General features: G+C 38.8%; 1 protein-coding gene across 1 annotated transcript; it reads right to left on the bottom strand.

Moving 5' to 3' along the window:
• Window positions 1–597: 597 nt before the first annotated feature.
• LOC137769155 (cytochrome b5 reductase 4-like) lies at window positions 598–43,142 on the bottom strand. The gene is made up of 14 exons (XM_068550851.1): window positions 43,074–43,142; window positions 41,171–41,237; window positions 38,864–38,893; window positions 36,639–36,699; window positions 35,133–35,190; window positions 33,421–33,514; window positions 31,578–31,610; window positions 29,504–29,626; window positions 17,051–17,191; window positions 15,286–15,438; window positions 12,346–12,496; window positions 11,952–12,038; window positions 2,818–2,982; window positions 598–659 (listed from the first exon to the last, which is right to left on the bottom strand). Exons 1-14 carry the CDS (start codon window positions 43,140–43,142, stop codon window positions 605–607), a joined length of 1,287 nt encoding a protein of 428 aa, XP_068406952.1. The 3' UTR covers window positions 598–604.
• Window positions 43,143–72,089: the final 28,947 nt, after the last annotated feature.

Here is a 72,089-nt window from a genome sequence, read left to right on the forward strand (position 1 = left end):
CTTTTATTGCTGCTTTTAAAATTTCCCATAGACACTAACCCATACTGTTGCACTCAAACACATTTCTACCACAAAGATTAAAAAGTACTTAAGAATATTTTTTATTCTACTCTGTATCAAGGCCATAGACACACAAAATGTTTGGATCACTTAATAAGTTATAACATCCCATGTTTTCATAGTAAGAACAAGGACATAAATGATCATTTCCTGAGTTTACAGTGCAATGTAAAATTTAATCTTATTGCTAATCAGACATCTTACAGCATAGAAATGTGATCAAAATGATCCTTTGCTTTATCATGTCATAAAACACAAGAGCTTATTGTAGAACAGTGATACAGTTTAAATGGTAAGGAACTTTGTGATTCATAACAAAGAATCCTGTATATACTTGCCACGATTGACCTTCCAGGACAAATATCAGTAGTAAAATAAGTTATGGTACAAAATAAAGTCAACAAGGTATCTATAGTGAAGAAACATTTGATTTCACTTAAGAAACTAAAATCTGGATTCTAGTTAACCTATATACAAAAATGTTCTTTTAAAAAACGCTAAATAATCACAAATTTAGCTAAAACAGTTGAATGACAGCTCTTCATTATGCTGTAAAACTATGGATCTCATCTTTGGAAAAGTTCAAATCATGCAGCAACCTGAAAAACAAATAAAAAGCACATGTTTCTTAGGGAAGATGTTTAAAAATAAAGAAGTAAGATCAAAGTTTACCATCGTAACCATAGTATTTTTTCATTTTTCCTATTTAGCATGTGTGTTCTAAAAAACTCCACAATTATCACTTCTAAAAAATTAACAGTAATTCCTTAATATCATCTAATATCTAGTAAGTGTTCACATTTTCAATTGTCTCATAAATGCTGTAATTTTTTAAAGTTTGTTTGAATCAAGATCCAATTAAAGTCTACTCACTGTGATTGGTTTATATGTCTTTTGGGTATTTTTTGATCTGTAGCATCCCCTCCATCTCTCTCTCTCTCTCTCTCTCTCTCTGTCCTGCAATTTATTTGTTGACAAAATCATATTTTTAAGTGTTGTGTCTCCCACGGTTCTCATTTTGCTGCATCCCTGTGGTTTACTTTAATAATATGTTCCTTTTTCCTTTTATCTCCCCAAATTTAATAATTGGATCGAGAGGCTTAATCAGATACAGGTTCAATTCTTTTTGACAAGACTACTTCATAGTGCTCTTTCATCAGGAAGCACATAATACCGGGTTGCCTCTCTTTCTGGATGCTAACCACCACTGGTGATCTAGGTACAGATCTACTAGTTTCATTAGGGACCGAAGTTGGTGATATTCTACTTCTATCATTCTTTATTCGTTTATCAGCCGAGGAATTCTATAAAGAATAACTTCTGCTCATCTATTATGTGGTTATCCAGTAGTATAACTCATACAGAAAAGGGAGAATAAATGCTTGTTTTCTTCCTCTTCATTCACCAGTTTTTGAAGTAAGGAGTTGATCCCCTAGCATTCTATCTTAATTTTCCCCCACTGAACAGGAGAAGCAGAAATAGTGCTTAAGTATAATTCAACTTGGAAAATACTGTAAATGGAGACTGAAATCTTAAAAGTAGCTCTGTTTAAAATACTGCTGAAGGGAACTTCCCTGGTGGTCCAGTGGTTAGGACTCCACATTTCCACTGCAGGGAGCATGGGTTCGACCCCTGGTTGGGGAACTAAGATCCTGCAAGCCATGTGGCATGGCCAAAAAAAAAGGAGGTGAAAAAATAAATAAATAAAATGCTGCTGAAAGTATAAACATTTACTTAGTACTCATTCTTTGTAGTCACTATGCTAAGCATTTCACATGCATAAATATTATCATTTATTCCCTCGGATAGGCGAGTGCACTAAAGCTTAGAAGGTTTTGGCCCTAGGACACTTAGCTGATGATTGTAGGATGACTGTAAGTGGTGGAGCTGGGATTCCAACCCAAAGTGGCAGCTTCCAGAGCTGACACACACGTTCAGACAAAGGGACAGGACGGCACAGGAGTTACGAGGGCCAACGTGGTGCGGCACGCAAGCCTCTCGCCATCTGAACCCAAAAAAAATAGCAAGAGAGAAAATTACCTAGCAAATGTTAGGTTCAGTCATATACCAAATAAGGAAATGCAGGGCATTTAAGGCAGTCATATTTTAAAATCATCTAGAAACCCAATAGTGGCTATATCTAACCAAATATTTTAAAGTGTCATTTTAGAGTTAAATAAGATCAAGGTGATTTTTAAATAAGACGATCACTACCACTGGTTGTTCTTTGTGCGGAGTTCAACTCTTGGTCTTGGCTTATTTATGCTCTAGTCTTGATTTTTGTCTTGCTGTTTGGCTTTCTCTCACTGTGTTATCGATTAATGCTCACCCAGTTGCAGAGAATGATGGAAGATCAAAAGCTACAATGAGATGAACACTGCTTATTATGATATATTTTTAAAAAATTATTATATATTATGAAGCTTTGGTGGAAGAGGAGGTTGAATCTAGTGTCCCCAAAACTATCTGGCACCAATCTTGTGAAAGTGTCCACACTACCAGCCACTACCAGAGGCCATCAAGAGCTGGCTGTGTCTGACTTTTGTGTTCATGTCTAACTCTGTGCATAATCCGGGCCTCCGACGCTTCACCTGCACGCAGATTAAACACTTTGTTATTATTTTCTTACGCTGTGACATACTACTGAAGTGCAGGTTCATATGAATAGGAAGAAATGAGAGCCACGTCAACTGCTGTTTATAGGAAGTCGTCATTTCACGGTGCTGGGATTCTCTCTCCTACCACGTTGCTACTCACTTCATTCCTTGTTCTGTAAATGGCATTGGCCCACAAATGCAGATGAGGACTTTGGATGTGTTTAAACTTCTTTTCAAAAATTCAGAAAGCAGAGCTGGTGAAATGTATCCCCGTTTGCCGTTCCATTCAGAAGTAGGTGCTGAGAGAACAAATTCAAGGTCAAATCTGGAGAAAAGAAACATTTTTTTAAAGTCTATTACATTAAATATATTATGAACATGTTTCCAGTTCACTAACGCATCTTTTTCTCCCCTGGAGAACAAATGAATATATGAAGGTTGACACGCTTGCTAGAAAAGCACTAGAACAGAACGTAAACAAACATTTCGCAAAAACATACAGGTAAATCCACATTTACTAAAGATAAACTTTTGCTACAGATAAGAGAATAATTTGACATTTTCTATTGAACTCATTAGAAAGAGAGCTCTAAAGGATCTCAGAGAACTCCACATTTTTGTTAATAATTTGCTTGTATAAAGCACAGCAAAGAGCAACGACCAGTGACATGTGCATTTTCATCTCTGACTCAAACCCCTCCAATGAGTCCTTGACCCCGATAACCAACGGCCTATCTGACTTCTTACTGTTACTGTCTTCATGGCTTCAACCTTGACTTACAGTATCCCTGTGCCACACCCAATGTCACTGCTGTGAATGGCACCACAGTCCGTTTGGTTGCGCAAATCCCGGGCAGAAACCCGGGACTGATCTGCCTCACCCTCCACGTCCAAATTCTCCCCAATCCTAGCTCCTAACTCTGTGCTCTGCTTCTCTCAGCCTCCACTGCCACACCCTGCCTGTTCTCTTTCTCCTTCTGTAATGTTTCTACCACGCCCCACTGTTCAGTTTCTTAGCTCAAGCATCATTTCCAGGGAAGCACTGCAGCCCCACCAGTCTGGAGCCCTTTCGTAATTACACGTGTTGTAGAAATGTTTCCCTTTTCCTCTTCCTTATAGCCTTTCTATCAGGCTGTAAATATGTGGCCACCAAGATGATTATTCTAGTAATGTCTACCTTCCCCATTAGACCAGAAACTCCGTGAGAGCAGGGACAATGTTTGCTTGGGTTATCACTGCACCCCTAGTGGCCATCACACAGGAGGCACTCAAACACTATGGAGTGAAACATTTCAAAGAAAAGAAAGGGTACAGAATTACAATCAGAAAGAAGCACATCAAACCAAGTCTCACAAGGGAACAACAGACCATTTCTTCCCACAGCTCTGTAATCTGTTAGGTGAACTGCTGATGAACAGCCATAGCAAATTCAAAATTCTAAGCTGTACCTGCTCCCTTTGCTCCATTTTTGCAAACACAATTAGTTCTTATCATTTTCAGTAGCATCAGATCGAATGTGTTTCTGCATTTTCCACTTGAGTAATATGTTAATCTCAGTCTTAAGAAAACGCTGAAGTGAATAATTTCTCTCGTGAGGTGGCCCTGGGAGCCAAACATCAGAACAGAAGCAAGACATGGCTGGAGCTGTGGTCCTCGTGTGGCTGGGCTGCAGCTGGGTAAACGCTCCCAAGAGCGGACGGGACAGCACAAGCATACAGACCAGCTCAGGGCGCCAGCCGGGGCTACAGAACCCGTCCCAGCTCTCACCAGACCCAGCCTCTAGGGCTTATAGGTCCATCTGTGGAACAAGGTGGGAAAACTATATGCTCTCTTACAATTCTAATATTCTGATTTTATATTTAAAAACCCAACAGAGACGTGTTTTATTTCTTGCCTTCAAGGTTCCCATTTCACTTTAGCAGCAACAGGAATCCACCCTATACAAAACAGTACCCCAAATACTTTCTTTCACTAACATTTTTTCCTTCCCAGCACTTATAATTAAGATAGCATTACATAATTCTGGAATGTGATGTTTGTTTGCTGTTCCATGAGGGCAGAGTCCTTGCCTGTCTTGTTCATACTGTATCCAGGCCTGGCTTGAGGCAAGTGTGCAAAAAATACTTGATGAATGAATAAAGGAATTTATTTAACAAGAAGCCATATTGGTTAAAAACAAACACTATACTCAGAAGAACAAAGTCATATGCTGGCATCTATGAAAATTACATATAAAAATGTACGTGAATTTGTAAGGGCATTTTTCTGGGAAGAAGGTCTATAACTTTTCATCAGATTATCAAAGGGGACCCAAAAGCAGCTGTGGAACCACTATCTTAAGACATTTCTAATTATACATAGACAACGCAATAAAATGTAGCAATTGCCTTGTTAAATTACGAATAAAAGATAGTCTCCTCTGCCTCTATTTCCAATCAGTCTGTCACTGGAATAAAACTGCTAAGATATATAAATCAATACTGGCGTCCTTTGTCATCTGAATAAAAACCTTAATTTTCCTTTAGTGAGATGCTTTAAAAAGAAAAAAAGAAAAAAAAAGCCTAATCAGTGGCATGCTTTCTGCAGGCATCTACTAAAGGGTGAAAAATAACTGTGATCCTTACATAACTGGTATAAATTCCTCATGTATTTTGTATTTATTCACATATTGGTCCCCTGGGTATACCTTTGGGTCTCTCAATGGAAAAAGTGACCAGGTGGCATGGATGCAATTTTCAGGGGATTGTTAGGAGGCTGCTATCCTGTTTATCTTCTCCTTCACAGCACTGGAAAAGAGCTTACACTGGAGCGGGAGCAATCCCAAGGTAAGACTCAAGAATACATGAATGAAGGATTTCTTATACCATATCAGGATACAGATGGTTACTGTGGATGGTTGCTTCTGAATTTTTCTGAAGGGCAACTTACTGTCTGAAGCATTTATAGCCTTGAGGCATGAGGGGATGCACTGGCAAACGTCCTGAAACTCCTTTCTGCCCTGTGATTTCAGAAGTGCCAGAAAGGACTGGGACTCTTGAAAAGGTTACCTGAAAATAAATTTCGAGAATCCATAAAGTGCAAAGCAACATGAGAGAGAGAGAGACAGAGAGAGAGAGAGGGAGAGGCCTGCTTCTGATGAATGCCTATGAGGTCTAAATGTCAATGGAAGTAAACAAGCTTGTCCAAAAAAAATTACTTTAAAGTAGGCTGATAAATGACCTGAGATAAAAAAAATCTTGAAATATAAACGTATGCATTCAGTCTAAACCATACGCAGAGACTGAAGTCATTCAACAACATATTCCCTCCTCCTCCGGGCAATCAGCTTCCCAGACCCACTCCTTCCTATTTCTTACACATACATATCCCTGCCTTCCCATTTTTACTGCCACAACTCCAGGACTGGCCCTTCTATCTCTTGTTTAAGATGCTGCTCTACTAAGCTTACCCTCATCTATCTGGCACATCATTCTTATACTAGTTCTCCTAAAAACCCAGATCCAATCTCACAACTTCTTTGCTAAAGCTTCAGTGGCTTGTCACTGCCCACAAAGTAGTATTTCAGAGTATTTGGGGCCCCAGCTTTTCCTGGTTTCTCTAGCTAAAGAAAAATACTAGAATCTGCAGAAAAACTTGCTATTTGCTCATGGGAAAAACAGCTCACAAAATAAACAGCTAGGGGTTAAAAATATTTCTCAAAACGAATCTGATTAAACACTTGTGCTCCTCCAAATGTTAGTGGTCGTCCATGAAAACAAAAGGCTAACCTGTCAAATAAGTTTGGGACTACTGGGTTAAGAGAAGTTAAATAGATTTCTTCAGAATTTCTCAAAGCTTTGAATATGTTAAGTTCATATTAAACTTCAAGAAGATAACATAGTATACATTATTTCTCAGACTTATTTAATCATAGAGCCCTTTAGGGGGAACACATGAATATTTCAAGGAACACATTCCAAGAAACACACCCCTGGGACTTCCCTGGTGGCGCAGTGGTTAAGAATCTGCCTGCCAATGCAGGGGACATGGGTTCGATCCCTGGTCCGGGAAGATCCCACATGCCGTGGAGCAACTAAGCCCATGCACCACAACTACTGAGCCTGCGCTCTAGAGCCCGCGAGCCACAAGTGCTGAAGCCCACGTGCCCTAGGGCCAGCGTGCCGCAACTACTGAGCCTGTGTGCTGCAACTACCGAAGCCCACGTGCCTACAGCCCATGCTCCGCAACAAGAGAAGCCACTGCAACGAGAAGCCCACGCACCACAATGAAGAGTAGCCTCCGCTCGCCGCAACTAGAGAAAGGTCACATGCAGCAACGAAGACCCAATGCAGCCAAAACATAAATAAATTTTAAAAAAACCCAAAAAACTTTGGGAACTGTATTCAATACCTTGTAATAACCTATAATGGAAAATAATCTAAAAAATATATATCTGAATCAATTTGCTGTTCATCTGAAACTAACACAATATTGTAAATCAACTATACTTCAATTAAAAAAACCCGAAAAAACACCACCCCTGGAGGAACATCTGGGAGGAACAGAGAGTGGTATAGGGTCCAGATTAGGGGCCCACAGGCTGGGGAAAAAGAAAGGCATTCAAGCACCTTATTTAACTTACTTGTGCTTCTGGAATCACTGGATTTTGCTGTCTTAAATGGGACTTACACATTGCTGGTCCCCAAACTGACACCAGAATATAGAAAAACTTTACCTTTCGAGAGGCTATTGTCAAAATGGATCAAGAGGCCTTGGTACACTTTGACTTAGTGATTCTTCTGGTGAATCTTTATCCTGCATAGTTAGAGAGGTACAGAAAAATGTGTACTCACTATGTCAAACAGTAGAGGGTTGGTTAAACAAATTATGGTATGAACTCAATGACCAAGTACAATGCAGCTATTAAAAATCATGGTGTAGTGTGAGTTTTCGCAACTAGCACAACTGGCAGTTTGGGCAGGATAATTCTTTGCTGTCCTGTGCTGTCTTGTGCAATGGAGGCTCTTAACAGCATTCTTGTAGGCTCTTAACAGTCTCTACCCACTAGGTGCCAGGGGAACCCCTTCCATCAGTTGTTACGATCAAAAATGTTTCGAGACATAAATGTCCCCTAGGGTGTCAGGGTGTCAGGCGGGGAGAAACAGAATCATTCCAGGTCGAGAACCACAGGTTGAAAGTATTCTATACATAGAATACACACAATTCACTAAAAATGTAGTTATAAACAGTATAGTCAGTATGGCTACATTATTTAAAAATACAAAACAAAAATGTATGCATTTAAGTGTATAAGTGCGTGCGTGCTTGTGTGTATGTGTGTGTCAGTGAGAGAGAGAAGGAGAGAAAGAGAGAGAATGGAAAGATACAAACCATAATGTTGTTCCTTGGATGGTAAGATTATGGGTGATCTTTTCCCTTATATATTTTTCTATACAAACATGTATTAATTTTATAAACGGGGAATATCAGCAAATCATCAAATTCTACTATTTATAGAAAACAATATGCTACTAACTTTACTAAAATAAGGTTATTATCTTCAAACATGACTGCTTTGAAAGGGAAGGAAAATACTTATTATATTTATATATTACAAAATGCCATCCAGAAGTCAATCTCATTGTCAAACTGTCCTGCACCTCAAAAAGAATTCTGCAAAAGCAGAGAACTCAGAGCGGGCGCATTCTACTGGGGGAGGGGGGAGTACCAGTGTGTAAGACTGAGTCAACCAGGCCTCATAACACTGCTCAGTAGTCGAGACAGAGATAAGTGAAATCTAATTTGGATTTCAGTTTATATAGTAATTAGCTACACCTGCTGCTGTACATATTTACCTTCTACTGGAGTTAACAGTCAAGTGTAATAAAATATTTGGATAAAATTCAGGCAAACTAACTTTTTTTTTTCCGTTGAAATTTTATGCTTAATGACATGAAAAGTGAATTGAAACAGAAACATCCTACAAGAGTACAAATGGTCTACCTATTTTCAGCAATTCTGTTAAGTTTAGCAACATGGGAAAATGAAGAGATCCATTCCCTGGATTGCATGAGAAGATAAACCAACACAATATCCTGTTCCCTGTTATACCCCCATACAGGCACCTGGGAGACGCTAACAGGAAATTCATGAGTAAATGAAAGTTACAAATATGCTAATTCTGGGCGAGGCACCCACATCTGCTATCTCATGGCCCCCACTCCCAAATAACCCTATGACGGAGATACTGATGTCCTTGCTCTACAGATGGAAAAACTGAAGCTCCGTCAGATCAAGTGACTTGCCCGAGGTTAATAAGGTTAATAAGTTTCCATCATACAACAATGTTTCAAAGAATTTCCTTTGCTAACTATATTATTTGGATAAACTCTGAGGACAAGCACAGCATGCTTGCTGAAAATGAAAATATTAGATAATACACCAGTCTCAGTATACATTTTTCCTATCCCTCCTTGGTCTGCAAAGGATTGAATGGAAAGCTGTGTCCTAATCCTACAGAGTAAGGTATTTCATTTGTTTTAACTATAGAACTTATTTTTTTTAATAGTCACAATCCAATAATAATTTAACCAAGGAGATGTGTTCAAGTTTCACATTCTGCCATCAGAAACTTTATTACTAAAACGAGCAGTGACATAGGAGAGTCAAGACGTAGGAAAGCGTGGTTTAACAGATAAAAAAAATTAAGCCTTAAATGTTAACTAAATGACAGATGTGACAAATTAAAACTACCTTATATTAAATTTGAAGTTTCACTTTCCTTCTATGTATGGGACTCAACAATTATGCTCTGAATGAACAGTACTACCGACAGCCATCAGTAAACCTTTAAGACTAGGTTTCTCCTCTATCTGCATAAAACCTGAGAATATGGAAGGTTCCTGATAAATGTTCCAAAGCCACGTACATACACAAGGCCTCTGTGTTTCCCAGTGAGGGTCTGACCCCAAGGCCTTTGTGTTTTCCAGTGAGGGTCTGACCCCGAGTCTCCAGGGGGCACAGATTATCCGATGCTGGAAGTCAGTGCCAGTAGAGGGCCCCCAGCAAGGAGGGTGTACCTCCAGAAAGTGGAAGGAAAGGGAGGGGGCAGAGAGCGCACAGGAGCAGGAGCAGGCAGGTGAGAGCAGGGAGAGAGAGAGGGAGCAGGAGAGAGAGGATAGAGGCAAGCCAGAGGCAAAACACTCTCACCTCTCCCAGCAAACTGGAGCGTCTCACTCACTTAGAGCCAGTCATCCAGAAGTGAAAAAAAAAGGGCCCTTTCCTCATCCTCAATCCTGCAGCCTATGCAATTCCACCAACCCAAATTATGTGGACCAAGCAAGACAAAACAAAACAAAACACACAGGGGACGTTGTTAAATGGCACTTCATATTCAGAAGCTGTCAACACATGCCTTTTTACCAATTCTTTCTTTTTTTTTTTAAATTTTTTTTAACTTTTTATTTTATATTGGAGCATAGTTGATTAACAACGTTGTGTTAGTTTCAGGTGTAAAACAAAGTGATTCAGTTATACATATACACGTTACTTCTTATGTCGAGTTTAACATCAATGGATAGACTAAGAGCACAATGTCTGTTAGCTGAAATAATAGTAAATGAATTTTTCTTGTACAATCAAACTATCTTGAAGAATACCATGTCCCAAAACTGCCAGAAATACTTTTTTAAAAAAACCTAGCTAAGAAAGTGTAGCTATGTCTGCTTAAAGTCTTTTAAATGCTTGTTTAGGAAACAGGAGGTCAAACAGTCAACACAAGAACACATGTATACAGAGGTCCTTCATAGCAGCAATCCAAATATCTGAGGCAGGGCTTCACAATTTCCAAGCATTTACACTATCTTCTCTAGTCCTCACAACAGGCTTATGAAGTAAGTAGGAAAGATGTCATTATTCTATTTTGAAAATAAAGGGACAGGCCCACAGAGCTACGTAATTTTTTAATACAGTTTCAAGCTAGTAAAGGGTAGGCTGAAAACCAGAATTTAGGTCTTTAGGCTTTTTGATAAATGCTGCTTCCGATTTTCTACTTTGAAAATTAGTGAAAAAGACACTTGAAAAACCCAGGAATTTGTATTTCTTTAAATTATGCTCTAAATTGCCATGCAACTACTGAAGTATAGTACATATTCTTAGGTTTATGTTTTAAGTATGTAAGAAAACACTTCGATGGTTAAATTCAGGTCGTCCTTCATTTGTGCAAATTATTTACTAAAAGAGAAAGAGGGGGAGGATGGGAGACAACAGGGAGGAAAAGACTAGAAGGAATTACGGCATCACCTTAGTGAGGATATTCAGAAAATGTTCAGAATAACCTGGAGCCCCTGGGACAGCTGAATTTCTGAGGTCTTTAACTTTTAAAATGTCTGGAACTTTATCTCCACCATACTCCATACTGTCATAAATACTTACGTCAGATATTTTGTATGACTTATGACGTTCTGCAGTTCTTAGAAATAGTTTTTAATGATTACAAAAATGCTTCAGAAATATGACAGCTTGTCCAATTCATTCTTCTTCTGAGAATTTTGTTTTGAATTTCCAACTGCTTTCATATCTTTTTAGGGGAGATGGGGCATATGCGTGGTTAAATTATCTCACTTCCTTGGACTGTGCTAGGGCTCTTTTTTCAATGAAACAAATTGCCACCTTGCTGTCCTTGCTGCCTCATTTTACCACTGAATTCAGCCTGACTCAGACTTTTTTCTATTACCTATACCAGCATTTCCCAAAGTGTGTACTGAGGACCACTAGTGATATTTAATACGTGTTAATGTAAACGAACAAAAATGAAGAGAATCTTGCTAAACAATGCAGAAGGAATCCCCTTCTTGGAAAGTCACAATGGACATTGGCATAGTAAAGGCTCTAAGAAATCCTGTAGTAAAAAAAATTGCTTATTTTTGCTTAACCTATCTCACCAGATTTATTTGATCTGTCCCCATTATAACAAGAAAATCTTGAATTACCAAATTGGCTACACTGGATCATTTTCAATGAAACCTAACTCAGTATAAACAACATAACATAAACATAAAGCCCAGTATATATTTTATTGATACATATATGATGTCACATTGACCTTATCAAACTATTTCTTTGGGGGAGGTGTACTGACATTACTTAACATTACTTACATTTAGCTTTTTTTTCCTTTTTTTTAAAGAGAATTAGTGATTATTTTTGTTTGAAGGAGTTTCCTGGTCAGTTAAAAATTCCAACCAAAGGAGGCAGGGTATCAACTGACTAAACCTGTATGAATATTTAAAAACAGAGCTAGTACCACTTTTATACCTTTTATCCTTAAATGATAATTTCTCCAATTGGCTTCTCCAAATTATGTCATCCTCTGTTTTATTGAAGAACATCAGCTTCACTTTCCTTAAAAGAAAAAACAACAACAACTCAAAAAGTACTATTTCGATTATAGAATTAAAAATATGCATGAATGGAAAGTCTAAAAGTGAACTAGCATGAATTTTTTTTAGTGACAATTAGGTAACCAAAAATATCAAAAATAAAGGAATCAAGTAAATAAAACAGTTTTGAGTGGAGGAAGAAGAGTGAGAAATGATGACTGAGGGATAACATGTCTGTCGAGGTCCACTAGGTATTTAATCGATTTAGAATACCTTCCACTAATCTAGCAGTCTTACAAGGGGTAGTAGTTAAAGACAAAATGACATACCTGAGACTGGATATATTAGTCAAAGCATAACTCAGTACTTTAACCATTGGTGTGAAGTCTGTTCCCGCTGTCAATAAAAAGAGATCTTCCAATTCTTGGAACTGGGATGTTTTAAAATTGCCCTTGGGATTGCTTACAGAAACATAATCTCCTAAACAATGAAATATACATAAAATCAGGAAAAAAAAACTGAGACTGTTAACCTAGCTGAATTAAGAACACTAGGAGAAACAGGTTGCATAATTATCAGACTACATCTCAGTTTTTAAGGAATGTAAGGGGTTTTGAGAATACTCATTAGGCTCCCAAGTATGTCATTATACTCAAATTATCATAATCAAATTAATAATGAGATTTCATTATACTCATTTCCCAATATTATTTTCCCAAATCAACTGGAGTCTCTAACATACAAACTACTGCCAAGTATTTAACTACAAATTATCAATAAAGGCTTGATTGCTAAAGTAAAACTAGGCACTTCAAAAGCAGAGTCCGAGTATACCTGTCTTGCACAGTATAGGGTGGAAAATACATATTCACTACTTACATACTGATTCTTAACCACAGTAATAAGCGTAGTAGGAGAGAAAATTGAAATAAAAATGTATTCTAATATCTTATGTTGTTAGTAAATGTGCTAACTTTGCCTCCATCAAATCTCTGAAAATACCTATCAATTAAAACAAGAGCTGTTCTGCATTTAATTCCCATAAAGACAAAGCAAGATCAGAAACCATACTTGGGGCATGCTACTTACAAATTTTCAATCAAAACAGTTGAATAAACCCTTTTCTGCTATGCAGTTGATATAATCGCTATGTACCACTCATATAAGAGAACTGTCTTTAGGACTTTTCAGAAATTTTCAATGTAACTTTAAAAATAAAAAATAAAGCTGACCATATTTTAAAAACAATTTCAAATGCTCTGGTTTATTTTTAAATGTTTGGATGCTCATAATTTTTCCCTTTTTTGTCCATGGCAGGATAGTAAGAATGTTGTAGTAATTGATGAGTTAAACATTAGAAAGTAACAGAAGCTCCTTGTTATAGTTTGAAAGGGACCATAAGATCAGAACATCCTCAAGAAAAAGTCAGCTGGTTGTTTACTAAAGCAGCCTCACAGAATGATATTAACTTGATAACTTTTGTCCACAGTCCAGTCCTTCCAATGTCATAAAATTGATTAGACTCAGGCAAGGACTTGATGCTAATCAAGTTCACAAGAGATTAAAGCACACATGCCAGAATGGCAATGGATTTTCAGCCTGACTACCTGCATCTAGTGACCTGAGCATTACTTGCCCCATCCAGGGCATCTCATTCCCAGTATTGGAAGACCAAATATTTGGAACATTTGGAAGGGCAAAATAATCGTTTAAAAGTTACTTGATGAGCATGGAATTGAAACAAAGAAGTGGACAATTTTATAGGGTAGCTCACATAGGCCATAATGAGACGTCATGAGTTACCACTGCCATGCCAGTGTACAACCCTCTAAGTGGCACCAGTATCTGTGCCATGACTAGTTCCCCTAGATGAAGTTGAAAAAACACTGATCTTGCTATTTTGACTTTCCTTTCCCATGCTCTATGCTGACTCTCCACGCTGCTCTCTGTTACGCAATCTCTATGGACAGGTTATAATACCATCAGTTAAGTTTCCACCTGCTATATTACAATCATGTTGTCAGTCCTTCACAAGGTGATATCACCTTCACTAGATCTGTAGGTTTTCCAAACTTCTTTAGGTTCACATTTATGTTCAATATTTTGATTTATGTAACCAAAGATGACTCATCACATCTATTATATGTAGACTGCTGAACTTAACTTCCAGAAAGCAACAAATTTTCTCTATTTCCAAATTTTAGTGATCTACTTCACTTGATATTACTGCTAATACTGTCTTAAAAGGGGAAGAGCTCTTTTATTGTTAGGCAAAAGGCAGTGAAAAGTTGAAGACACAGAAAAAGGAGTAGAAACAGGAAGGGGGGGGTGTCTCTAAATATTAGTAGATTTCATTATAGTCCCTTTATTAATTCTTTCAAAGTACTTTTATTGAGAGCCTGTTATGTGCTAGCTGCCCTGCTGGGTATGGAAAATACAAAGATAAGACATATCTATCCTTAAACTCAAAGTCCTGTAAAGAAGGAATATTATTTATTCTTATCCTAGATCAATGAACAAAGTGTTAGTTACCGAGGGGTTCAGAAGAGGAGGGAGGCTTCATAAAGTAAGTGATATTTTAAAAAAATATTTTAAAAAAGGTACTTGACAGGTAGAGAGAGGCATTCTAAAAATCTCAAGCACCTAAGAATGAGGATGTCAAACTTCTGGACTGATTAAGTCCTCTTCATGGCCTGCAAAGACTTGGATGCTTTTTCCAGCTTCACCTCTCACTATACAAAATACTTGTGCTATTCAGGTAATGGAGACCCATCCAAGGCGTCAAAGCTGCAGAGCAACATGATTAAATCTATCATCAAGACAGTATGGAAAAAGAACTGGAAAATGCAGATTAATAGAAAGATACCAGTTAGAGGCACCTGTGAGAGACCAATTACAGATTAAGAGAGAAATGATGAAGGCTTGATGTAAGAAGGTGGCAGAAGGGATAGAAAAGAAAGATTAAAAAGTCACTGAGTGGTAGACTCAATAAAACTTAGTGACTGACTGGATTGGGAGGGAGAAAATGGGAAGACTCAGGAATGACTCGAGTCTCCAGATTGGGTCGAGGATGAACAGTGATGCCGCAAATAACAGATGAGGAATATGAAAGCAAGGATAGGTTGGTGGGACTAAGAGAACACGACTTTGGTTGCAGACATGATGAGTTTAAGATATTTGACAGACTCCCACAGGGAAATAACTAAAAGAAAGTATAACCTGTGATCCAATCCAGAACACAATCTAGGTTAAAAAATATATATACTAACCAATCTGAAGATGATCAAGCTCTGGCGTGAAGAGTCCAGCAGGGTAGATTTTGATCAAAAAGTAGATGTATTTATTGTTGGGAAGAACTGGTTCCTTGAGCTCTGAGAATAAGGGATCAGATACAGGTGTACATGGCTTCACAATTTCAGTACCTGGAAAAAGTCACAACAAAGAAATTCAAATCTGAAAATCTAAATGAAGATGAAGCATGCAAACTTTATGATGCTATCAGCATATATTTAAAACTATACACTTAATGTGAACTTAATTCTATGTTCTATATGTATGTAGTACATGTATATATACCCTAAACCTATGTGTGCTGAGATAATTTTAACAAATCAGTAATCTACCCATAATATAAATAACCTGTTTTTATTAAGCGTGGCATAAGGTGATGGGGTTTTATGTTAATAAACTTAGACAACCATCTACACCATCAGCATGTAAGCTTTGTAATAGGCCACAACAAAAATGGCATTAAAAGTTTACACAGAGATGCAAGAAGGTACTTACATAATAATTTTAATTATACACCAAATTTTTAAAATATTTTATTTTATTTTATTTATTTTTTATTTTTGGCCTCACCACATGGCATGCGGGATCTTAGTTCTCCGATCAGGGATCAAACCCGTGCCCCCTGAAGTGGAAGCACGCAGTCTTAACCACTGGACCACCAGGGAAGTCCCCATACACCAAATTTTTAACAATGGATACCGATGGCCAGTGGGATCATTTGAGTTCCAGGAAGGGAAGAATTTCACTTTTTACTTTATATATTTCGAATTGTTTTAACAATTTAATATTTTATATATTACTTTGGTAACTGAAAAGAATGTTAATCCAACTACTTCTAAGAATATAATAATAAAAAACAGGGTAAAATGAATAAGAAGTCATATTTTAGCTAGCCAAATTCCAAAGAAAGAGGAGTCACCACATATTTGAAAGACCAAAATTTTATACATGGTTCCATCACATATACAAAAATTAATCTATGTGTAAATTATAAGACATTGACAATAACCACACTGGGGGAGATACCAGCTATTGAATGATAACGTGGCATTAGTGATGATGGAGAGAAAAACTGAACAGTGCCGTCATAATAGACCATATTCACCAAATCCTGGCTGGTAGTCTGTGAGGCTGATTGCTGGAAAGGCTAGGAGTGTTATCTTCTGCAGTTTCAAAAGACTAAGAAGATGTTAGACATCGGTAAGAAAGGTATTTAAAACAAGTAAATGAGGTAATTTTAGGATGAAAATGAGGGAAAATGAATTTACACAGTAAGGAATATGTTTACAGAGCTTCTTATACTAGTGGCACTTGCAAGGAAATCATTTATAATCATCCACTCATTTTCAGGTTTATAAATTCAACTTCCTAAATGACAAACCTGTTAAGTGGCTAAATAAGAGACGTTAGTGTGTGTTTCTGGCAGTTGTCTTCACGGAAGACCATCTGTGTGCTCCCTCACCTCTTTCCTTTAAGGCTTTGTTAGTAATAAATTACAGTGCTGGTGGCACTACCTCTGTGACTAGTGATAACTTCTTTGTTCATACAGTGATGCAGCACAGCTATAGTTCCCACAAGTAGGATCACTGCATCCACAAACCTAGAATCTGGCTATCACTAAGTCTAGCTGCCCAGAAACATTTTATTTATAACCTAAATGGGTGCTTCCTCGAGAGATTACTACTGATTCCGAACTGCTTATAAAAGAAGAAAATGTTTCCGCAAAGCCTCTGCTTGCCTTACCTGTAATAGTTAGCTTGAAGTAAACATGTTGCCCCGTTGGCACCTGAAGATGTATGCTTGGTGGCAGCATCAAGCAGAAAAGCTTCGTATCATGAGTCACATCTTCCTTGGAAATTAACTGGCACTTTCTGTAGTACAAACCTAGAAAGTGATTCGTCTTCTCTTAGTGATGAATAAATTAAATAAGAAGTACTCTCAGACCTACCACGCGAAAACACAGGCTCTGCTTTGCTCTTTAGTGAGCTTGCGTTTCACTAACAGGCCTATGACATTTTAAAAATTCATCAGTATTTTGAAAATCTTATAGTGTTAGTTTTTTCCATTTTGTTTCCTATGATATCCATTTTCTAAAACCTGTAAGTACTTCTGTAATTTGAAAAATAAGCTCTATAAAATGAGTGTTATTTTCTCATATCTGTTGTTATAGCATGTTAAAACCATTATAGTCTAAGAAATTAAAGTCTAGTTTATTTCTTCTTAAATGTACTTTTTAAAATAATTCCATCCTTTAAGCCTATAACAGCTATATAATTAAATTGTAGATGTGAAAGATATTTGATAATCAACAAAGCTCATTCTAAATTCTTTTCTTACAGAATGGAAAAGTCCTGAAACTCAAATATTTAAGGTTTAACAATACCAGCACTATTCAGTAACTTAGAAATATTTCTTTGATAAAGGCAGGAAAAATATACATTCTTGTGTCCCTGTATATGTGAATTATATATACACAAACAAAATTCATGTGTATATGAATTATAGAACATTTCAATGGTCAAAAAATGATTAAAACAAAAAATAAACTTAGGTTTAAGGGTGTAAGTTCTGATTATCTGGAAAATTAGTTTAAGTGAAAAACTGAAGATGCCAAGCTTGTGGTACTAAAATACAAGTAAACAAAAGGAATCAAGTATTTCTATAAATACGGGAAATATTTGAAATTAATACCTTAAGCTCAGGAAATATTATTTGTATACAGAGAAAAATAATACCACTTGGATTGGAAGATCTTGTTATAGAAGTTCTGAAAGCATGAACATTTTCACTTGTAAATTTTCTTTCGGATGTAAACAGCATGCCAGAGTAGACTTTGTTTCATAATTCCCTCTCTTTTGTAAAACAGCATTTACAGAGATGTCAGGAATTAATCCTAATAAAGCAACTTATTATCCTAATTATGCTCTTTTTTTTTAACCTAAAAATATTTAAGTAGGGGCAGAAAGATTTACTCCAGACCTTAGGATGTGAAGGTCCTACATCGAATAATCAGTGGTTAGTGGAAAACTAAAATTCACATAGAATCCTAAGAAATCATTTTGGCCACAGTTTCATCCAATTCTCTTCTTCCCTTGTCCCTCTTGCTCCCAAAGACCCTGGTCACTAAATCTTTCCATCTATCACCATGGTAGCTCGGTATGCACATAAACTTAAGAGTGCATCGTTGCCAGGGCAAAGCTTAGACCAGATTACAGCTAAGGGTACCGTCCCAGAGTTATCCCGGAACGCCTAATCCAGTACTGGACCAACGAAGGATCAAAGGACCTAGGCTCACCCCCAAGAAGAAATGAAGGTTCAAATGATCTCCTTATCCCTTCCTCTAGACCTTCCTGGGACCCAGAGTGGTAATACAATATGAGACCCCCATCTATATGTCTAAATACGTGAAAGTTATAAATCAGACAAATAACTGCTAAATAAAATATGTTCTACGCTGTACCTTGAAATATACTTTCATAATGTCCTAGAAGGCTAGGTTCGAATTCAGGATTCTTGAACTCCTCAGAGTTCCACGCAGGAAGATGGTGGAGGGATGAGAGCTGCACCCCCTTGACTGCCTATGGCCTGACCCCCCTCTTCTCAGCCCCACTGTCTGACCCTGAGTGGAGCCTTGTGCAGGTGTGGGCGCACCAGCCCATATGTTAAGGCTCATCTACTTGCTCTCTCCATAAACAGCCTTGGCCACTTCTTGGACAGAAGCGGTTTTGGGGCCATTTGGGCAGGGAATTCTGGGGTTCCAGATACCTGGAGGGCAGTGGTGAAGGAAAGAGCCTGAACTCCAGGTGGATAATTCTTCATCTTACACACTCATCCTGTGGGAGCAGTGCGGCTGGAGGAGAGCCCTTGTATTTTCCTCCAAGCACGGAGTCCAGGGCAGGTGCCCCTCCTGACAATTTCACCTCTAGCCTTTACCAGAAAGGATTTGCTAGAGTAAGTATGCACCTCTTTGACTATACTTAAAACACAAGGAAACTCTGGGTTCCAGTGATTGACTGGCTTTCCTTGTTAGAGAATTAACACAGTATTCCGGCTATTTAACACCACTGAGATAATTTCAACATCTTACCAATAAAATAATAAAACTGCCATAATTTCACAAGAATGTGCTAACAATAGGTTCTAAAAGTCTTAAGAAAAATTTAAGAATGTTTTCGTCTGTCAGTTGCACTGAGGAGAGAAGTATCACAGGCATGGACCTGAAAAATGGCGGAAAAGGAGTATAAAGCGGCTGCACTGACGACTTCAGTCTGGATAATGCCTGTATTGAAGTGTCAGGTTTTTGGTTTTATAAGCATAATTATACAGGAAAATGAGAAACTGAAAATAAATATGAGATGGTGAAACAAAAACATAAGACAGAAAACTGTCTGCCCAGAAACCTCACTTCTTTTTTTAAATCTTTATTATTTTATTGAAGTATAGTTGATCTTCAATGTTTCAGGTGTACAGCAAAGTGATTCAGTTTTACATGTATATATATATATATATATACACACACACACATACACACACACACACACACACACACACACACACACAAACACATTCTTTTACAGGTTCTTTTCCATTATAGGTTATTACAAGATATTGAATATATTTCCCTATGCTATGTAGTAGAGGTCCTTGTTGTTTACCTATTTTATATACAGTAGTGTGTATCTGTTAATCCCACATTAACTTCTTTTAATAACATACATATAATATTGAGACATTCAGCGTAACACTGAAATGCTGGGGATAATATGATAATCTGGGTATCCTTTTTTCTTCTTGTTGAAAAGAAACTATAGCTTTCCTTCTAAAGAGTAGACTTTCACAGGCTAAAATAAAGACAAAGCTCAGTGGGAGAGAGACGTGAAAGAGAGCACTGGACTGGGAGTCCATATTGCCCTCAACCTGTCCTGCAGCTCCTTCTTGCTCCTAGTACACTTTTTGTTTTTCTGGCCATGCTACATGGCATGCGGGACCTCAGTTCCCACACCAGGAATGGAACCTGTACCCGCTGCAGTGGAAGCGCAGAATCCTAACCACTGGAATTACCCCCTAGCACACTTTTAAAGCACCTATCCACTCTCATTTTCCCTGCTGGAAGCAGGGGCTTACAGAAGTTAAACAACTTGCCCAAGATCACGGAGTCGCTTGAGAAGATGTGGGATGAGGCAACAAGTTATGAGAGTTTCTCGCCCCAACTCATAGGCCTTGTTCAAAAAGTTTGAGAATCATCGTTCTAGAACAGTACATCGTTCTTTAGCATCTTCCCCCTTATTTTAACCACATCAGTTCAAGCATAAATGTTTATAGATTATCCCTCCACCCTTTACAACTCCCTACTAACTATTTAGTGTCCAAATTAAGGAACCAGTTCAGCAAGTCACCATCCATCCCAGGTACATCTCTTCTTCAACATCCACGATTCCTACAGTTCTGGTCAACCACAGGTTTTCTTAGCACTCTTTACTACTTTCAATTACCTAAATACAGGTGTCCCCCGCTTTCCGAAATTTCCCTTTACGCCACTTATCTTTTATGAAAAATCTACATTAGTACCTGTTTTTCCTAACTGAAAGAAATCCAAAGAGGATTTTCACTTTTATGAAAAATGGTGAAAAGGGAAAATAGCATTCAGCGTTTGTTTTGCAGTGAGCTGTTACGGAGGCAGCGTGCACCCCGAGCAGAGAGAGTGGCACCCCAAGCTCCTTCCCCGGGAACTACACTCAGCATCTCAGCATCAAGCTGCCATATCTTTGAACTGTGCCTGTGAGCATCTGCGCTTTGTCTCAGTTTACCTTGTGCATCCGTGAGCTAGATGTGTCCTAGGGTAACTGCTTTTTCCCTTTACACCATTTCCACTTATGAAAGATTCCACAGGAATGCTCTACTTTTGGATAGTGGGGAAACCTGTATGATTTACTTACCTCCTAATTTGCAATCTACCTTTACTCATCTCTTCCTCTAAGATCTTCCTGAACCAACATAGGGCAAGCAGTTAGTGGAACTACACACTTAAAAAATGCTCCAATGGAAAATAAATAACCCCAAACATCAATACTAACATCTACAATACTTAAAAATATACTGATACACATACCTAGATATGTCCATGCAGAAAAACCCACAACCTACAGCCATTCCATTCAATAGACATTCCATTTAGAATCTGGGTTATGTAAGGAGGGAAATCCAATATTACATTAACACCTTGGAAGAGGCTCAGAGCAAGACATGATATTGTCTCTTAGCTCAATTTTATCAGATGCCTGAAAGGGTGAAGACATATGTTGCTGCGACCACTCCTGTTTCTGGAACCTATTAAGGTTGAATAGAAAGGCTGCACACTTGAGGGGCCTTGCCCTGTGAGACATTTTTCATATGATGTGGTGATGGACTGGAGAGTTATTAATGACTGAATGAGATTCTAGTAAAGCACCGGTTTCTCCTTAGCTGTGTATCATTTGATATAAATGGTTCACGGCCAGAGACCAGGGGCTGGGCTGTGAGATAAGAGAAAATCTTTATATTGGCCTCTGCCCCCGGTTCCTGGCACAGAGTTCCTAAAACTCTTATAATAACCTAAGTGATAAGAACACTAGGAGCAGCTCTTGTTCTTTATACAGTAGTTCCCCCTTATCCATGGGGGATACATCCCAAGGCCCCCAATGGATGCCTGAAACTTCTGGGTTTTTCCTATATATATGTACATATTATACAGTTGTAATTTATAAATTAGGCACAGTAAGAGATTAACAACAATAACTGATAATAAAATAGAACAATTATAACAATATACCATAATAAAAGTTACGTGAATGTGGTCTGTCTCCCTCAAAATATCTTACTGTACGAACTTAATGCCGTTTTCATCTTAACTAAGTACTTATCATGAACTGTGGCAGTAACTTTTGCAGTTTAAAGTACAACAGCAAAACTAGCACGGATTCCTTTTTCCTTCTTCACAATTTCACAGAGAAGATTTGTTCTCATGGTAGATCTTAGCAACCTCATAATTTGATTTTTTTTTTTCCTTTCCTTGTTAAGACAAGAACTTTCACCCTTTCACTTAAAGGAAGCACTTTACGGTTTCTCTTTGGCATACTGGAATTGCCAGCATCACTTCCCTTGCGCTTTGGGGCCATTACTAAGTAAAATAAGGGTGACCTCAACACAAGCACTGTGATCCTGCGAGAGCTGATCTGATAACCCAGACGGCTACCAAGTGACTAATGGGTGGGATGCGCTGGACAAAGGGATGATTCACATCCCCAGCGGGACGCCTTGAGATTTCATCACACTACTCAGAACGGTGCACAATTTAAAACTTATGAATTGTTTATTTCTGGAATTTTTCATTTAATATTTCTGGACCACGATTGACTGCGGTAAGTGAAACCTCAGAAAGCAACACCACAAATAAGGGGGGAACCACTGTATTTGTCTTTGACCCTCATCTCTAACACGGGATTCCTAATACCCTTGTAAATTCCTAAGCAATAAGAGAACCAGGAACATTTTTGTTCTCATGAGGTGACTCTGGGTGGGCTCCTGGATGAGCGCCGGTCACCAGAAAGACTCAGCTATGATAGAAGTTTGGAATTTCCAGCCCCATGTCCCACCCTCTGGAGAGGGGAGAGGGGCTGGAAATGAAGTTAATAACTGATCATGCCTATGTGAGGAACCTCCATAAAATCCCAATAGCAGGGGGTTTAAAGAGCTTCCAGGTGGGCAAACACATCAACACTGGGAGGGTGACAGACCTCAACTCCCCACGGACAGACGTTCCTGTGCTCAGGACCCTCCCAGACCTTCTCTCACCCTCTGCATCTCTTCCGTCTGGATATTCATCTGTAGCATTTATCATATGTGATCTACTCTAGCAAATTAATCATGCCCAGGGAAGGGGTCTTTGGAACCTCCCACCTATAGCCAGTTGGTCAGAAGGACAGGTGGTAACCTGGGCTTGCCACTGGCGTCTGAAGTGTGTGTGTGTTGGGGGATGGGGGGAGGGATCATGTGGGACTGAGCCCTTAACCTGTGGGATCCAATGGTGTCTCCAGGTAGACAGTGTCAGAATTGAGTTAACTTGTAAGACACCAGCTGGTACTGCAAAGAACTGCTTGCTGTGGAGGAAAATCTCCAGGTATTTGGGACCAGAAGTGTCAGAAGTGAAGCGTTCTGTGTGAACAGTAAAGGAGACACATAGGAGAGAAAGAGAGTAGGGAGGAAGTGAGTTTTTTTCCTACACAGGAAAGAAAAATCTGAGTTTTTCCTTTACAGAATCTGTCACAGCTCATACAGCCGGGGTCAGCCTGATTTAGCCTCGCTGGCTGGCTGTTTCTGCCAAGACAGTGACCTTGATGAGCAATGAACTTGTGTGCAGGGATGATGGTCAGAACACCTGAGAACAAGCGGAGCCTTCAATAGCTCAGTTGGTAGGGCAGAGGTCTGCAGAACACTTGAGAACAAACTATTTTCAAGAACTGTACAAATATCTAACATTTTTGACTATGGATAAAATAACTCAAACCCATGAAGTCACTAGAATACCTTCCTATGCTGAAGAAACAACAAAGTTTTAGTTATTATATACTTTTAAAAGTATTATATAATTGCATTTATTTTGCTGTTTTTAAAAATTATTCAGCCTTTTCACTAACTTTGGTAAAACTTCCACTTAACCTCTAGTAGTATAGTTTTATCATCCTCACACAAACCACTCTTGAATATATGAATAAGAATTCGTTCATAACAGCTTCAAACACTAGGATGATAAACGTGTATGGGCACACATTTTTCCATATACTGGGGTAAAACCTAATGAAGCAGTATTAGTAAATTGACAATAAAGCATAGGATCCTTTCTGTTTTAACTATTACTGTTAAAAATATACCTAAAGTGGGCTTCCCTGGTGGCACAGTGGTTAGGAATCCACCTGCCAATGCAGGGGCCACGGGTTTGAGCCCTGGTCCGGGAAGATCCCACATGCCGCGGAGCAACTAAGCCCATGCGCCACAACTACTGAGCCTGCGCTCTAGAGCCTGCGAGCCACAACTAGTGAGCCCGCATGCCACAACTACTGAAGCCCGCGTGCCTAGAGCCCACGCTCCACAACAAGAGAAGCCACCACAATGAGAAGCCTGCGCACCTCAACGAAGAGTGGTCCCCGCTCGCCGCAACTAGAGAAAGCCCGCACGCAGCAACGAAGACCCAACGCAGCCAAATATAAATAAATTAAATTAATTAATTAATTTAAAAAGACATAAAAAATTATTTTAAAATATATATATATATACCTAAAGTGTATTCAGGTCTTTTACTACCTCACCTAGACTGATGTGAGCTGAATCCTTCTTTCAAAGTGAGGATTTTATAGAGTTAAATATTAGCATTAAATTAGGAGAAAGGAAACTCTTTCTCCAAGACTAGATTCAATGGGGCCCTTAGACAATGGGGTCCACATCATTTAGCAAGGTTGTCACTAGAGTTGAACATTTCTGTGCTTATCACTTTTCCTCAGTTCCATAACTAATAATTCAGCCAACGTTATACACTGAAGTGCCTGAACTGCCTGAATTCTAAGTTTTTAAACTTCTTCTATTCTATCTTTTAATATAGTAAATAATTTCTTACTCATTTGCAGCCTGCCCCATCTATTCTGTGTTTCTTCTTATTCAGGCCGTTCTGCTAGAAATAAGAAGAAGACAGCAAAATGCCAAAGCATCTTACAGTTACTGTGCAAGCAACGACTTTACACCTGCTGGGCCAAGCAGACAATTTAAGAGAACAAAGCACAGTGAAGTTTCTATTTGCTATCCACAATATTTTTTTTTCTTTTCCAGTCATTCTGAATGCTTGTCTTAGGCAGCAAAGAAACATGGATGCACAGGCAAGGAAGGGGAGGGGAGGGGTGAGGGTGGTTCTTTCTACACCTGCAACGAGAGCTGTTATTCACTATGGCAGCGAACAGCTTGCCTGCAGAATCACAGGCTCCACAGAAAGCCTCAATTAAGTGACTGCTCACAGAGTGCTGACAAGCACATTTACACGTACAGACAGTACTTCAGTGTGTGTGCACGCGCGCGCGTGTGGTGTTAGCAGTTAGGAAGCCCTGATGAAAGTATAGTTCAAATAATGAGAAACTGCCACTTTTTTAGGTTAAAAAATAAGTATCAGTGATTTCATACAGTTCAACTTGAATTATAAAGACAGTTATAGATTCTATATATATTTAACCTAGAGGTTTATAAACAGCTGCTGACATATCACAATTATGACACAATTTTTTAAAATCTTGTTTATAATTTTGTATCCCAATATTCATTTACTGAGTTGTTTGTTGGCAAATCTGTATAACTGCCTTTGTCTGGTGATCTAAGTTCCCATACTAAAGGCAATCACAATTAAAATAAACTTTAGGTTGGATACAGGAATAGCAATCCAATTATCTATTAGTTTCTGACTCTTAATAGACACAAGTTCGTTAGGCACCACACACACACACACACACACACACACACACACAACTACTCACTCATAATCTTCATTTATTCATCTTTGGGAAGAAGAAAATAATTGGAAGCACCCAAGTTACAAATGGTAGTTTGGTTCTAGTCATATAATTTAATTTACTAACTATTACAGCTGGATTAAAGGTAAAAACAAAGTAGTTTCTCTTCTCTGATTATGTTCTTTGCTATATTTGAATCTTTTGTGTAAGTAAATTCTAGATTTGACATGAAAAGGTAGTGCATTAAGTCTTCAACTTACATGCTTATTTTCAAACTTAAATTTTTAAACTAAGAAATTTCAGTAAGAGGAAGCCAGCATGAAAACCTCCTTGAAGACCAAGGAGCCACGTGATAGACTGAACATTTGAAGCTACTGACAGCAAGTTAATAATAATACTCTGATATGTAAGTATTCAGCTTTGCTAGTGTGGAAAATAACCTATAGTTTTTGTCATGATTTAAGGAAGAGAAAGGACAAAGAAGAAATTATCTATGCTAATTCTGTCAAACAAATTAAAAAAAAAATCCCCTAAACTCTGAGTCATTTTCCAAAGTGGAAAATCTAATTCACTGAAAAATACATGCATGGCTCTAATTTCAGACAAGAAAGCTAAAGCAAACTATGGTGGTTCATGACTCAAGCCAAAATTTATGGCAGGGATGAAAGAGTTCAAGGAAAGCTTCAGGAAATTATAGAAAAGAATACTTGAGCAATGTTCATTCTATTTCCAAATGGAGGTCAGCCTGGGTTCTCAGTGTCATTTATTTCTAGGACTTAGCTTTTATCTGGTTTGCTATGATTTTCTAATCACTAGAGAGTTGGATAATTTCAGGGCAACAGATTTCACTTTAATAATATCTCTTTTCATTTCCACTATCTTTTACCTATTCTCTTCTGATCTGCTACATCACTCAGTTATTCCTCTATGTTCTCTCTCCCTACCTTATACCACACAATTGAGACCTCCTGCTCTGGGAAAATGACTCTATTTGAACTTTCCCACATATGGCTTACATTTTCTTTCTCTACCACCTGCAAAAGTTCTGGCACAATAAGTACCCAGTAATGATACCTGGAAAGCCCTTTATAGTTTTTTGGGTTTTTTTTAAAGCCACTTTCAAAATATTGCTTGATATTCACCTCCTTCATTCATGGAGAGTCATTTAAGGTCAAATATACCTGCATCTGTTTGTTCACGTAAGGTAACCTTAGAATACATTCAAGTTTGCACTATGTAACTTGCTCTTACTGGCCTATTTCTTGATACAAGTATTCTTCAGTCTCATGTTTGTGTATGTCCTTTCTTCCGCCTGGGAAAATAATTTCTGATGCCTTTTATTTGTTTCATACCACAATACCTAAAATAGCCTTCTACACACAGTATGTACTCAAAATACAGCTACGTGATACTTCTCTGAAAATAAAAATACTATCCACAAATATATTTTTATAATTTTAAATATTTAAAGATGCTAAACTGAATACATGCAGTTGGTTTCTTCTAACCCCTCCCTAAAATAACAGCAAAGATGTTTTTTTTTCTGTGTGTGTGGTTGTTTTTTTAAGGCCTAGCCTGCAAGGACAATAAGAACAGAAATAAAAAAGCAACAGAAGTTTGGGAGCTGACAAAGCAAAGAGACGACTGGTAACTGACTCAGTAGACTCCGTAAAGCTACATCCTAAGCTAGACAAACAAAAAGCCAAGAATCAACCCATCTGTAATATGAGATCCCTTTGAGGCTCAGAAATTGGCAGGACCAAGTACCTCTAGAATCAGAGTGAAGGCAGAGCTAAAACCACTTTCTGGAAGAAAGTTCATTTAAGAAGCCTAGATACCACCTCACCTGCTTTCTGAAGTCCTCCCCTACTTCACACGGCCACATGACTGATTCTCTCCTATTCTGGCAAAGTATCAGAATTTTGCTCTCTCTGCAGAGGGCAAAACAAAGGGTCTCTAGACTAGGTATATGTTGTAGGCTGAACTGTGCCCCCCTCAATTTTCAACGTTAAAGTCATAACCCCCAGTACCCCAGAAAGTGATTATATTTGGAGACAGTGTATTTTAAAAAGTAAGTTAAAATGAGGTCATTAGGGTGGTCCCTAATCCGATGTGACTGATGTCCTTATAAGAAGAGGCAATAGGGACACAGACACACACAGACGGAAGACCATGTGAACACAGCCATCTGTAAGCCAAGGAGGGGCCTCAGGAGAAGTCAACCCTGCCAGCACCTTAGTCTCAGACTTTCAGCCTTCAGCCTGTGAGAAAATAATTTTCTGTTGTTATCCCACCAAGTCTGTGGTACTTTTTCACAGAAGCCTTAGTAGACTATTATAGTATGCTAGGCAAAAAAAAAAAAAAAAAGGAAATTAAATTTACAGATATTCCAGCCTTCTTTTCCCATATAACTTCTGAAATGCTGGATGCGAGGTAGAAAACTGTTTACCCTAGAGACTCTGACAAAATACTGGCATCAGACTTTTCCCGAAGAAACCATCCAGCCACATAGTAAATATTACTGTCAACAAGCCACACCCACATGCACAGAGTTTCCAATCAGCTTTTAGAGTTCCACCCTGAAGTACGAGTAGATGGTCAAGGATCAGCAGACATTCAAAGAAAGCATCTAATATGAAAGACAGACCAAAATAAACAAACTGTAGGAATACAGGCTACACAGGGAGACAAAAAATCTCAAACACTATAATTCTTAAAAAGAGAAGATAGAAAATAGGATGCTAAAACAAAGGAACAAAAATCAAGAGTTCTCCAAAGTTAAAAATATGAGAGTAGAAATGAGTAACACAACAGCAGAGCTGGAAGACACAGCTGAAGAAATCTCTCAAAAAGTAGAAGAAAAGGACAAAATTGAAAATGAGAGAGAAAAGACAAGATAATTAGAGAACTGGTTAAGAAGGCTTAAAGTAAGACTATTTCTAGAAAGTAAGAACATACCATGGAGGGAAGAAATATCAGTATTCCCCAGGCCCGAGGGTCTTAAGTTTCCGTAATGGAAATATTAGCAAAAAGGATGAACATTCGGCACAGAAGTTCAAACCGTGAACTTTCAAAACACTTGGAAGAGGCAAATCCTACCAGTTTCCAAAGAGAAAATGTGGAGTGCGTTCACTTTGTGGAAATTCATCAAGTAGAACACTTGTAATATGCACCTTTGCCTATAAATGTTATAGTTACATAAAAAGCTTTAAAAAATAAAGAAAGGAAGGAAATGAATGGTATCATCCTTTAGGAATAAACTCAGAAACTGGTTTAGGTAAGCAGAGAGACAGTAAATGTGCCTTCTCTAACAGAAAAAATCTAGATGTGCCTACAAGGCATAAACTTAACTTGTTTTTGCACCTTTTATAAAAAAAAAAAACAAAACCTCAAGGAGTGAATGGTTGCACAAGAGTTTGAGTGGGTTTCTCCATTTAGGTATCATTACCTAATGACCTTTGTTATGTCTAAACATTAGATAGCAGAGTCAGAAATTTAATTTCTGCTTTAAAAGAAAAGGAGGATTACAGACACAATGTCCGTTTTCAACTCCTTAGAGAGAGATACAAGGACCCTTTGGCTCACTGCAGGTGGCCTTCCAAACTCTGATACAACTGAGCCACTGACACAACATTTTCATTAATCCAGGACTCAAAATAATAGCACAGCCTACCTGTATCTTTCTTTGGAATAAGTGAATTATGATTCTCCAGGGGATGACCAAGGCATTTCCAAGAAGTATTCTCTTTTTTCTTCAGGACAATCTCTATTTTTCCCACATTATCAACAACTCGCACTGAAAAGAAGATAAATTCCATTTGTATTCATTGATACTAAATATAAGGTTTTACTTTTAAACCAATCTTTCTCAAACAACCCAAATGTCCCAATCAGATATGAATGACACTGAGCATTTGTGAGATAAATAAAATTTTGTGTACATGTTCATCAAAATTGTTTATGCCTTATATGGTGTTAAATCCAGTTTATGTTAGATTCAGATTAACTTCTTTGAAATTAATTTATCAAGGGCCAAACTAATACATAATGCTAGTTTTCATACAAGCACAAATAGAGCCATGGCAACTAATTAACACATAGCTTAAAAAAACAAAAACTTAAATATACAAATTAGCCATTGAATGGATCCACAAAAGCAAATTTAATTTATACTCTTTTAACATTTCTTGGGATCTGAGGGGTTCTTATGAGTGAATTCAGTAAACCAATATTGAGCCTAATAAACATAGAAAAAGCTTCAGGAGAATGAATCCCAATAAAGTGCATGTCAATCTTTGATAATTAAAAATCTTTTAGATTCTCTTTTTACTTTTGAATGTTTAAAATAGTTTAGAATACATGAGTACAATAATAAAATAAACTTTTAAAATTGATTAAATTTTATGAATTGAATGTGCTTTTAAAGATCTAAAGTATATTTCTTTTTGTCTTTAGAAACAATCTGTCCTTCCTCATTGTAAACACAAAATTCAGTAGCAATTTAACAACTTTTAAACACAAATTAATCAAATAAATTCAATTCAATGAGCACTGATTTGAAGCTTAACAAACATAAGAAGTCCTTGACTTTAAAGAGCTTAATTTATACAATTTATAGAACTTACTATGGTATAAAGAAAAGGGAAGGTATAGAACCGGTGTAAGGTACTCTGACAGTACTTTTAAACAAGAAACCACATGTATATATGAATATAGAATGGAATATTATTCAGCCCTAAAAAAGGAAGGAAATCCTGTCACTTGCAATGACGTATGATAAATCTAGAGAGCATTATATTAAGTGAAATAAATAAGACAGAGAAGACAAATAGTGCATGGTATCATTTATATGTGGAATTAAAAAAAGAAAAGTCACACTCATAGAAACAGAGAGTAGCAAAATAGTGCCAGGAGTTGGGGCAGGGGGAGGGGGGAATAGAGAGAGCTTGATAAAAGGGTACAAACTTTTAGCTACAAGATGAATAAGGTCTGAGGATCTAATGTATAACATGGTGACAACAGTTGATGACACTGTCTTGTATAATTGAAATTTGCTAAGACAACAGAACTTGTGTTCATACGCATACACACACACACACAAAGGTAAATATGTGAGGTGATGGATGTGTTAATTAATTTGTGTGAATCTTTTCACAGCATATACCTTTATCAAATCATAACGTTGTACACTTTAAATCTTTAAATATATTGTAATTTTGTCAACTATATTTCAATAAAGCTAAAGAAAAACAAAAAACAAGAAACCACCATTCTCTGATGAGTCTTCTATTGCTAAACAGCTGTGTAAAATCCACATTGTATATTTACATGCAGAAATATTCATAATTTAATGTGCTCTATCAATATTAAATATTTGAATATATACACCTAAGAAAAATTTGTCTGGTCCGGTCAAGTATATTTCTACAAGCTGCATGTCAGGAGTAGGGCCGGAAGGAAGAATGGGGACAGGAATTTTTTTTCTAAGGAGAGGAAAAGGAAAGGGCAAAGAGATGAGATGAAAAAGGGGAAAGAAAAAAGGCTTGGGGGGAACTGAAACCAGAGGGAAAAGAGTACATTTAAAAATTAATGTATTTGCTTATATAGAAAACATCATGTCCTTGTCTGCAACATGAAAATATACAAATGAATAATAAGACAAATGCTGTCCACCGCCCCCCCGTGTGTGTCTGTATGTATATGTGTGTGTGTATATGTACATAGATAAATTATTTTTGGTAGCTTACCAGAAAAATCTTCCTGAATCTCATGACTTAGGGCTGGAGAAAAAAAAATTTCAGTTAAGATCCAACTTCAGTTCCTATGGTCTACAAACACCATATAAGATCATTTAAATGGTTCTTTCATGCACCATTTCAAATCTCTCAAACATATCCTGAGAAATCAAAAGAAAGAAACTGAACACAACCAAAATACTGTGTACAGTATTTTGAGACAAATTACTTAAACATGTATCTTCAATTTTTCCATTTCTCTCCCTATTAATTAAGGAGTAAATACTCAATTGCCTACAGGTGGATAACCCACACTGGTGCAAGGATAGTCCCAGATTGACAACGCTTCAAACCAAGAAGGGAGCAAGGCAGGGAGAGATAGCACGTGAAACACACATACTCCAGGGTGTGCACGTGCGTGTGTGAATACAGGCCGGGACTGGGTCTAGCTCAGCGTTTCCTTTCTTACTGTTCTCTAAGTTGAATATTCATTCAGTTATTGAAAAAGAAAATTATTGGGCATCTATGCATGTTATGCACTTTCCAGGTGTTACAGTTATCACAGTTAGTAAAAGAGAAAAATCCCTGCTCTTATGGAACTTACATTCCAGAAGGGGGTGATGCAAGAAGTATTTTTACAAACATCTGCTCTAAAGTTCACTGTGTTAATATAGTTATGTGGAACTTAAAATTCTGCATTATTTTAGTCCTTCTGATCTAATATTAGCAACCAGGAGTTTCACATTTTTGACTGTGGAATTTTTGTTTGTTTTTTATATGTGTGCAAGATACAGTTAGCTACAGTGTGAACAGAACTAGCCATAAAGTATTTGAAACATAATAAATGCTGACACAGAGGTCTTCCTTAAAGAAAAATCATGACAGAGCTAATGAATAATGTATACTTTTCCAGACATCTGAGTTTTTGATTAAAACTCTCCCTAAGAGACAATACATATTAGATCTTATGCTAGCAAAAAATAGGGTAGCATGTATTTCTAGAAGAAATGTTTAAGATTTGAGGTTGATTAATGAATGGGGGGAAAATAAGAAAGAAAATACATTTATCAACTCCAATCAAATTCAGGACTAAAGGTCCTTCATTAATATGGTAAAGCCATGAGCTGAATCTCGAGTCATCTGAGGCCTGGAGAATTTCATCTCTGTTTTGCAAAAGTAAATGAAACATTCTTTACATAAGAATGTGTGCTTAAAATACAGTTTTCTTCTTGCTGTTTTGGTTTGTTTGATTTCTACTTTCTAACTAGAATAACATTATCTTTTTTAAAGGAGAAAAGGATGAACTCCTAGAGTCATTATGGGTGAGAAATGGATTAAGAATCTGCTACCTTGATTCTAGATTTTAGTCCTGATTTCTTTCTGATAGATCTGTAACCTCTCAAAACAGACAGAAGTGAACTGTATGGTAGGTCTTTGCCCATGAAGGGACAGACAGCTGAGGGGTACAGTATAACCTTGCGGCTGGCAAGAGACAGGCCGATAGAACAGCGCCTGGTGATGTCTACTCAGTGGGAGCACATGACAGGCAGGCCTCCGGAGATTTATTTGTAGGTATTAAGTTACAGAGTCTTACAAAGCTGGGCCAACAAGTATTTCATGTGATTATTGATTATGATCGCACCTAATTGTTTAAACTTGGGAAAAGTGAGGTTGTACTGCCATTTGCTAGCACTTTCCTTAGTATAAAGAGATAACAGAAAAAAAAAGATCAAAAATGACAAACCAAAATGACAATGGCACATAAAATATTATAGGTACCGAGACTCTACACCAGTAACTACTATACCTAAAGGAAACAAAAGTTGTTTCCATTAATACAGAATAAGGTACTTACCAATATGTATAAGATATGAATAATCCTTGATAACTGTTTCTGCTCTAAAGGAATCATCCCAATGATCAGCTGTTACTGAGTCTAAACTGATATCCTTAAATGGAAATCGAAAAGCGAAAGATTAAAAAGTAAACTTTTCACCAAACTCCTATTACTATACTTTTAAGCTGATCAGTGGAAGTTCATATGGTACTTATTTACAGAACCCACAAGCTAAATACACATTATTCTTGTTTTTTGCTCTCTCATACAACCCAGTTCTTCTCCTTCAAAGCATATATCACAATTTTAACTATGCATTTGTCTATGCTTAATGTCTACCATACACACTCGTCTTTAAGCTCTAAGTGTAAGGGGCAGAATATTGTCTTCAGAATATTGCTCAGCACCAAGTAGGTGCTCAAATATTTGTTGGGTAAATAATTTGGAAAAAAAAATTAGAATCAGACAAGAAGCCAAGATATTTGTGTTCATTTTTATCTTTCCACTATTATGTGACACTGCGCAAATAACACAACCTCTTAAGCTCAGCTTATCAAAAAAATAATAATAATAATAAATTCACTAACAAATTTTTAGATGTCTCTAATTTCTATGTAGCTTTGGTGCAAGTTATTTTGGTGCCTATCGTTTACACCATACACTGAATACATTATTCCACGTAGAAACCTTCCCCCTTCCCTTAATCATCCATCCTCTGTGCTTCACTGATATTACCAATGAGAGCACACAGACCCCAACCTCGCCAGGCCCTGTCCTCTTGGTTCAGGACTGCTTGGTTAGGAGACAATACAAAGAGGGAGTGGAAGGAGGGACAAGCAGTGCCTCTCTGGGCCTCTTGGCTCTTTCAGGCAGAGGCTGGTCACTCCTGTGGAGCCATCAAATCCTGCTGCAGGAGTAGGAGGAACTCACCAGCTCAGATGTGGTTCTGCTACTACAGAAGTAGCATGAATTCTCAGAAATTCCTAGCTGCCAGAACTTGTCTTTAAATCTCCACAGTTCCTCAAGTGTGGGAACCTTGCCAGTTGCTGGAGGATGTGTCTGGAGATGTTGTAAGTTGCCTGCTTATTTATCTGATTTCCCAGCTGGACTGTAAGCCTGGTGAGAGTTCAGTCTCTATGAATCTGGCCCATCATTAGATTCCTGAATTCTACGATGGTGTTGAAAATGAAGCAGGGGTTCAATAAATACTTAGTGAATGAATTAACTCCTTAATTTTAGTTTTCAGAGGGCATTAACTGAACCCCGTTAGTGGCTTAAGCATACTAAGCTCCAGCAGTACAGTCTCTCCTGTCTCTTGAATTCCAATTTAAGTGCAGGAAATTAGTTCGTATGGTGAAGTTAAACTGGGACTCTCACTGCTGTTATCCATGCTTAAACACAAACAAAAAAAAAAATCACAGAAGAGCACATAAAATATGCTTCTTCCTAGTCTATTTTTTCCCTAAGATGCTATGGCATGGTTGTTAAGAGCATATACTATGGAGCCAGGCTGCCTGGGTTCAAAATGCTAGATCTGCCACTTACCGTGTGACTTTGGGTAAATTACTTAATTTCTGTTTCCTCATCTGTAAAATAGGGGTAATGAAAGGATCTACCTCACAGAGTTGCTGTAAGTTAATATAAGAAGAGCTCTTAGAAAAGTACACCTGAGCATAGCTAACATTTGTTATTTACTTTTTTGTTTTTTCTGATCTTAAAAATGTGTTTACCTTCTGTTTAGTATATATGACAATGGTGACTAAAGCGTCTGTTTGGAACCAGTCATAGCTGTAAAATATTTTAAAAAGAATAAATAATCATGTGCAGTAACATATATTAAATCATTAAATATATAATTTTAAAATATATACAATTTAAAAATATAAAATATGACACAATAAATACATGATTTAAAACATATAGTTCAAAATCTACAGTGAGAAATATATAGGTAAAGTTAGTCTAGGTAGTCTAGTTAGTCTAGGTTAGTCTAGGTAAAGTTTTTTTTCTAAATAATCAGTGGTGTTACCATGAAATAAATAATAAAGCAATTATTTCTCAATTTAAAATACTTATACTTCCATGTATTCCAACTTGGATAAAAACAAACAACATCCTTGACAAGGCACTTTTTATAAAGGTTACACATCTAAAATTCCTTTTATCAGAGCAATAACACAACATGTTTTCTGAAGGAGCATGACAAAATCGACATGCTTATTACCTTCACTCCTCCCTGTCACAAATATATTATTACTCCGCAAGAAATTAACTCACCAAGGATGTTTAATGGTCAACCGTAAAAACTTAAGGAAAAACTAAGTCTTCGGTTTTGTAATAGCTATTGATCAAATTGATTCTGTTTTTGCACTTACTACCTGTATACAGGCCCCCAATGTGAATGCTAGGAGGTATCCTGAGGCCCTTAACTTAAAATTGAATATGAAATAATTTAATAGGTATAGCAAGTAGAGCCAGAAGCTGCTGTTATAGATTCACAGTAGGGGGGAAAGGTGGTAAGAGAAAGACTACAAATAACACACATAACCCTAAGGGCATCTGAAATATCATTAACAAAAATATACATGGATTGCTTAATTTACTAAGACAGGGTACAATACATTTTGAAGGATTTCCATTAAAAACTGATAAAGCAAACTAGACACACAAAAAATAGAATAGTTGAAGAAATTGTGGATATTCTATGATCAATTTCCATCATATGATAGACTACAGACAAAAAATGCTTTTGCAGAATCTTTCATGACATAGGAAATTGGTCATTGAACATACTGTAACACTGTATTATCAAAATAGAATAGTATGGAAATAGGTATGACATGAATAAACTGTGTGGAATAAACCAAATATTAAGAGTCTATATCTAGGGTTGATGGGATTACGACTGATTTTATCACTTTCTTTTGTATTTCTCTGTATTTTCCAAGTTTTCTACCATGAATGTATATTTTATAATCAGAAAAAATAGTTCTGAATAGTTCTTTTTTAAAGTTGTGGTGTTTAAAATGGGTTAAACTTCAGTTATGTTAAAAATTCATATTTATGGAACAGCTCATTCTCCAACAATGCCTGATAAATGAGGCACTACAGTTCTTGTGTCAAAGAAGCATAATTAATATAATAAGCAATAAATCAAACTTAGAGCCATTTTTTAAATGTGTATATTTTGGTGTCGAACTGATTAAGCTTTAAAAAAGTAAAACAAGAATGCATACCTTGGAGACCTAGGCCCTTCTTTGGCAAGTGGATCTGTCACTTGGCTCTTGGGAAGCATGCCTTCACAAAGAAAAACAAACAAAATAGCTACAGTTCATCTATGTAGCATTTTTCTTTTTTCCCCCCATCTTTTCAGTAAACTTCTTATTGAAATATTATAAAAGGACACAAGTCATAAATGTACTACTCATTAGATTTTCATAAGTAAAACATACTCTTGTAGCCAGCACCTCCCTGTGCCCCCTTCCACTCAGCGCCCCTCCCCCAAGGGTAACCACTATTCTTTTAACAACATGATTAGTTTTTGCCTGCATTTGGCCTTTATGAAAAATGGAATCATAAAATATGTTCTCTTTTGGTCTGGCTTTTTTGGTCCAGCTCTACAGACGTTTCAGTTAATGTCAAATCAGCATGATTAATAGTAAACAATAGATCAGGTCTGGAGCTTTCTGAGATTTTATCCAGGATGCTGAATGCATCAGTAGTTTGTTCCTTTTTATTACTGAGTATTACTACACTGTATGAACATACCATATACCAGAATCTATTCATTCTCCTGTTGATGGACATTTGGGCAGTTTTTAGCTATTACGTATAGTGCTGTTATAAATGTTCTTGTACATGTACATATACATTCTTAAAGAACATCCATCTACATTTCTGGTAGGTATATAGGACATGTATATGTTTAGCTTTAGTAAATACTGCTAAACAGTTTTCCAAAGTGGTCATACCAATTTACACTTTCTACCAGAAGTGTGTGGGAGCCCTGTTGCTCCACCACCTTGCTGACACGTGGTATTCTGTCTTTTTTCATTTTAGACATCTTGTGGATGTGCTCCAGCATCAAATTTTATTTTTATTTTTATTTTTTTTAAAGATTTAATTTCTAATTTATTTTTGGCTGCATTGGGTCTTCGTTGCTGCACGTGGGCTTTCTCTAGTTGTGGCGAGCGGGGGCTACTCTTTGTTGCGGTGCGTGGGCTTCTCATTGCGGTGGCTTCTCTTGTTGCGGAGCACGGGCTCTAGGCACATAGGCTTCAGTAGCTGTGGCTCATGAGCTCTAGAGCACAGGAAAAGTAGTTGCGGCTCATGGGCTTAGTTGCTCCGCGGCATGTGGGATCTTCCCGGACCAGGGCTCGAACCAGTGTCCCCTGCAATGGCAGGCGGATTCTTAACCACTGCGCCACCAGGGAAGTCCTCAACATCGCATTTTCAAGGCTCTGGTTTTCTCATTGTTTTCGAAAACTCTGAGAACACGGAAGAGCTCCAAAGATACTATCAGTGATACTATCAGACAAAAAACTTCAGGTGTTATATCACAAATTGCATAAAGTAGTCTACAATAAGACAATCTTTTCTAGTTAAAAAAGAAAAGGTAATTCATCTGGCAATCCAGCTTATTAGCTGAATTTTTATAACTTTCTTGTGCGAACAGGGAGGAAAAAAACCCAATTTTTAAACATACATTAGTAATACGGTTCAGTCAGAGTAGCCCCGTGCATTTCGTGTCATACCAAACTTTTTTTGGGGGTTAGTGGCAGTGTCAGTCATAATTCCAAGTCATACTGAACGGCCGAGGAAGCCAGAGCCGCCGAGCCCAGAGGAGGGGAGATTAATAGGCTGGCTGCTCAGCATCTGTGTAGACACTGGAAGAGCACCCCGTGCCTGAGGGAGGGACACGTTCAGCCTGGCCTCTGAGGGTGGAACTCCTAGTCACGATGAGTATTCAAGCTGAGGGCAGATGAACACATGTTCAGGGACGTTATAGAAGGGACTATGGTAAGAGTCAGGGCTGTTCGATGCTTTGTGACCCCCTAGAGGGGTGGGAAAGGGAGGGTGGGAGGGAGGCTCAAGAGGGAGGGCATATGGGGAGATATATGTATGCATACGGCTGATTCACTTTGTTGTACAGCAGAAACTAATAACACTGTAAAGCAATTATACTCCAATAAAGATATATATATAAAAAGAATGTAAACAGTAATTACACTCGTGAAAAAATCTATCCTATAAAATAAAAACATCAATATATAAAGATTAAAAAAAAGGAGGGCTTCAATAAGGGATCTACAAAGTTCTCTGCCAAATCCTCTAAGCTTAGGCAAGTCAACACATCCTTTGTATAAAAAATATCTAAATACCCCAAATAATTCTGTGAGGCAATATTGTACACAGTCATGTGAATATGATTCATTTTTTACTATAAATGTACATGACTTACCGTTTAAGAGTTTCTTTTCCTCATTATAGTCTGTACAGTGGTTTAGAAAAAACGTTAGGTAAGAATATTGTAACATCAGAGAGAAGATCGGTTAATATTATTGAGTTAAATATAACAGCCCTCTTCTTGAAGGGCTTTCTTCCGAGGCCTGAGGAGAGAAATAAGGCTGATAAACAGATGGCCTATGCTTTAAGTAAGAAATTTCGTCTCTGAAGACTGCAGGCCATTTCTGCAGGCGTCTGTCTCCCATTTCACTGGGATTTTTCCTCCTTCTTTGGACATTTTTGTTCTAATATCTTGGTTAATTTCTTTAGAAATCACATAAAGACCCAAGTTTTGTCCTGGTCATCGTATTCTGAATTAGTCAAAACTATCCAAAGTTTATTAGATTACACTTTATATATGAAACATACATATTAACCCAAAGAAAGACACCTTATTATCTTTCCTATCTAAGTGAGCAGTTAAAATGATTATTATTACTCCAAATTTAAATGGCCAAAATGCTGAAAATATGTTAAGACTTTCACTTGTATATCAGTGCAATCAATCATTAGGGATACAAGCCAGAATAAAATTTAATGAGTGTTTTCTTTCAGGATGGCAGCCAGCTCACAAATCTATATTATATTTTGATCACCACAAGTTTTATAACCATATGTCAAAATAAAACCCTCAGCAAGTTGCCAGAGTTTAAAAAAAAGAAAAAAAGAATGCCAAGCTAACACAAAATATTCAAGTAGTAAACTAAATTGATAGACATTACTTGTTAAGGTGACATCATCTTGTTTTGTAGAAAAAGAAACCAAAGTACGTATATCAAAGCTTTCAAATTTTTTTTGTTCTGATTTTCAATCAACCAGAGATCCCACAATTACTACCTCTTCACTCACATGCCATAAAATACCCATGATTAAGGAGGTCAGATAACCATTCTTTTTATTTTCCCCTTTTTACCGAAATAAGTTCATAGCTGAAAGGGATCTTAACAACATACACCAAATTATCATCCGCTCCCCTCATTTAAGGCTGAAAATCAGAGGTCAGGACTTGAATGAACCCCACAGCTCTTTAGCAGCAAAGCCAAGATTAAAATTCATCTCCCCTGAAACTAAGCGCCATTTTTCTTAACATGCCATTGTGAGAGATAATACTTTCTGAAAAGACACAGGACCTAAAAACCATTTAAATTATGCCTCAAAATGAGCTTTGTTTTTCAACTGCCAGATGAAAATCTAGTCATTAGTTTGCAAGGGATCACTGATGTCCCTGCTTGCTGACTTACTTTCATACAATTTCATCTGTCTTTGCTACTGCAGTTGTGATCATTTGTTTTATCAATATCTTAGAACAAATAGCAAACTCACAGTAACATAAGTAAATTAAACCTAGTTTCAGTGTACAACATAGTTGGCAGTTTGATGTATCTCATTTATCATGTAAAACAACTTGTTTTTATCTAAGAGGCTCACAGATTTTGAAAACTTGTCCCCAGGGAATTTGTTTCTAGGGAAAAAATATGTCATCTCATATGATTACTTCCTGTCTGATGTGAATTGATTTGAACCTGTCAGAATTTTATGGATCCTGCTAAGTTATTCATTTTTTTCTGAGTCTTTTTTTCCTTAATACAAGAAGTATCAGTAGGAAGAGAACATCTACCTAAATGATCTAAAATATCTTTAAAACTCCACTAGTGTACTTTTGCAACTCTTTTTGAAAACTGAGTCACGGAAATAAGAGAGGCTATTTTTTTTTTACTGTTAAGCACATTTACATCAGAGTTACTCTGGGCACATGAGATACTTTCCTCTCTAACAAGAAATCTAACATTCTGTCTTGATAACTAATTCCATCATTTGGTTGGCTCCATGGCCAAGAAAATGTGCATCTTCTTATAATATTGGTTAGACTGCATTACTCTGATCAGAGCCTTTCTGGAAAGGTCAGAGTCCTTTAGAAGGCTGGAGCTGTGATCTATCAGCACTCAACTCTTCTTTGGTAAGAGGGCTGGCGACAATTTTTAATTGTGACCCCAATCTAGTTTCCCTCTTCTAAGTGGAGCCACAGAAGGATCCCCTGGGATGAGGAAAGTTAAAAAACAAGCAAGCAAACCAACCAACAAACAAACCCTGTCTTACTAGTATACTCATTCATTTAACAAATACCTGTTGACCATCATCTTAATAGGGATAGTGACACAATATGAAACCCTTTGGATAAAAAGTTAGGAAAATACGACTATATGTTCAGTTTGCTTGTACATGCGTAAAGATGATTTGGAAGGATACACAATAACACGGTTACCTGCATCTGTGCACAGGAGGGAAAAGGGTAGGTGGGAGACAAAGGTATGACCATGGCACTTCTCATTCTGGAATCATGTGAATGTATTACTGAAAAAATTAAATAAACTAAATTGAAAACTTCAATATGGTCTTTTCAATATGATATGATAAATGTTTTAAAAGAGATATATAGAAGGTGGTATGGAAGCACAGGGATGAGGGAGGGCATTGCTACTTGGAATTTGAAAGGACTTCATTGAGGAAATAGTATTTTAGCTACATTTTGAAAATATGTATGCATTTGCCAGGAGGCCCTGAACAAAAACATTCTAGGAAGACAAACGCTGCACTTTTATATCTGAATGTCATATTTATCCGTAGCAGCATACCCCAACTTCCTTTCTCACTCCAAAAGGCCGATGTCACGTAACCATCAGATAGGAGCTCCGTCTTATTACCAGGGATCTTAGTCACAAAATCCAAAGTGTACCATTCCATGTTCCCTTTGCTGCTTTGCCTGGCCAGAAGACTTTCTGTTTCTCTACAATGTATTTAATAACCATTTTTCTCTAGAAATTCTTCCTCATCTCTAAAGAGAACTAACTCTTCATAACACAACTGAGGCCTAATTCTTGGTTTTGTTTCCGAAGTCATAAACTCATTTCTCAAATTCTATAAAATTTAATAATTTATGTATTTCTAAACTATCCTTCTCTTTTACTCTCCTTAATTTATCTTTGTAAGTATCTTTTGAATCATCTTCAAATTTTGTACATCTCTGAAACTTCAAGGCCCAGAAATTTACTCCTTATCCTAGAAGTAGTCTACTAGCAGAATTAAAATAAAGGTTTAATAGTTCAAACACATACTCTGAAAAATTCCAGGATTAAAAAGTTCTAAAAGTACCAGAGTATATAGTTACTTATTCCTGGTCAGTTTTTCTCTCCACTATTCATTTAACTAATCACAGCAAATACTGCATTTTTAGAAGTTTGTATTTTCTGTTTCCAAGGCTATACTTGTCATTTTTTATTCAATTCTCCAATTTATGAGTTATTTTCTACTCTTGTCCTATCCTGAGGGATTAACCACTCCTTCCTTATTTGGTATTACCTATACACAAATATACACATGTTCAAAAATCATTTTTCAGGACTTCCCTGGTGGTCCAGTGGTTAAGATTCCACGCTGCCAATGCAGGGGGCCCGGGTTCCATCCCACATGCCACAACTAAAGATCCCGCGTGCTGCAACTAAGACCCGACACGGCCAAATAAATAAATAAATAATTTTCAAAAAACACTTTAAAAACAATCATTTCTCTCTGAAAACAAAATAAATACTAACTTAAACCAAACACTGGCCAGTCACAATCATACAGCAAGACCCACTTCCTGCTCAGGCCTGCATCTGCCCCCTGACCAGGGACTTCTCACCCCCCATTTTTAATTACCTGTCCCTTATATCTTTCTGGCAGGAATCACTCAGACAATAGGACCTATAGCACAAAAGCAAATGAAGGCAGCCTGGCTGAGAAAGCAAATCTGCTCAGCCAGTAAAGTCCACTTCATCATGACACCTGCTCCTTTCTCTCCACTAGTAACTGTCATGCTTCCCCCGTACTGAGCCTCTGAGCTTGTGTTCTGTCCACCCACTTGAGCCCTGAACTGTCCCCATTTTATCAATGAGGAAATGGTAGCTCCTAGAAGAGGGAACTTTGACTGACTATACAGAGCTGACCTCCTAGCTGGCAGCCAGCCCACCCAATTAGTGATGCCACTAATACCATCATTTTTAAGAATAAAAAACTAATTCATATATGAGGGTTTCTCCATGTCAGCACTAGGAACACTTGGGGCCGGATGATTCTTCGTCGTGGGAGTGTATCCTGTGCCTTGTAGGGCATTTAGCAGCACCCCTGACCTGTCCTCTACCCACGGGAATGCCAGTAGCATCTAGTTCAGCTGTGACATCCAAATCATCTCCAGACATTGCCAAATGTCCACTGGGGAGCAAACTCAACCCAGGTTAAGAACCGCTGGCATATACCAAAGAGAAATAAATTATTTGAAAGAGGATAACTTTAATGAGGTGATTTTCTGCCTTACAAAAGGAAGCACCCAGGATTTCTCTCAATGGTGGGCTTCTCCTATTAAATTACTGTAGCCTTTAAGGAAGGTACGTATACCTACAAGCCTCAGGATCTTCCCTTTTAAACTGAGGGTGTTAGAACAGCTCTAAATCCTTCTTCCACCTCAAAAGTATTCTACTGATCTATGGTTCTAAGTGCTTTATAGTCAGCAAGTGCTTGTGAAAACTAAAAACGTAAAGTATTAGAAGCCATGATAAAACAATGAGAAATTAAGAAGAAACATTCCTGACACTGGGCTATGCCATTAGAAAATGTGACTATTTTACAGAATGGCCATCATTAAAAACTCTACAAATAACGAATGCTGGAGAGGAGAGGATGTGGAGAAAAGGGAACCCTCCTACACTGTGGGTAGGAATGTAAACTGGTGCAGCCACTATGGAAAACAGTATGGAAGTTCCTCAGAAAACTAACAGTAGAGCTACCATATGATCCAGCAATCCCACTCCTGGGCATATATCTGGAAAAAACTCTAATTCAAAAAGATACATGCACCCCTATGTTCACAGCAGCACTATTCACAATAGCCAAGACATGGAAACAACCTAAATATCTATCGAGAGATGAGTGGATAAAGACGATGTGGTACATATATACAATGGAATATTACTCAGCCATAAAAAGGAATAAAATAATGCCATTTGCAGCAACATGGATGGACCTAGAGATTATCATACTAAGTGAAGTAAGCCAGAACAAGAAAGACAAATACCATATGATATCACTTATATGTGGAATCTAAAATATGACACAAATGAACCTATCTATGAAACAGAAAAAGACTCATAGAGAACAGACTGGTGGTTGCCAAGGGGGAGGGGGTGGGAGAGGGATGGAATGGGAGGTTGGGTTTAGCAGATGGAAGCTTTTATATATAGAACTGGATAAACCACAAGGTCCTACTGTACAGCACAGAGAACTATATTCAATATCCTATGATAAATCATAATGGAAAAAAATATTTAAAAAAAGAGTGTGTGTGTGTGTATATATACAACTAAATCACTTTTCTGTACAGCAGAAATTAACACAATATTGTAAATCAACTATATTTCAATAAAAAATATATATATAAAGAAAATGTGACTATTTAAAAAATATAATATATTAAAATTTTAAGAGTACATTTATGATCTGGAACAGTGCTGTCCAGAAGAAATATAATGCAAGCCACAAATATAAATTAAAATTTTCTAATAACCACATTAACAATGTACAAAGAAACAGGTCAAATTAATTTTAATAATCTATTTTTACTTAATGCTACATATCCAGAATCTTGTCATTTCAACATGCAATCAATGTAAAGTTATGAGATATTTTACATTCTTTTTTTCATCCTAAGTCTTGAAATGCAGTATTTTACGCTTGTAGCACATCTCAATTTGGAGAGTATTTCCATACTCAATAGCAGCCACATGTGGCCAGTGGCTATAATAATGACAGCAAAGGACTAAAAAAAGGGCAAAAAGAACATTTATCATCTTTGCCAGAGAATGAAGTGTTTCATATAAATAATCAATAACTGAAGCTCACCTTTTCAAGCAAAGTTTCTCCCTTTATTCATTATTGATATCTTTCTAAAGCACAATACAAACCACAATACTTTTTTTTTTCACAATACTTTTTAAACAAAGGTTTATAAAAAACCCACTGATTCTTCTCTTGATAAGGACCCACTAGTATTATGTGTTTTATATTCTGACACTGTTAGCTCTTCTGTCTTCTTCCCAGATACCACTCCTACCCTAGAAGCCAGTAGATAAATGGAAAACTGTCCTCCCAGGACTGCTCAACTGTGGGGATGCCTACAAAATGCTACTTCTGGCTCCTCCCTGCACTGGGGTCTGGCAGGTCACCCCACCTAAAAGATGGTGTCAAGGATCTCGTATTGAAAGAAGCCCATATATAACATTTCTCTTCAGTATATCCATCACCCCCCCAACCCCCTATAAATCCTCATGTCAGCAAGTCTCCACCTACTGTTTCCACTTCGTCTCTGTTTTCATCCTCTATTCCTACTTAATCTGCTTTCATCCTCTATTCCCACTTCACCTCTGTTTACACCTCTGTTCCCATTTCATCTAGAAGCTCTAGTTGTAGAGTGAACATAGTCTCTAGTTTGCTACAGTTACAGTTTACTGCCTGCCCCCTGTTGTCTCAGTGTAACTACTAATAGAGGCTCCATTCATTCTCCAATCTGCCCCAGTTTGGACAATTACATGGTCACCCCATCTAATAGTCTCTATCCTTAAGTCTCAAGCCAGCAGACTTCAAGGATCAATCTCTGCCTATAGATGAAAGGCATAGGAGGTACTGTTAAAACAACATTCACTTTAATTATCACGAACATTCTTGACACATTAAACCTTTCTCTTTAGTTACTTTGTCCCTTTTATATGATCTACTAGTTCTGGTTAGCTTGGAGTTCAGACTATATCTTGCTGGATCTTATGTCTCTACTGTTCCAAAAACCCGATCCATTTACTTGCAGTCAACAACTTTCCTGATTTGTAAAATTCTTGTCTTTGCTTTCTAATGCCTTGCAAGTTCTCTCACATCACTTCCTGCTACTGGCCTCATCCTAGCAAAACACTTATAATGCAAAAAGGCTTTATAGTGAAACAGAGATTCATAAACATGTTCTCACATGCCCTGTCAATAATAATGATAATACTTAATTTTTCCCAGAAGCAGAGCCATGGTAAGACACATGCTGATAATTATAGGGATACAAAGGAATAGAAAATGTAAGCAGCCTCAGTATTGTAGGAGCCGAGGAGCAAAAGTAGCCACTACAGCAATAACCACTTCTACTATTCCCACCACCTGTTGCTTCTAATGCATCAGGTGGTTAGCAAACATCATTTAATCCTCACAATGACTTTGGGATGTTTCATTCTTAGACCCCATTTCACTACTGAGCAAAAATATTCAGATCTGTTAACTGATGCTGAAGATCAACAGCTTATGAGTGTAATTTGAGGCGGAGATGAGATCTGAAGCCATGTTAGTTTCTATGAAACTTGTGCTCTTTCTACGGATCATGCAGCCTCAGGAACCAATCCCAGGGCCAGAGACAGTGTGAAAAAGGAAACTTTTAATTTATGAATACACAGTATCTCAGAGTCCATTTCTCATTCTGGATAAGAAATATGTTTGCACTTCCCTGAACCAGGTGGTGAGAAGGAGAAGGAATATTCATTATGGTTTAGTTCTTCACCATTAGGATTTAGTCAGAAATCCCAGTTTCCTCAACCCTTCTGATTTTGGTTTCATAAATCTGTTTGTTTTTGTTAGTCTTAAATATCTTTATTTCATCTTTGTTACTGAATGACTTTAGGTTGTCAGTTGTTTTCCCTCAGAACTTCCAAGATACTGCTCTCTTTGCTGCCTATTGATGTTCTAGTAAATTAGCAGTAACAGCTGGTAAATTACACTAGTAAATTAGCTGTCAATTTACTAATCACTGGTTTGTTAGTAAACCTATCTCTCTCTGGCTGTTGTCTTTGGTCTGCAGTTTTACCATGAATAGTCTATGTGTGGATTTCTTTTTATTTATCTTGATTGGGGATTTGCTGAACTTGCTAAATCTGAGATTTGTGATTTACCAGTTCTGGAAAAGTCTCAGCCATTCAGATGTTGCCTCTTCCTCATTCTCACTACTACTTCCTTCTGGAAATCTGATGACAAGTGTTAGATCTTATTGCTCTATCCTCCACGTCTCTTGCATATTTTTCTATCATTTTGTTTCTATGCACAACGTTCTGTTTAACGTCTGCTGCTCAGTCTGGCAGTTCACTCAACTCTTCTACTATGTTTAAACTCTAAGTATTCATGCTATGCACTTTTTAATCTCACCAGCTCCATTTTTCATTTCTAGGAGTTCTACATTTTTTTCAGTTTTACATGATTATTTTAGCAGTCTCTTGTTTTACTCATGTTACCAATTCATTCTTATTTTCCTAATTACTTTAAACATAATTATTTTTATTCATAATTATTTCTATAATTACTTGTATACAAATAATAAAGTCCAAGGGGTGAAATTCTGCTTTTGTTTCTGCTGACTTGCTTCCTCAAGTGTTGTTTAATTTTTCTACTGTACACTAATAACTGGTGATGTGTCCCTGTGGGAATTTTAAGGGTTTTAGGTTGAAAGTTTGTTCCACCATTAAAAATGTGTACATAAATCTGCCAAGCAGGCAGGGAAACCAGTAATGGGAGACCATTTTATTTCTCGGTTTGAGGTTTCTAAGACCACATAGGTGGTATATATATTTGAATTCCCAAATCTTATGTGGGCAAGACTGTGGTTACAAATTCTCAAAGGAGATTTCTCTTTCCTCTCCTCCATCACCTCATAAACAAGGTCAAGGCAGAGTATCCTGACATCTCTCTTTGTTGTTGCACAGATTTCTTTTCAAGCCTTCCCATTTTGCTGATCATATAGACTTCAAGAGTCAAGCCATAGGAAGGGATCTCAGCTCCAACTCCCTGCCTTACAGACCCAAGATCCGGTCTCCCATTTCCTATGTGACCATTAAAATTCCCATGTGGCTCTACGTTCCAAGTATCTGATAAGTGCTTTGGGGAAATGGAGACATCAGAACTAGCTTATCATCCTGGACTGCTGCTTCTAGCACCCCCCCTTTTTTTTTAAAAATTAAATATCTGAGGACTTCCTTGTGGAATCTGCTCATTTTAAACGGTGTTTGCCGTATTTGATGAAACATTTTGAAGATTATCTGTCTTTCAATTCCAGGGAGGAAGGAAGGAAACCGGAAAAGTCCTTTTATTAATTTCATGTCTCCTATGACACAGAAGCCTAAGGAGCTGGCACACTTTCTGACCACACTGAACGGTATTACAGAGAAGCACATGACCTTTAGTACCGGACTGTGTAAACAAGATATGTAATGTTCAGGATGAGGTAAAATTAATCAGTTAGAAGTTTTCGTTAAGAACATGGCCCCTGCTGGCAGTGAATAGGTGAACTCAGGAGCAATTAAGGGAAGAAAGGGATTTGTTTACAAAAATAAACTGGTTTGGAAGAACTGCCAGACACTAAAGTTCAAACTAGTTTGCTTTTGGTATACACGCAGACCTCTTTTTATTGTGCTTTGCTTTACTGCACTTCACGGATACTGCGTTTTTAAAAATTGAAGGTTTGGGGCAACCCTGCATTGAGCAAGTCTATTGGTGCCATTTTTCCAACTGCATTTGCTCACTTCATGGTTCTAGGGCACGTTTTGGTAATTCTGGTAATATTTCAAAGTTTTTCATCATTATTGTATTTGTTATGGTGATCTGTGAGCAGTGATCTGATGTTACCATTGTAATTATTTTGAGGCACCATAAACTGCACCCACATAAGACTGCAAATTCAATCTATGTGTGATCTGACTCCTCCATCGACTGGCCATTTCTCCATCTCTCTTCCTCTCCTTGGGCCTGCCTATTCCCTGAGACACAACAATCTGAAATTAAGCCCATTAATATAACCCTACAATGGCCTCTAAGTGTTCAAGTGAATGGAAGAGTCTCACGACTCTCCCTTTAAATCAAAAACTAGAAATGATTAGGCTTAGTGAGGAAGGCATGTCAAAAGCCAAGACAGTCTGAAAGCTAGGCCTCTTATACCAAACAGTCGGCCAAAGTGTGAATGCAAAGGGAAAGCTCTTGAAGGAAATCAAAAGTGCTACTCCAGGAAAGCAAAACAGCCTTACTGCTGACACGGAGAAAGTTTCAGTGATCTGGATAGAAGATTAAACCAGCCACAGCATTCCCTTCAGCCAAAGCCTAACTCAGAGCAAGATCCTAATCTCTTCAATTCTATGAAGGTCGAGAGAGGAGAGGAAGGTACAGAAGAAAAGTATGAAGCTAGCAGAGGTTGGTTCATGAAGTTTAAGGAAAGAAGCCACCTCTATAACATAAAAGTTCAGAGTGAAGCAGCAAGAGCTGATGTAGAAGCTGTAGCATGTTATCCAGAAGATCTAGGAAGATAATTAATGAAGGTGGCTACACTAAACAACAGATTTTCAATGTAGATGAAACAGCCTTCTACTGGAAGAAGATGCCATCTAGGACCTTCATAGCTAGAGAGGAGAAGTCAATGCCTGGCTTCAATGCTTCAAAGGACAGGCTGACTCTCTTGTTAGGGGCTGATGCAGCTGGTGACTTGAGGCTGAAGCCAGGGCTCACTTAACCATTCTGAAAATCTTAGGGCCCTTAAGAACTATGCTAAATCTACTCTGCCTGTGCTCTATAAATGGAATAATAAAGCACATCTGTTTATAATATGGTTTACTGAATATTTTAACCCCACTGTTGAAAACTACTGCTCATAAAAGAAGATTCCTTTCAAAATATTACTGCTCACTGACAATGCACCTGGTCACCCAGGATGTCTGATGGAGATGTTCAATGAGATTCATGTTATTTTCACGCCTGCTGACACGACATCCATTCTGTGGCCTGTAGATCAAGGAGTCATTTAGACTTTCAAGTCTTATTATTTAAAAAATACATTTTGTAAGGCTATAGCTGCCACAGATAGTGACTTCTCTGATGGATCTGGGCAAAGTCAATTGAAAACCTTCTGGAAAAGAGTCACTATTCTAGATGCCATCAAGAACATTCCTGATTCATGGGAATAGGTCAAAATATCAACATTAACAGGAGATTGGAAGAAGTTGATTCTAACCCTCCTGGATGACTTTGAGGGGTTCAAGACTTCAGTGGAGGAAGTAATTGCAGTCATGGTAGAAACAGCAAAAAAACTGGAATTAGAGGTGGAGCCTGAAGATGTGACTGACTTGCTACAATTTCATGATAAAACTTGAACAGATGAGGAGTTGCTTCTTATGATGAGCAAAGAAAGTGGTTCCTGAGATAGAATCTACTCCTGGTGCAGATGCTGTTAAGATTGTTGAAATGACAACAAAGAATTTAGAATAGTACAGAAACTTAGCTGATAAAGCAGCAGCAGCATTTGAGAGGACTGACTGATTTTGGAAGAAGTTCTACTGTGGGTAAAAAGCTACCAAACAGGTCTGCATTCTACAGAAAAATCGTCATGACAGGAAGAATCAATCAAGTGGCAAACTTCACTGCTGTCTTACCTTAAGAAGTTGCCATGGCTACCCCAATTTCAGCAGCCACCACCCTGCTCAGTCAGCAGCCATCAGCATCAAGGCAAGACCCTCCACCAGCAAAAAGATTACGACTCTATGAAGGCTCAGATGATGGTTAGCTTTTCTCAGTAACAAAGTGTCTTTAAATTAAGGTATGTACATTGTTTTTTCAGACATACTGCTATTGCACATTTAATAGACTGGAGTAGAGTGTAAACATAACTTTTATGTGCGCTGGGAAACCAAAAATTCATGTGACTTACTTTATTGCAATATTTGCTTTATAGCAGTGGTCTGGAACTGAACCTGCAATACTTCCGAAGTATGCCTGTATACATGTACTGCTTATTTGTTTTATAGCAATAGAAAGAAAAAAATCCTTTTTGAGCCTCTGTTACATTCATGCTAATTTACTCACATTAATTCTTAGCCCTATGAATCTGTGTACAGATGAAAAAACTTGACGCTCAGAGACAGAAACTGCCATCTTTATGGCACAGCCAATAGGCCATGGAGCTAGGGTTCAAATCTAGGTATGCCTGTGCTATTTCTATACAGCTGACACAGGCCTCTAACAATAAGGCCTTGAAATACAAAACTCACTGAACTAAATAAATAGTAGCAGAGTCAGGTCAAACAAGCCAATGTATTCCTAATTTGGATGTCAAAATCAGGAGTTGTTCAAAAGAAAATACTCCGTTCCATCCACAGTAAAGGATTTTAGCAAAGTACTCCTGCTACTCCAATTGCCTGTCTAAACTTTTCAAAGGGCACTCTTCCAAAAGAAGCTTAGGAGGAAAGAGATGATCTCCAACACCATGCCGATTGTAGAGTGGCAGTTTGGAAGGTAAGGGAAAGAAATCGTGGCCAAGTGGCCTTTGGCAATTTACATTTTTTTTGGTATTGTTTTGTTTTTTTAACATTTATTTATTTATTTGGCTACACAGGGTCTTAGTTGCAGCACGTGGGATCTTCGTTCCAGTGTATGGGATCTTTAGTTGCGGCATGCGGGACCTCAGCTGTGGCATGCGTGCGGGATCTAGTTCCCTGACCAGGGATCGAACCCAGGCCCCCTGCATTGGGAGCACAGAGTCTTAACTGCTGGAGCTAGTCTCTTACTGGTTCCCCCTCTACCCGTTCATCCTCAGGACAAATTGCAAACTGTACAAAACAGGAGGTTAAAGGTGCTGATTCTCCAAGTGGGGAGATTGTTAGTAAAGCGTCTGGAACGGCGAACCCGAGCACCAGGAGATGAGAAATAAGGTGCGTTTTAGGAACCTTTCCAGATCACACGGTGTACCATCCTCTGGGATTCCCATGCATGTTTTAGCTGTAGGAAGATTCCCTTGAACCTGGAGATGTGGGACCCATGGAATATATACCACGCAGTATTCCTTTAAAGGGTCTGCATTTGCTCACCCAACCTCACCAATGTTCTCAGCCCCAAGAGTGTCCAGCCTTATGTCTCATCCAGCTGTGGACCTAGATGTGGTCAATCCAGGTTGCATCACAGCCCCTGAACAAATTTTGTAAGAATTTCTCTCTCTTTCACTATCTTTGTTTTGTTTTGTTTTTTTTGTAATTTATTTTTATAATGGGGTTTAGCTGATTTTCACTGCTGTGTTTATGCCGCTTTACACCCACTTGATTCACTTACAGAGAGATATCAATACATAGTTTTTAAGATTCTTTCTAGTCAGATATATTCTTCTGCGGTGAATAAGGTGTGTTGAGTCCAGTTCATTGAGCAATGAGTAAGTCTTGTCTATTACATATTGGGTTTATGGAACGGTATCTGAGCTAATTTCAAACTCTAGTTTTATGCCTCACCCCACCTCTCCTTTCCCGTTAAGCAGCCATAAGTGTGTTTTCTAAATGTGTGACTCTGTTCTGTTTTGTAATTCAGTTCGAGTGTAGCGATTTTTATGTTCCCTTTCTAAGTGATATCTTATGATCATAAGTTTCTTTTTCTGTCTGACTTATTTCACTTAGAATCATTGTACCTAAATCCACTCATTATGCTGCTACTAGCCTTATGACATTGATTTCATGGCTGAGTGATATTCCATTGTACATAAGTACCACAGCTTCTTTATCCATTTTTCTCTTTCCTGGGATATGTAAGGTGTACTCAAGTCGAGGTTCTTGTAAACAGAGCAGCACTAAACTTTGGGATGCCTGTGTCCTGTCGATGTTTGGTTTTCCCAAGATATACGCCCATGAGTGGAAGTGCCGTATGTTCTGTAGCTCTGTTTTTTAGATGTTTTAGGAAACACCATACACTTCTCCAGAGTGGCCGTTGGCAATTTACATCCCTCCCATCAGCGTAAGAAGGCTCCATTTTCTCCATGGCCTGTCCTGCATTTCTGGCTTTTATACTTTTCCAGGGCCCTTTTAACGGATGCGAAGTGAGACTACTTTGTAGTGCTGATTTGCATTGCCCGCTTGTTTGGTTGGCCAACTGCATCATTGGCGAAGTTCTGCCACTTTTCATGTGCTTTAAATGTGAGTCCAATCTATGTCCTGAAAACTGTTTCCTGCAGTTCTGCCTTGCTTTCAAATCCTTTTCGTTACCTTACCTCAGTATATTTTTGGATGGTATTTATCATTTATAACCCTGCAGGTTTGTGAATTGCATTGCCCCTGAGCTCCATTTTTCAACTCGGTTTTTTGGGAGCTGGCCACAAAACCACAGGATTGCTTCAGGCCCTATTCTGGTTCCTGGGGCAAGCTGAGCCTTCGGTTAATTCTTCTTCCTGATTGGAAATTAGAGTGACATGTGCTTGTCCAAACACCTAGAGCTAGTCCCTCATTGGTTCCCCCTCTTCCCATTCATCCTCCGGACAAATTGCAAACTGTACAAAACAGGAGGTTAAAGGTGCTGATTCTCCAAGTGGGGAGATTGTTAGTAAAGCAGTTGGAGTGGCGAACCTGAGCACCAGGAGATGAATAGATGAGTTGCCTTTTAGAAACCTTTCCCGATCAGACGGTGTACCATCTTCTGGGTTTCTCATGCACGTTTTAGCTGTAGGAAGATTCCCCTGAACCTGGACATTTGGGACCCATGGAATGGGTACCACGCAGTATTACTTTAAAGGGTCTGCATTTGCTCACCCAACTTCACCAAACCTCTCAGCCCCAAGAGTGTCCAGCCTTATGTCTCATCCAGCTGTGGGTCTAGATTTGTTCAATCGTGTTGCATCACAGTCCCTGAGCAAATGTTGTAAGAATTTCTCTCTCACTGTCTTTGGTTTTGTTTTTTTTTTTTAGTTTATTATTATATTGGTTACAGCTGATTTTCAATGCTCTGTTTCTTGCTGCTGTACATCCACTTGATTCACTTACAGAGAGACATCAATAAATTCTTTTTCAAATTCTTACCAGTCGTATATATTCTTTTCCGGTGACTAGAGTGTGCTGAGTGCACTTCTTTGAGGTATAGTGTAGGCCTTGTTGATTAGCTATTTTGTATTTGGAACGGTACCTTTGCTAATTTCAACCTCTTGGATAATGCCTCACCCCTCCCCACCTTTCCCCTTTAGCAGCCTTAAGTGTGTTTTCTACATATTTGACTATGTTTCTGTTTTGTAATTTAGTTCATGTGTAGCCATTTTTGATTCCACCTGTAAGTGATATCTTATGATATGTGTCTTTTTCTTTCTGACTTATGTCACTTAGAATGATCGTACGTAACTCCTTCCGAGTTGTTGCAACTGGCCTTATGTCACTGATTTCCTGGCTGAGTAATATTCCACTATACATAAGTACCACATCTTCTTTATTCATTTTTTCCTTCCAAGGACATTTAGGTTGTATCCAAGTCGAGGCTCTTTTAAACAGAGAGGCGGTAAACATTGGGGTGCCTGTGTCCTGTTGATTTTTGTTTTTCCCAGGATATGCGCCCATGAGTGGAAGTGCCCTATCCTCTGTAGCTCATTTTTTTAGATGTTTTAGTAAACACAGTACACTTCTCCACAGTGGCCGTTGGCAGTTTACATTTCCACTATCAGCCTCACAGGGCTCCCTTTTCTCCTCGCCCTATCCTGCATTTCTGGTTTTTATACTTTATGAGGATGGCCCTTCCGACTGATGCGAAGTGATACCTCTTTGTAGTGTTGATTTGCAATGCCCACCTGTTTGGTTGGCTAAAAAGGGTATATGCCCTTTTCTTGAATATATTCAGCAAAAACGCATACGCCCTTTTTGGCCAACTGCATCGTTGGCGATGTTCAGCCCCTTTTCATGTGCTTTAATGGTGAGTCCTTTCTACCTCTTCAAATCCCTTTCCTGCAATTCTACCTTGCTTACAAGTCCTTTTCGGTGACTTACCCCAAGACATTTTTCGATGATAGATATCATTTTCAACTCTGCAGTTTCGTGAATTTTAGTGCCCCTGAGTTCCACTTTTCAGCTTGTGTTTTAGGGAACTGGCCACAAATCAGCAGGATTTCCTCAAGCGCTATTCTGTTTCCGTGGGCCATCTTAGCCTTTGGTCAATTCGTCTTCCTGATTGGAAATTAGAGTGGCATGTGCCTGCCCAAACACCTAGGGCTTGTCTCTCATTGTTTCTCTCCTTCTGCTTCATCCTCTGGACAAATTCCAAACTGTGCGCAATAGGATGTTGAAGGTGCTGACATACCCAAGTGGGGAGATTGTTAGGAAAGAGGCTGGAGGGGTGAACCCGACTACCAGGAGATGAGGTGCCTTTTCCAAACTCTTCCCGATCAAACGGTGTACCATCTTCTGGGTGTCACAGGCATGTTTTAGCTGTAGGAAGGGTCCCCTGCATGTAAGGGGAACACCACGGGTTTTTCCAAATCAGTGTCTCCCCGAACCCCAAACTGGGGAATTTTTAAGCTACGGGTACATGTATGTTCATTAAGGGCCTTGGGCAGTAGGCAGAGTCCGAGCTTTAGATGATTGAAATCTTCAGGGCCAGAAGCACTCACCATCGTCCTCCTTTAGGTTACATTTTATCTGTCGTTGATAGATGATGTAGATATAGATATCTATTCTTTTTCAGATTGTTTCCCCTTATAGACTATTACAAAATATTGAGTGTAGTTCCCTGTGCTATACAGTAGTTCCTTGTCGATGATCTATATTATACATAGCAGTGTGTATGTGTTAATCCCAAACTGTTAACTTATCCCTCCTCCCAACTTTCCCCTTTAGTAATAAAAAACTATAAGATTTTATACTTCTCAGAAATGGGGGAGCTGAAAGAGAGGTATCATGTTCAATGGAAAAGCATTCAAACCAAGATTGAAGCTTCAGCCAAGATTATTAGATGTACATCCTTGGAAAGAAATCACTTCATTTCTCTAATGTTGACCTGACAAATAAGACAAACCCCTCCACTGAACTTGCTTATAGTAAAGTGATGGAAATATCAAATGGAAGTGTTAGAAACATCTTATTTTACACGAGCCTTATACACTGCTCTATGTTAATTACAGTTTGGCTCACACATCTGTTCATTGAAGTTACAATGTTCTCAATTTCTGTTACTGATCCTGCAGAGTGCGTCCCAACAAGTGTCCCCCTGCCCAGTGTCATTGGAGCCAACAGAACGAGACTGAGTTTGGTTCAGAAGCGAAGGAAAACGTTATATTTTGATCAGAGAATGGAGAGCTGAAAGCGTGCGCTCCCCCGCGGGCTGTGGGCCAGGCTGCTGTGTAGGGATCCCGTCAGAGTCAGCGGGAGGGATGGGGCGGAGCTCTCGAGGGCCGGGTTGGCTGGAGCTCAGGCTCTATGTCAAGGAGTCTGCACGGGGCCCCGTGAGCTGAGGTGTCGGTCCAGCCATTTTGCACTGGGAAATCGAGTCTGAAGTGCCGCCTGTGAGGCCTCTGCATGTGGAACCCTAGGAGCAAGTGAAATTAGACAAAGCACAAAGGAAAAAAAGGTTAGACTTTATTTTATTGCCCAGATTCTATTTTTATCTCCCAGGAATTTTTAATGGGCTTTTCCGGTGACAAAGCCCTCCTCTGCCTTTTGTCTCTTTCCTCATTCTTAGGGGGCTGAGGGTGCAGACCCCTCTTCTGTAACTGCCTCTAGCTGATTTGGGTGTGCTCATACCCAGGGGGAGGGGCAGAACTTCTCCCCAGCAGCCTCCAGGTGAGGTTCGTTGTCCCCAGGCCTCCTCCCTCACTGCTCGTCCTCCTGAGCACCAGCATTGGAAGTTTTATAGATTCTAATGACCTTTAAGGGGCCAGGAAAGAGATGCGCAGGGACGCTGGGGGGGGCGGTTTTACCCTGTTCCACATTGGTTCGGCCCCCTTAGGCTGACGGTTTCTGCCAGCCTAGATGCTCTCACCAGTAGTCTGCGCTTTCTTCAATTAGGCCCCTGAATTAACGTACAAACAGCACCAGGTGTCAGAGCCTTGCTTGCTCAACTCCCAGACAGTCCAGGGCCGCTGGTGATCCAGGACCATGACGGCCACTCAGTCAACGGCCTTTTGAAGTAGCCAGGAGTACATCTGGTCTCATTGGTCGTCGTCACAGTGGTGTCTGTAGGCTTTTCTATGGTTGCTAGCGTTATTTAGGGTTCCCCTGCCAAGTTTATTAGCTCCACTCTGGGTGCAGTAAGTCCTGCAAGCAATAGTCTGTTTTTTGGGGGCACACTCTTGTGGTTTTCTGAGAGAAGCTGCAGGTCAAGTGATGGTCACAGGAGTCGTCATGGGGGCCCGTTGCCCCAGGTTGTCTCTCTGGAGGTTGGAGTTGGAGGGCCTCCTCACTCGAGGTCATTGTGCCCACGGAGCGATCCCTGCAACTTCAGGGCATGGTGGGTGGTTAGGATCACCAAGTGGCGTCCTTTTCCCTCAGGAGGGAGCTGGCCTTGGGGGCTGCTGATTTCCAGGTTTTTAGATACCCCCAGTATCCTGGCCGGATGGGGCGGCTGGCCAAGCCCTTGGTGACTGTAGTTTCTCCTACCTGGAGGGCATTCTTGAGTTGTTCCATTTTCAGGTGGTCCCAGTTTTTGCACTAATACTCCAAGGGAGATACACCTTCTACCGGGAAGCTAAAAGTCAAAGGGTTTAGCTAAATTTGGGAGGTCCAGGGCAAGGGCTTGAATTAACTACTCTTTCCATTCTTGAAAGGCCGCTTCTGGATCCTATTCAAAAGGATCATCATCTTTTCCTTTCAGTGTTTCATATAGAGGCCCAGCTATTAGACTGTAGTTAGGGATCCAGATGCAGCAAACCCCGGTCTCCCCAGGAACCCTTAAGCTGTCTTCTTGTTTTAGGAAGGGTGAGGCTGCAAATGGCTTCTTCCCTTTCCTGGGATGGGCTTCTCCGACCTTCTGTGAGAATGAAGCCCAGGCAGGTCACCTTAGTCTGTGATATTTGAGCCTTTTTCTTGGACACCTTCTATCTTTTATTGGCTAGGTAGTTCAGAGGCCTCCTTAGTAGGGCTGGCGATCAGAATGTCATCTGCATATTGAAGGAGGGTTCCCTTCTCCAGAGGTAGATCTTTTAGGTCTTTAGCTGAAGTTTCCCCAAAGATGGTGGGGGAATTTTTGAACCCTTGTGGTAGGACGGCCCAGCAGTATTCTTTTTGTTGTATGTTGAGTCCTGCCAGTCAAAGGCTAAAGTTTCTTGTGACTCCGGGACTAATGGAATACAGAAGAAGGCATCTTTTAAGTCTAATACAGAATAGCATGTCCTGGTGGATGGTAGAATGACCAGCAGGGTGTAGGAATTAGGAACTACTGGATGTATATCCTCGGTGACTTCACTGAGTGTGCTGACGTCCTTTACCAGGTCCACAGCAGCCCACGGGGCTCTCGTGGTTAGGCCCCTCCCAGGATATGGAGCTCACCTGGGCAGGTACCCAGCAGCCTACGGGGCTCTCGTGGGCAGGCCCCTCCCTGGATATGGAGCTCAACTGGGCAGGTACCCAGCAGCCCACGGGGCTCTCGTGGTCAAGCCCCTCCCAGGATATGGAGCTCACCTGGGCAGGTACCAGGCAGCTCACGGGGCTCTCGTGGGCAGGCCCCTCCCTGGATATGGAGCTCCCCTGGACAGGTACCCCGGCAGGGCTGGGCACACAGGAACCGTGCACATAGCCCTCATTGCAGAGCACCCCCAGCACACCTGTCGCTCAGAGCTGACACAGAGCACCTCAGAGCAGGGCTTGGACTAACAAACATCAGCTCCGACAGGTCTGTGACCCTAGGCTTCTCTCTGTGTGGCCTCCCTCCGCCTGGTCTTCCAGGGGCTTCCACTGCAGCCGGGGCACCAGGCCTCTGTCTCCATCCACCACCCCTCCTCTCCCTGACTCCTGGGTTCCTCTCATTAGGAGAGGGTCTTCTTGAAGTTGTCTCCCACTCATGGACCAGATAAAATGATTAGAAAACAAGCCAGGGCTGCCGCCCCTTGTCTATCCTGACTCTCGGGACCCTACATCTGTTCCTTGGACCTGGCCGGTGCAGCAAAGCCCATTTTCTGCAACTCTGAGCCCCTGAGGGGCGAGGATTGGCTGACCTGGGCAGCCTGACCCTGCCGGCCAGCCCTTCCCAGGTGTGCCTGTGTTGAGGTCAATATAAACACCCCTCCAGGCAGCAAAAGCCTCTGCAGCTGTGCCTGACGCCATATTCTCTGCCCCGTCAGCAGTCTCGGGGTTGTGCTGGTGGGAGGGAGTAGCGCCCAGGGCTCTATGAGTGGCCCCGTGTGAGTGGGGCTCTGCTGGACTTTCTGCAGGAGTTGCCGGGCTGCCACCTGCTAAAGAAGAGGATGTGTCACCCACACCTGCTGCTGGAATTTCTACCCGGGCAGAGGTGAGGAAGGAAAAAAGCAGTGGGGGCCGGGACAGGAGGGGTACCTCAGGCAGGGAAATGGAAAGCTTCCAGAAGAGCGCCTGGGGCCAGGACCATCCTGGCTGACCTGCAGGCACCAAGTTGTCCTGCGTGCTGTCGCTGGTGTGACTCCAAGCCCCTTCCTCTAGGCTTTAAAGTCTTTGCACACATTCAGGTGTTTTACCTGGGAAGGGTGGGAAAAGTTCAGCAGCAGCTGGCCTGGGGCTCAGCTCACGTTTACTCAGAGACGCCTCCTCACGGTCCCCCAGCTTTGCAGTGAGGACGCTCCTTGCGGGGGAGCTGCTGGCTGCATGGGAGACGATTCCCCACCTCTGACCAACTTCAGAGTTGTTTACCACTGGAGCAAGTGCCCTGATAGGGTTTTCCTCTGTATGACCAGTGGGTTCTGTTTTTTTTTTTTTTTCTTTTTTGGTTCAAGGTAGGTTTTATTCCTCTTTTTGTATTTATAGATATAAGCATGGAAATAATTCATTCATATAAATACGTCTATAGGAAGGAAAGAACTTTTTTTCTGTTTTATTTTTTTAAAATATTATTTATGTTTTAATTTTTTAATTTTATTCATTTTTTTATACAGCAGGTTCTTATTGGTTATCTATTTTATACATATAAGTGTATATATGTCAATCCCAGGCTCGCAATTCATCCCACCACCACCACCCTGCCACTTTCCCCCCTTGGTGTCCATACATTTGTTCTCTACATCTGTGTCTCTATTTCTGCCTTGCAAACCGGTTCATCTGTACCATTTTTCTAGGTTCCACATGTATGCGCTTAAATATGGTATTTGTTTTTCTCTTTCTGACTTACTTCACTCTGTATGACAGTCTCTAGATCTATCCACGTCTCTACAAATGACCCAATTTCGTTCCTTTTTATGGCTGAGTAATATTCCATTTTATATATGTACCACATCTTTTCCATTCGTCTGTCTATGGGCATTTAGGTTGCTTCCATGACCTGGCTATTGTAAATAGTGCTGCAAAGAACATTGTGTGAATATCTTTTTGAATTATGGTTTTCTCTGGGTATATGCCCAGTAGTGGGATTGCTGGGTCATATGGTAATTCTATTTTTAGTTTTTTAAGGAACCTCCATACTGTTCTCCATAGTGACTGTATCAATTTACATCCCCACAAATAGTGTAAGAGGGTTCCCTTTTCTCCACACCCTCTCCAGCATTTGTTGTTTGTAGATTTTCTGATGATGCCCATTCTGACTTGTGTGAGGTGATACCTCATTGTAGTTTTGGTTTATATTTCTCTAATAATTAGTGATGTTGAGCAGCTTTTCATGTGCTTCTTGGCCATCTGTATGTCTTCTGGGGACAAATGTCTATTTACGTCATCTGCCCATTTTTGGATTGGGTTGTTTGCTTTTTTACTGTTGAGCTGCATGTGCTGTTTATATATATTGGAGATTAATCCTTTGTCCACTGATTCGTTTGCAAATATTTTCTCCCATTCTGAGGTTGTCTTTTCGTCTTGTTTGTAGTTTCCTTTGCTTTGCAAAAGCTTTTAGGTTTCATTTGCTCCCATTTGTTTATTTTTGTTTTTTATTCCATTACTCTAGTAGGTGGATCAAAAAAGATCTTGTTGTGATTTTTGTCAAAGAGTATTCTTCCTATGTTTTCCTCTAAGAGTTTTATAGTGTCCGGTCTTACATTTCGGTCTCTAATCCATTTTGAGTTTATTTTTTGTGTATGGTGTTAGGGAGTGTTCTAATTTCATTCTTTTACATGTAGCTGTCCATTTTTCCCAGCACCACTTATTGAAGAGACTGTCTTTTCTCCATTGTATATCCTTGCCTCCTTTGTCATAGATTAGTGGACCATAGGTGTGTAGGTTTATCGCTGGGCTTTCTTTTTTTTTTTCCTTTTACATCTTTATTGGAGTATAATTGCTTTACAATTGTGTGTTAATTTCTGCTGTATAAAAAAGTGAATCAGCTATACGTATACATATAACACCATATCCCCGCCCTCTTGCACCTCCCTCTCACTCCCTTATCCCACCCCTTTAGGTGGTCACAAAGCACCGAGCTGATCTCCCTGTGCTATGTGGCTGCTTCCCAGTAGCTATCAATTTTACATTTGGTAGTGTATATATGTCCATACCACTCTCTCACTTTGTCCCAGCTTACCCTTCCCCCTCCCCGTGTCCTCAAGTCCTTTCTCTACGTCTGTGTCCTTAATCCTTTCCTGCCCCTAGGTTCTTCATAAACTTTTTTTCTTTTAGATTCCATATATATGTGTTAGCATACGGTATTTGTTTTTCTCTTTCTGACTTACTTCACTCTGTAGGACAGACTCTAGATCCATCCACCTCACTACAAATAACTCAATTTCGTTTCTTTTTATGGCTGAATAATGTTCCATTGTATATATGTGCCACATCTTCTTTATCCAGTTATCTGCTGATGGACACTTAGGTTGCTTCCATGTCCTGGCTATTGTAAATAGAGCTACAATGAACATTGTGGTACATGACTCTTTTTGAATTATGGTCTTCTCAGGGTAAATGTCCAGTAGTGGGATTGCTGGGTTGTACGGTTGTTCTATTTTTAGTTTTTAAGGAACCCCCATACCGTTCCCCCTAGTAGCTATATCAATTTACATTCCCACCAACAGTGCAAGAGGGTCCCTTTTTTCCAATAAATGCCTCTCCAGCATTTATTGTTTGTAAATTTTTTGATGATGGCCATTCTGACTGGTGTGAGGTGATATCTCACTGTAATTTTGATTTGCATTTCTCTAATGATTAGTGATGTTCAGCATCCTTTCATGTGTTTGTTGGCAACCTGTATATCTTCTTTGGAGAAATGTCTATTTAGGTCTTCTGCCCATTTTTGGATTGGGTTGTTTGGTTTTGTGATATTGAGCTACATGAGCTGCTTTTTGGAGATTAATCCTTTGCCATTTGCTTCATTTGAAAATATTTTCTCCCATTCTGATGGTTGTCTTTTCCTCTTGCTTATGTTTTCCTTTGCTGTGCAAAAGATTTTAAGTTTCATTAGGTCCCATTTTTTTTATTTTTGTTTTTATTTCCATTTCCCTAGGAGGTGGGTCAAAAAGGATCTTGCTGTGATTTATGTCATAGACTGTTCTGCTTATGTTTTCCTCTAAGAGTTTTATAGTGGCTGGTCTTACATTTAGGTCTCTAATCCATTTTGAGTTTATTTTTGTGTATGGTGTTAGGGAGTGTTCTAATTTCATTCTTTTACATGTAGCTGTCCAGTTTTCCCAACACCACTCACTGAAGACACTGTCTTTTCTCCATTGTATACCCTTGCCTCCTTTGTCATAGATTAGTTAACCATAGGTACGTGGGTTTATCTCTGTGCTTTCTATCCTGTTCTATTGATCTATATTTCTGTTTTTGTGTCAGTACCATATCATCTTGATTACTGTAGCTTTGTAATATAGTCTGAAGTCTGGAAGTCTGATTCCTCCAGCTCTTTTTTTTTTTCCCCTCAAGGCTGCTTTGGCTATCCGGGGTCTTTTGTGTCTCCCTACAAATTTTAAGATTTTTTTTCTAGTTCTGTAGAAAATGCCAAAGGTATTTTGATAGGGATTGCATTGAATCTGTAGATTGCTTTGGGTAGTATAGTCATTTTCACAATATTGATTCTTCTAATCCAAGAACATGGTATATGTCTCCATCTATTTATATCATCTTTGATTTCTTTCATCAGTGTCTTATAGTTTTCTGAGTACAGGTCTTTTACTTCCTTAGGTAGGTTTATTCCTAGGTATTTTATATTTGTTGCAGTGGTAATGGGATTGTTTCCTTAATTTCTCTTTCTGTTCTTTCATTGTTAGTGTATAGGAATGCAAGCAATTTCTGTGCATTAATTTTGTATCCTGCAACTTTACCAAATTCATTGATTAGCTCCAGTGGTTTTCTGGTGGCATCTTTAGGATTCTCTATCTATGATATGATGTCATCTGCAAACAGTGACAATTTTACTTCTTCTTTTCCTTTTTGTATTTCTTTTATTTCTTTTTCTTCTCTGATTGCCATGGCTAGGACTTCCAAAACTTTGTTGAATAGTAGTGGTGAGAATGGACATCCTCGTCTTGTTCCTGATCTTAGAGGAAACGTTTTCAGTTTTTCATCATTGAGAATGATGTTTGCTGTGGGTTTGTCATATATGGCCTTTATTATGTTGAGGTAGTTTCCCTCTATGCCCACACTCTGCAGAGTTTTTATCATAAATGGGTGTTGAATTTTTTCAAAATCTTTTCCTGCATCTATTGAGATGATCATATGGTTTTATTCTACAATTTGTTAATATGGTGTATCACATTGATTTGTGTATATTGAAGAATCCTTGCATCCCTGGGATAAACCCCACTTGATCATGGTGTATGATCCTTTTAATGTGTTGTTCGATTCTGTTTGCTAGTATTTTGTTGAGGATTTTTACATCTATATTCATCAGTGATATTGGTCTATAATTTTCTTTCCTTGTAGTATCTTTGTCTGGTTTTGGTATCAGGGTGACGATGGTCTCATAGAATGAGTTTGGGAGTGTTCCTTCCCCTGCAATTGTTTTGAAGAATTTGAGAAGGTTGGGTGTTAGCTCTTCTCTAAATGTTTGACAGAATTCACCTGTGATGCCATCTGGTTCTGGACTTTTGTTTGTTGGAAGATTTTTAATCACAGTTTCAATTTCATTGCTTGTGATAGGTTTGTTCATATTTTCTATTTCTTCCTGGTTCAGTCTTGGAAGGTTATCCCTTTCTAAGAATTTGGCCATTTCTTCCAGGTTGTCCATTTTATTGGCATAGAGTTGCTTGTAGTAGTCTCTTAGGATGCTTTGTATTCCTGTGGTGTCTGTTGTAACTTCTTTTTCACTTCTAATTTTGTTGATTTGATTCCTCTCCCTCTTTTTCTTGAGTCTGGCTAAAGGTTTATCATTTTTGTTTATCTTCTCAAAGAACTGGCTTTTAGTTTTATTGATCTTTGCTTTCATTTTCTTTGCTTCTATTTCATTTATTTCTGCTTTGATCTTTATGATTTCTTTCATTCTACTAACTTTGGGTTTTGTTCTTCTTTCTCTAGTTCCTCTAGGTGTAAGGTTAGATTGTTTATTTGAGATTTTTCTTGTTTCTTGAGGTAGGCTTGTTTTGCTATAAACTTCCCTCTTAGAACTGCTGTTGCTGCATCCCATAGGTTTTGGATCATTGTGTTTTTGTTGTCATTTGTCTCTAGGTCGTTTTTGATTTCCTCTTTTATTTCTTCAGTGATCTCTTGGTTATTTAGTAACGTATTGTTTAGCCTCCATGTGTTTGTGTTTTTTACGGTTTTGTCCCTGTTATTGATTTCTAATCTCATAGCATTGTGGTCGGAACAGCTGCTTGATATGATTTCAGTTTTCTTAAATTTACTGAGGCTTTATTTGTGACCCAAGATGTGATCTATCCTGGAGAATGTTCCGTGTGCAGTTGAGAAGAACGTGTAATCTGCTGTTTTTGGGTGGAATGTCCTATAAATATCAATTAACTATATCTGGTCTATTGTGTCATTTAAAGCTTGTGTTTCCTTATTAATTTTCTGTCTGGATGATCTCCACTGGTGTAAGTGAGCTGTTAAAGTCCCCTGCTATTATTGTGTTACTGTTGATTTCCTCTTTTATAGCTGTTAGCAGTTGCCTTATGTATTGAGGTGCTCCTATGTTGGGCACATATATATTTATAATTGTTATATCTTCTTCTTGGATTGATCCCTTGACCATTATGCAGTGTCTTTCCTTGTCTCTTGTAACATTCTTTATTTTAAAGTCTATTTTATCTGATATGAGTATTGCTACTCCAGCTTTCTTTTGATTTTCATTTGCATAGAATATATTTTTCCATCGCCTCACTTTCAGTCTGTATGTGTCTCTAGGTCTGAAATGGGTCTCTTGTAGACAGCATATATATGGGTCTTGTTTTTGTATCCATTCAGAGAGCCTGTGTCTTTTGGTTGGAACATTTAGTCCATTCACGTTTAAGGTAATTATTGATATGTATGTTCCTATTACTATTTTCTTAATTGTTATGGGTTTGTCTTGGTGGGTCCTTTTCTTCTCTTGTGTTTCCCACTTAGAGAAGTTCCTTTAGCATTTGGTGTAGAGCTGGTTTCATGGTGCTGAATTCTCTTAGCTTTTGCTTGTCTGTAGGGCTTATGATTTCTCTGTCAAATCTGAATGATATCCTTGCTGGGTGGAGTACTCTTGGTTGTAGGTTCTTCCCTTTCATCACTTTAAATTTATGCCACTCCCTTCTGGCTTGTAGATTTTCTGCTGAGAAATCAGCTGTTATCCTTATGGGAGTTCCCTTGTATGTTATTTGTCATTTTTCCCTTGTTGCTTTCAATAATTTTTCTTTGTCTTCAATTTTTGTCAATTTGGTTACTATGTGTCTTGGCATTTTTCTCCTTTGATTTATCCTGACTGGGACTCTCTGCACTTCCTGGACTTGGGTGGCTCTTTCTTTTCCCATGCTAGGAAGTTTTCGACTATAATCTCTTCAAATGTATTCTCGGGTCCTTTCTCTCTCTCTTCTCCTTCTGGGACCCCTATGATGTGAATGTTGTTGCGTTTAATGTTGTCCCAGAGGACTCTTAGGGTGTCTTCATTTATTTTCATTCTTTTTCTTTATTCTGTTCCATGGCAGTGATTTCCACCTTTCTGTCTTCCAGGTCACTTATCCGTTCTTCTGCCACAGTTATTCTGCTACTGATTCCTTCTAGTGTATTTTTCATTTCAGTTATTATATTGTTCACCTCTGTTTGTTTGTTCTTTAATTCTTCTAGGTGTTTGCTCCTTAATTCTTCTAGATCTTTGTTAAGCATTTCTTGCATCTTCTCGATCTTTGCCTCCATTCTTTTGCCAAGGTCTTGGATCATGTTCACTATCATTATTCTGAATTCTTTTTCTGGAAGGTTCCCTATCTCCACCTCATTTCGTTTTTTTCCCTAGGGTTTTATCTTGTTCCTTAATCTGGTATAAAGTCCTCTGCCTTTTCATTTTGTCTATCTTTCTGTGAATGTGGTTTTCCTTCCACAGGCTGCAGAATTGTAGTTCTTCTTGCTTCTGCTGTCTGCTCTCCAGTGGATGAGTCTATCTTAGAGGCTTGTGCAAGCTTCCTGATGGGAGGGACTGGTGGTGGGTAGAGCTGGGTGTTGCTTTGGTGGGCAAAGCTTTAATCTGCTTGTCTGCAGATTAAATAAAACTTTAATAAAAAGTTTAATCCACTTATCTGCTGATGCATGGGGCTGGGTTCCCTCCCTGTTGGTAGTTTCACCTGAGGTGACCCAGCACTGGAGCCTACCTTGCTCTTGGTGGGGTTAATGGCGGACTCTGGGAGGGCTCACACCAAGGAGTATTTCCCAGAACTTCTGCTGCCAGTGTCCTTGTCCTCACGGTGAGCCACACTCACAGCTACCACCTGCCTCTGCAGGAGACCCTCTAAAACTATCAGGTAGTTCTGGTCATCCTCCTACGGGGTCACTGCTCCTTCCCCTGGGTTCTGATGTGCTCACTACTTTGTGTGTGCCCTCCAAGAGTGGAGTATCTGAGTGGAGTTGAGACTCTGAGACTCTGCGTGGAGTCGCACAGACTCTGGGTCCTGTGAAGCTTCGATGCTTTGTGGTTCTAGAAATCCTATAGGAGACGGGCCACTGCAGGTGAAGCTAATGCTCTCAGTAGAGGTGGTGAAGCCAAAGATCTGCAGTTCCAACTAGAGGTGCCGATGTACATACAGGACAAAATCATCTCTTGTGAATGTAGTTCAGGCATGTTTAAGATGAATGGAGCCATGTTAATGCCTACCATATTCTATCTTGAGCCTCTCCTCAGGGACCCCCTCCTCAGTTCCTGAGGCTCCTGTAAGTCATGTACAGGGGACTGGAGAGTGGGCTCTGTCCAATCTGAGCCCTGAGTTACCCTGTGTGTATCTTAGGATACTTTGTATTTCTGTGGGGTGTTGTAACATCAACTCTTTCATTTCAGATTTATTTGGGCCCTCTCTTTTTAAAAAAACATACTACTGTTGTCTTTTATTCTTTACAGAAGTTTAATAAGTGTTTGATCTACCTTGACTTACTCTATGTATACTTTTTGCAGTGAGATTTTTACTTTTCTTTGTTTTCTTGTTACTATCAATAATTAGTGAGACTTCTTTTAAGCTACCTTCAACATTGATTATAAAGCTGCTTTATTAGTGATGACAGAGCCTTAATGGAAGTCATGTTCTGGTTGTAAATTAGAATGCAATGTGCCAGCAAAAAGCCCCTTAAGTTTATTTCTCATTACTGCTTGTTCTTTTTTTAATTTAATTTTTATTTTTTATCAGAGCAAATTTGATTAAAATGTTTTGTTTCTTCTAGGTGTGCAAGATGTGGTTCTTTTAAACATATACATATATCTATTCTTCTTTGGATCATTTTCCCATGTAGGTTATGATACAATGTTGAGTAATCTTCTTTTGGTATTACGTAGGTCTTTGGTGATTACACATTTCACATTTGTTTCTATATCTATGTTAACCCCAATATCCTAATGTATCCAATCCTCACACCTTTCCATTTGGTGAACCATAAGTTAGTTTAGTGAATCTGTGATTGCATTTCTCTGTGGAAATATCTTCATTGGTATCAATTTTTAGCTAAGACCTATAAGTGATATTATAGGATATGTGTCTTTTGCTTTCTGACTTAGTACAGTTTGCCTGATTACCTCAAGAATCATACATGGTGCTGCAAATGGCATTGTTTTATTTTTTTCCCTGGCTAATATTCCATCTGTACGTGTACCAGTTCTTCTTTGCCCACGCACCTCTTGATGGACTTTTTGGTTGTCTCCATGTCTTGGCTATTGTAATACTGCTGCAATACACATTTGCTTGCCTGTGTCTTTCCAGTTCTATCTTCTTATGTTATAGTCCAAGGAGTGGGCTTGCTGTATCATATGGTAACTCAGTGTGTACGTTTTAAAGGCACCACAATTCAGTTCTCATTAGTGGCTCTTTCCAGGTTACGTCCAACTTAAAGTTGAGGGTATGCATTTCTCCAAAACACCTTCAGTATTTATTGTTTGTAGTTTTCTTGCTGAGGGTTATTCTGACAGGTGTGAGCTGATACCCCTTTGTGGTTGAATTTGCATGTGTCCCATAATCTGTTGAAATTGAGCTTTAAAGCATGTCCTTTTTATTTATCAAACAGTGATTACAGCTTAGTTCTTCAAGGTGTTTTCTTAAAGTATGTGTCACATTTTGAAATGTTTTGGCCATTACCTCCCTCGAGACATTTTGAGGGCAGTTTTCATTTACAGCCCTGCATTACTTGTTCATATGAAGTGACCATTAGCACAGGCTTTAAAGCTGCTTTTGCAGGTAACGGCCAGAGGGCGGCAGCCTTTCTACGTTCCCCACTCTGGTAACTAGGGAAACAGACCTTCCGGCCTGTGGTGTTCCTCCATTATAAATTAGAGTGCAATGTGCCCGGATAAACCCACAAATGCTGATGTCTCCTTACTTTTGTTTGTTTTTTTTAAATTTAATTTATATTTAGTATTGGAGTAATATTCCATTGTGTACATGGACCACTTCTTCTTGGTGCATTCCTCGGTTGATGGACATTTTCATTGCTTCCAAGTGTGGCTATGGTAAATATTGCTGGAGTGAAGGATTGCCAGCCTGTGACTTTTTGATTCTCATTTTCTCAGGTGATAGGTCCAGCAGTGGTTTTGATTGATTGACTGGTAGCTCAATGTTTCCCTTTTCAAAGCACCTACATTGTGTTTTCATTAGTGACTCTTAACATGCCCCCCCTTACAACCGAGGGTACGCATTTCTCCACAATCCCTTCAGCATTTATTTTTTGCAGCATTTTTGCTAATGGCCATTCTGACTGCTGGAGCTGATAGGTATTTGTAATATGGGTATGCATGTCGTTAAATATTCTAAAATTCATCATTTTTCCACGCCTTTTTCTTTTCTGTTAAAAGAAAAAAGAAAAGTGTGAGTACAATATCCGTCTTGAAAGTGTCTTCCTGGAACGTTGCCCTCTTCTGAATTTTTTGGTCAATTTTCAACCCCAGGATTGTTTTGAAATGTAGGTGTCATTTACAGGCCTGCAATGAGTGTGAATATTTAGGGACCATTAGCACTAGGTTTAAGCTGCTGTTGTTCGAAACGGACACAAGGCAGCAGCATTTCTCCATTACCAAATCTGGTTACTAGGGCAGCAGAGCCGTTCTGGAAGTCGTTTTCCTAGGTTGTAAATTTGAATGGAATGGGCTGGAAAACGCCCCATAAGTTTATGTCTGATTAATTCTTTTTCGTTGTTTTAATTTTTTAAATCAGGGTAATGGTTAGAATGTTGTTTGTCCAAGGTGTACACACTCTGGTTCATTTACACATTATTTATATCTATTTATGTAGAGATCCTCTTCCCATGTAAATTATTACAGAGTGTTCTGTAGACCTCCCTTGTTATATGGTCGGTCTTTTTGTAATATGTATATAATATGTATTTGGATCATATCCATATCATATAGTAACACTAATCTTCATTTATCCATTCCCCCCACCTTTCCCTTTAGATGAGCAAAGTTGGTTTTCTAAGTTTGTGAGTGTATTTCTCTGTGAATTGTGTTCATTTCTGTCAGTTATTAGATAACGCCTATAAGTGATATCATAGGATATAAGTCTTTTGCTTTCCGACTTACCTCATGATTTGTGATTATCTCCAGGCTCATTTGTGGTGCCTCAAAGAGCAGGGTTTCATTGTTTTCCATGGCTAATATTCCATTGTGTACCTGGACCACTTATTCTATATCCATTCACTTGTTGATGGACATTTTTATCGCTTCACTGCCTTGGCTATTGTGAATAATGCTGCCCTGCAGCTTTTGCAACCTGTGTCTTCTCGATACTTGTCTTCTCAGGTGAGAGGTCCAATGGTGCGCCTGCTGGATTGAATGGTACCTAAATTTTTACTTTTAAATGCAGCTCTTTTCTGTTCTCATTACTGGCTGTTAACCACTTTGCATCTCACCAGCAGCTAGAGGATACACAATTCTCTACAACCGCATCAGCATTTATGGTTTGTAGACTTTTTGCTGATGGTCAGTCGACTGGTGTGATTGGAAACCTTTTTGTTGATTAGACTGCATGAGTCTAATAATTCCTGAGGTTGAGCCTTAATCCATTCTCCTTTTTTTAAAAGACAGTGAGTAATAGCTCTTCATAGTATTTTATTGAAAAATTTGCCTGTATTAAATTTTTTTGTCCGTTCCCTACCTCAGCACAATTTTTGACGGCAGGTGTCCTTTACAGCCCTGAGTCCTTGTGAATTTTAAGTGACCATTAGCTGTGGGTTTAAAGCCGCTCTTGCGGGAAACGGCCACAAGGCGGCAGCATTTCTCCTTTACCAAATCTGGTTACTATGGCAACAGAGCCTTACTGGAAGTGGTGGTCTAGGTTGCAAATTAGAATGGAATGTGCCAGGAAAAAGCCCTTTAAGTTTATGTCTCATTACTTCTTGTTCGTATTTTTAAGTTAATTTTTATTTTTTATCACAGCAAACTTGATTACAATGTTTTGTTTGTTCTAGGTGTGCAAGATGTGGTTCTTTCACACATATACATATATCTATTCTTCTTCGGATCCTTTTCCCATGTAGGTTATGACACAATGTAGAGTAGTCTTCTCTTGGTATTCTGTTGGTCTTTGGTGATTATATATTTCACATGTGTTTGTATGTCTCTGTTAACCTCAATATGGTAATGTATCCAATCCTCACACCTTTCCATCTGGTGAACCATAAGTTTCTTTAATGAATCTGTGATTGCCTTTCTCTGTGGAAATATCTTCGTTTGTATCAATTTTTAGGTAACACCTATATCTGATATGATAGGATATGTGTCTTTCACTTTCTCACTTACTACAAGTTGTGTGATTACCTCTAGACTCATCTATGGTGCTGCAAATGGCATTGTTTCATTTTTTCACTAGCTCATATTCCATCTGTACATGTAGCAGTTCTTATTTGTCCACCCATTTGTCAGTGGACTTTTTGGTTACTTCCATATATTGGCTATTGTAATAGTATGCATTGCAGATTTGCATGCCTGTGTCCTTCCAATTCTGTCTTCGTCGGTTATAGGTCCAGGAATAGGTCTGCTAGGTCATATGGTAGCTCAGTGTTTACCTTTTAAAAGTACCTCCATTCTGTTATCATTAGTGGCTCTTTCCAGGTTACGTCCCACTTAAAGTTGAGGGTATGCATTTCTCCACAGCACCTTCAGCATTTATTCTTTGTAGTTTTTTGCTGATGGTTATTCTGACGGGTGTGAGCTGACACCTCTTTACGGTTGAATTTGCATGTGTCTCATATTCCGTTGCAATTGAGCTTTAAGGCAAGTCTTTTTTATTTTTCAAGCTGTAATTACAGCTTAGTTCTTCAAAGTGGTTTCTTAAAGTATGTGCCAAATTTTGAAATGTTTTGGCCATTACCTCCCTCAAGACATTTTGAGGGCAGGTTTCATTTTCAGCCCTACAGTACTTGTTCGTATGAAGTGACCATTAGCACAGGCTTTAAGCTGCTTTTGCAGGTAACGGCCACAGGGCTGCTACCTTTCTACATTCCCCACGCTGATACTAGGGAAACAGACTTTACGTCCAGTGGTGTTCCTCGGTTGTAAATTAGAGTAGAATGTGCCCAGATAAACACACAAAAGCTGATGTCTCCTTACTTTTGTTGGATTTTTAAATTTAATTTATATTTATTATTGGAGTTAATATTCTATTTTGTACATGGACCACTTCTTGGTGCATTCCTCTG

The sequence above is a fragment of the Eschrichtius robustus genome, chromosome 9 (genome assembly GCF_028021215.1).
Source record: "Eschrichtius robustus isolate mEscRob2 chromosome 9, mEscRob2.pri, whole genome shotgun sequence".
In the NCBI taxonomy this organism is placed as follows: domain Eukaryota; kingdom Metazoa; phylum Chordata; class Mammalia; order Artiodactyla; family Eschrichtiidae; genus Eschrichtius; species Eschrichtius robustus.

Bases quoted from the DNA above. Each gene is read 5' to 3' on its own strand.
- LOC137769155 (XM_068550851.1), bottom strand. From the start codon at position 43,142: ATGTCTGGAGATGATTTGGATGTCACAGCTGAACTAGATGCTACTGGC. The intron at 33,515-35,132 runs GTAAACACATTT...TTTCCATTTAAG, and splicing joins TCATATATACTAAACAGAAG to GATATCAGTTTAGACTCAGT. The intron at 660-2,817 runs GTGAGTAGCAAC...TTTGTTTTTCAG, and splicing joins TTTACAGAACAAGGAATGAA to GTTGCTGCATGATTTGAACT.